The sequence below is a fragment of the Prunus mume genome, linkage group LG8 (assembly GCF_029339155.1).
Source record: "Prunus mume cultivar Tortuosa linkage group LG8, ASM2933915v1, whole genome shotgun sequence".
NCBI lineage: Eukaryota > Viridiplantae > Streptophyta > Magnoliopsida > Rosales > Rosaceae > Prunus > Prunus mume.
Genome location: NC_142705.1, coordinates 17,638,954 through 17,711,042, shown reverse-complemented (window position 1 = coordinate 17,711,042; position 72,089 = coordinate 17,638,954). Strand labels below are relative to the sequence as shown.

Genomic DNA, 72,089 nt, shown 5'->3' with positions numbered 1-72,089 from the left:
TTATCTAAAGCCCCAGATTTCTGTTTTAAATAATAAAGAAATATATATATAAGATGATTGTACAGAGAGTAAAAAAATTAAACCAAAACGTCGTGGTAAGGCATAACCTAAGACGGTATGTAAGAATTATGGACGTCTTAAAATTATTAAACGATGGTAAATAATAAACGTCGTGGTAATTGTATATTACGTCGTTAAGGACTAAAACCGTCGTCTAAAAACCACAAAGTACGACGTCTAGTGGCGTGTAAAACAAGTAAACTAAATACGACGTGATATTTAAATAAACACGACGGTTTATTTATAAAATCGTCGTGGTATGGTTTTAAAACGACGGGTTTATTCATAATAACGACGTCTAATGTAAAAAAAAAACAGAGAATTCAAAGTTCAGTTATGTTACCGTTTCTTCCTGCTGCTCCCCATTTTTGGCAGTATCATCCTCTAAATGTTGGGATCTCCCTTCAGCCCCAGAACAGCTTGCTTTATCGGACATTGGATTTATGGGACTTTGCTGTAGACCTTGGTTTTGAGAGGGGCTAGTTTTCGGTTTAAGCATGCTTGGATCAAAATTGGGGATGAGGTGGGAAAGCTGACTTAGTAAATGTTCCCTCTCAGCCTCTACTAATTGTTTGGTTCTAGCTTCCATCTTCTTAGTCTCCTCTTCAAGGACAAGTCTTACACTTTCCTTCAATTGATCAGCAAACTTTACCCTCTGTGGTCTAGGTAAATTGAAGAATTGCTAGGGGAAATCCCAGCACCTACCCCTCTTACTCTCCCTGGATGCTCGGGACCCAAAGCCAAGGTCAAGACATCATTACTGCCGATTACACTCAGACGCCTTCACCACTTGTTTTTGCAATTCATCCTAAAACAAAGACATACAAAAAAGTCAGCACAAGAAAACACACGACGGTTATTTATAAACAAACGACGCAGTATATAATTTCACACGACGCACCAAAATAGAACTCGACGTTATAATATATTTATAACGACGTTAATTAAAACCGACGTGGTTAGATGTTTAAAACGACGTAATAAATAAACCACCGACGTCTTTTTCGTAATTACAGAAAACGAGTTGTGATTCCAGATTTAGATCTTTCACGACGTTTTTGAAAACATTTCGACGTAGTAATAACATTAAAACGACGAAAAAATTAACCACCGACGTCTTATCTATACTTACGTAAAAGAGTTGTGATTCCAGTTTTAGATCTTTCACGACGTTTTTTAAAATATTTCGACGTAGTAAAATCATTGACACGACGAAAAAATATAACATTAGACGTAATAAGAATTATATATACACAGTTTAATAAAATTTTAAAACAGAGTGTGTAGGCTTACAATTAATTTTGCTTTCTCTGCCACCTTTGGATCTGCAGGATGTTACCATGTTTGTCCTGTCTAGCTTTCTTCCATAAGGTAGATCGATCAATTTCTACCCCAGGCATGGTTTCCTCCAATTGATCCTCCAAACCAGCATATCCTTTTCGAGACAATCGATGATTGTACTCAAGTTTCTCCCTAATCTGTGAATGTTGAGAATGCACAGACTCAAATTCTTTGGATAACCTTGAAGCTACAAAGGCATCCCATTCTGCTTTCTCTATGAATTTATATACTTCAGGGGGTTGGCTTAATTTCTCCCTCTCCTTGATGTATGGAAGGATATAATGTCTCGTCAGTGTAGACTTGAAATCCTTCCATTTCTTGGCAGAGAAGATAACACCGAGGTCTTGCCCCTTGACCTACCACAAAAGCCATGTCAACGGCTTCCCAAATCTGCTCCTTTATATCATTGGGGATTTCAGCCCATTTCTTGTCCACAAGTGGGACTCTGGAGCGTCCCAAAACACCAATGTAGGACTGCATCTCAGTATGTGCAGGGCCACATCCTTTCCCCCTTTATTGTACTCAACAACTGGCTTGATTTTTGCAATTTTCTCTTCACAACACGAGGCATTGTGCTCATACCTCGACCTGACTTTGAATCCTCGAAATTGTTGTCGGGTTGCTTGGTTCTGTCTCAGCAGATGAAACAAACTTCATCTTCTTCAAGGGCTTGTCTTGAGGAGTTACCATTCCAAGCTCCTTACCTCCATTTTTTTTGGAGCCAGAGTACTTACTTTGGTCTTGAGAAACCATGGTTACAGAATAAACAAACCTGCAAGTGAAAATATTTCGGGAAAAATTAGAACACACACGACGGTTATTTATACACTACGACGTATGATAAGATTTTACACGACGTCATAACATAACATCAGACGTAATAAATGTTTAAAGAAGAAACAATACAAATGTTTAAACAACGACGAAACAATATTAAATAAGACGTAATAAGAACTTATTACGGCGATATTTACACGACGTCGTGATATTCATATTAACACGACGTAAATATTAATATACCGTCGTGTTATGGATATTCACACGACGTGAATAATAAGCTACCGTCGTATTTATAAGAAACCAAAAACATTTTTCTTTCTCTGTGAATGTTTGATTGCAGGTTTAATTTCTCTGAAACATGGTTTTTGTTTTTCCTAATTTGATAAAATACAAAGAAAAAAAGCTTTGGCATCTTTTTATAGACGACGGTATCTTAAAACAACGTCGTGGTATGAACATTCACACGGCGTCAATAATAAGATACCGTCGTCTATATAAGATACCAAACCCTACTTTCTTTCTCTCTGTATTTTATCAAATTAGGAAAACGAAAACCATGGTTCGAGAAATCAAACCTGCAACTAAACAAGCAAAAAATTTGACCGTCTGTTTAAAAACAACTTAGATCAATTTTAAGACGACGCTAGGACGACTGACGAACCGTCGTGGTCTACATATTTAACCACGCAAATACAAAGCTACCGTCGTCTTTTTAGTTGAATTAGTTGTGTTCAAAGTTGAAACTTTCCCTCTCTTTCTGTGTATTTTATCAAACTTGAAAGAGTAAAAATGATTTTCGCCAGAAAAAAGGTAAAAAGATTTTCAAAACAAAAACAGTATGAGCATGCAAAATAGCAACAAAAGTAGTGAGAAATGAAAGCTTACCTTTATGCAATGAAAGCTTTCTCTCGGATTTTGGTGTTTAAGTTCGAGGCGGCAGCGAAGACAAGAGGAAGACGATGAGATACTCTGATGCTCGACAAGGAAAAAAGACGAAAAGTTTTCTTTGGGAGATTGAAATTTTTCTCGGGTTTGGAAACAGTGCATGTGTAAGTCGTAGACGAAAAGTTGTATATGTATACAAACCGTTTCATAGTAATAAGACGGCGGTTTACATATAACGACGACGTATTAATAGAAAAACTACGACGTTAATTTGAACTTATGACGTGGTACATAATACGACAGTAGTGTTGTAGGTACCGCCGTAGTAAACTCCTAAATAAAAGTCGATAACTCAATATCTCGCGTCATGGTAGAAATATTTAACACGACGGTTATTTTAAAGTTACGACGTTTATTTTCATAATATACGTCGTTTTATTGTAATATACCGACGTGGATAACACTAAACTAAAACGACGTATTATTTTTTTCACGACGTGGATTCGTTTTTACACGTCGTTATGTGTAATATAACCGACGTGGATTTTATTTTTTTATTATAAATATAATTTTTTTCTCCTTTTTCTTATAGTTTATTTTTCAAAAACAATGCCTTATACATATAGTTTTTTTTCCCGAGGAAATTAATGTTCTAGAATTTATAAAGTTTCTTTTCTAGGTGACTGATTTAAATCAAATAAAAATATAAAACAACGACTGTTTTTGTTATACCGTCGTTGTTTCTTGTCGTCTTAAGTAAGAATAAAACGACGTAATGTATTTGTTACCGACGAGGATTGTTTTTGTTAAACGTCGTTATGTGTAATATAACCGACGTGGATTTGGTTTTTTAATTATAAATAGGGTTTTTTTCCACGGGTTCTTTCAGTTTTAGTATTCGATTAGGGTTTCAACTTCTTCTTGCCCCTTTCTCTGTCTCACCTCATCTCTGATTGCAAATCTGATTGCAAATCACCAATTTTCAATAAATTGTCTCGCTGATTGCAAATCTGTGGCTGCCGTCGTGAAGTTTTAGGAGGCAATTGTTTGGATGTGAATGTTCACTTCCAAAAAATTGTCTCTCGATTGCAAATTTGAGGCTGCCGTCGTCAAATTTCAGATGCAATTTTTTGGATGTTAATGTGTATGTGCGTTTGTGTATCTCAAAGACACAAATACACATACATCATTAACCTCTAAAATATTGTCTTCTGGTAAGATGATGATGAGCAACAGAGTTCCATCTTGTAAGATTTCCTAACCCTTGTGATCTCGAATAATCTGATTATGTCGGCGGTTTTCTATATAAACCGTCGTGGTTATTTCAATTCTTGTCGTTAAGTAGATCTACCGACGTAGGATAACAAAATCCAAGAAATAAATTGTTAAAAACAATTCTTATTCAGACGACGGTTTAAATATAATGTATGACGTATAAAGTGGACAAATACGACGTTAAATTATATAATACGTCGTTATATGAAAACCCCAACTTGGTAAGAATTAAAGATGTCGTCGTAGAAATACGAGAAAGACGTCGTTATATTTACCTTTGCCGTAGTTGTACATTAATTTAATACGGCGGTATTTTGTGTTTTACCGCCGTGGATTTATTTGTAATTATACGGCGCCTTATATGAAAACTTGGTCGTGTTAATTTCCGGGTAAAACGACGGCTTTTTTTGAAACCGTCGTCTTTACTTTCTACGTCGGTCGGTTCATAACTTCCGCCGTTATTTGTTGGCTTCGATTTTACCTCTTGAAAATCCTATTTCAATAAGACGTCGGTTTTTAAATTAAGTACGTCGTGTTTTATGAACAGCCATTTGAAACTCCATTTTTTAGTTGTCTAATGTGTTATTTCACGGCGGTTTTATAAAACCGTCGTCTTTTAAAAAACAACGACGGTTTTCACTTAGACCGTCGTGTTTTTCTGGTCGTCTTTTTCACTTTTTGTAGTAGTGACAGCCTGGCCCAACTTTGAATTAGAGATGAAGTGAGAGAGCGAAATGTTATGTTGCGCGAAATCAGAAAATTTTAGGGTTCAGGGTTAGAAGTATAAAAATAAGAGCCAAATCTGAAAATTTTAGGTCCCGCGAATATTTTAAGAAAGCGCGCTTTTTAAAACATCGACAGAAAAAACAAGCGTCGTTAAAATTTAACATTAAACATGACGCTTATTACATTAAGGACGTCGTGGTAAAACTATGTGCCACGCAAAATCAAAAAGGCGTTAAAACTATGAAAAACCACGGCGGGGTTAAGTAATTAACGACGTTGTAAATAATAATAAACGACTTACGTGTAAACAAAACGTCGTTTAAAAAGAAACCACGTCGGATTTTTCACTATACGACGTAAACTCAGTATTCCACGACTCAATCACCGTCGTTAAAAGTAATACCCTAAACTTTAAAACCATAAATTATATATTTGTAAAATTTAATTTTATAAAATTGTTTATGGTTTTACATCCTAATAAATAACAAGCATAAACCCTAAACCCCAAAAATTATACTTTAACCATAAACCCTAATAAATAACAACCCTAAACCCCAAACCCTAAACCCTAAACCATCAAACTATATAAGTGATGCTATGACACATAACAACAATTTTATTTTGGTTGGTCATTTTAAACTTTTATTACACAAACTGTATTTTTTTGGGGTTTAGGGGGAAGAAAATATATCAATGACTTCATAGGAGTTGAAGTTGAATTTTTTGAATTTATTTTAAATTTATTTTTAAAATTTTGAATTAAAAATAATAAAATATTCTTATATCAACAACAAACCACGGCGAGGTTAAGTAACTAACGACGTTGTAAATAATAATAAACGACTAAAAGGTAAACAAAACGTCGTTTAAAAAAGAAACCACGTCGGATTTTTCACCATACGACATAAACTCAATATTCCACGACTCAATCACCGTCGTTAAAAGTAATACCCTAAACTTTAAAACCATAAATTATATATTTGTAAAATTTAATTGTATAAAATTGTTTATGGTTTTACATCCTAATAAATAACAAGCATAAACCCTAAACCCCAAAAATTATACTTTAACCATAAACCCTAATAAATAACAACCCTAAACCCTAAACCATCAAACTATATAAGTGATGCTATGACACATAACAACAATTTTATTTTGGTTGGTCATTTTAAACTTTTATTACACACACTGCATTTTTTTGGGGTTTAGGGGGAAGAAAATATATCAATGACTTCATAGGAGTTGAAGTTGAATTTTTTGAATTTATTTTAAATTTATTTTTAAAATTTTGAATTAAAAATAATAAAATATTCTTATATCAACAACAAACCACGACGTTGTAAATAATAATAAACGACTCACATGTAAAAAGGACGTCGTTTAAAAGAGAAACCATGGCGGATGTTTCACCATATGATGTAAAATAGATATTCCACGACCTAATCACCGTCGTTAAAAGGTATTAACCTAAACCCTAATGAACGACTTACTTGTTCAAAAGGACGTCGTTTAAAAACGAAACCATGGCGAAATTTTCATCAAAACGACGTCCCATGTACGTCCCATCACGTCTAAATATCATTTTACGTCGGTTTTTTACATAATTATGTCGTTGGAAAGTTATTACACGTCGGTTACGCAATTTGTTTTTTCTTTTATAATATGAAAACCTCAGCAAATTTTCAGGGAAAAAAAGGATGTATATTATAGACAAAATTTGTACATTATATATTATAGACAAAATTAGTACATATAAAAATATAAAGTGTTCCAAAAATCCTCTAATCCATATGAAGGCAAACAAACTCTGCCCATTCTTTCCTGACTTCATCAATGGCTGCTTGGGGGTATGGCGCTTGATCTTTTCCCTTGGCAAACTGCAATCCATAAACAATGATTATTAAGCTTTACAAAATAAAAAGAAATTCAGACACAGACGACGTTTTTTCATAACCGACGTAGTCTATCGATTCAACGACGGTAATTTTAAATGACCGTCGTTGATAATACAAAAAACCACATAAAATGTTTCTGAAAATTTTATTCTTACCTTCTTCTCAAACTCCAAGGAAGGATCCATGATGATGTCCCTCATGAAGCGCATGACATAATACCCGCATTCGACACACTGGGTTGCTTTGGTGTGCCTGGCAGAGTTTTCCAAATTGGTGCTTTACGGCCTGGTCGCCTATGTGGAATTATAAATTTTTAAAGCACTGTTCACGATGTTTTTGCCTCCTCATCAACACACGATTTCCGCAGAGGATCCAGAAAAAAGACGGTTTCCCTCTTTGCCCTCACAATCAAGAAGACCCAATGACGGCTGCACAAAAATAAAATAAAAAGCGCGGTTAATATAAAAAGTCAGCACGAGAAAACAAACGACGTTTATTTATAAAAACCGACGTATTATATAGTTTCACACGACGTAATAACTTAATCATCGACGTCATTATAAATTTATCACGACGGTAATTAACTACCGACGTGGTTAGTTGTTTCAAACGACTCAATAAATAAATAACCGACGTGGTTAGATGTTTCAAACGACACGAATTAGTTAAACAGTTTTATAAGTGTTCATTAGTGAAAATCATACAAACAAAATCCTTTTAAGGAGACTAACCCTGGATTGTAAGGCATCATGAAAATCTGTTCACCATCCGCTTTTTCAAGTCGATCGCTACAATTCGTGATACATCGCTTAGTGACCCAGCGTTGGCACTAACTTGAGCAGGTCGATAAAGCCAACCATGCTGCACATATTTGCTTCTCTCAAAAGATCATATAAGCACCTAAATATATAAAACAAACGACGGTTATTTATACACAAACGACGTATTATACAATTTCACACGACGAACTGAAATAGAAACAGACGTCATAACTAATTTATCACGACGGTAAAAAAAGAACGACGTGGTTAGTGGTTTAAAACGACGCAATAATTAAACAACCGACGTCTTATGATATAATGTTTGATATTTGATTAGGACAAACCTCATATATACTGCAACCACAGTAGCCCCAATTTCTTCCATGCCTGGAAACTGTGTAATATCTTCATGCAAAACGAAGGTACTTCGATCTGCACCAAACACCTCCTTCTCAATGTTGAAGGTCATGATCTTCCCCTGTGGCTTTAGTGTAGTTTCCACATAACCACAAAGGGATTGTAAGGAAGATGGCACCTCCACATTTGAATAATCAACTACTTCATTACCCTGTTTAAAGAAATAAAGCAAAATAAAAAACGTCGGTTTAAATTAAAAAACGTCGTCTGATTATAATTTAAACGACGGTAATTAAATACCGACGTCTGAAATGTGAAAAACAAATTAAAAAGGCAAAGTTATGAGAATATACCTTCTCGTCATGCTTTTCTTCATCTTGTTTTTCTTCTTTCTTCTCTTCAACGTTTGTGTCTTCCTCTTTGCCTTCATCTTTATTCTCTTTTTTTTCTTCCTTCTTCCCTTCATCTTTTTTTTTCTCCCATCTTCTGTTCATCTTTATTTTCTTCTTTCTTCTCTTCATCTTGATTATCTAAAGCCCCAGATTTCTGTTTTAAATAATAAAGAAATATATATATAAGACAGATTGTACAGAGAGTAAAAAAATTAAACCAAAACGTCGTGGTAAGGCATAACATAAGACGGTATGTAAGAATTATGGACGTCTTAAAATTATTAAACGATGGTAAATAATAAATGTCGTGGTAATTTTATATTACGTCGTTAAGGACAAAAACCGTCGTCTAAAAGCCACAAAGTACAACGTCTAATGGCGTGTAAAACAAGTAAACTAAATACGACGTGGTATTTAAATAAACACGACGGGTTATTTATAAAATCGTCGTGGTATGGTTTTAAAACGACGGGTTTATTCATAATAACGACGTCTAATGTTTAAAAAAACAGAGAATTCAAAGTTCAGATATGTTACCGTTTGTTCCTGCTGTTCCCCATTTCTGGCAGTATCATCCTCTAAATGTAGGATCTCACTTCAGCCCCAACAGCTTGCTTTATCGACATTGATTCTTGGGACTTTGCTGTAGACCTTGGTTTTGACAGGGGCTAGTTTTCGGTTTAAGCATGCTTGGATCAAAATTGGGGATGAGGTGGGAAAGCTGACTTAGTAAATGTTCCCTCTCAGCCTCTACTAATTGTTTGGTTCTAGCTTCCATCTTCTTAGTCTCTTCTTGAAGGACAATTCTTACACTTTCCTTCAATTGATCAGCAAACTTTACCCTTTGTGGTCTAGGTAAATTGAAGAATTGCCTAGGGGAAATCCCAGCACCTACCCCTCTTACTCTCCCTGGATGCTCGGGACCCAAAGTCAACGCGTCAACACATCATTCTTGCCAGCTATACTCGGACTGCCTTCAGCCACTTGTTTTTGCAATTCATCCTAAAACAAAGACATAAAAAAAAGTCAGCACAAGAAAATACACGACGGTTATTTATAAACAAACGACGCATTATATAATTTCACACGACGCACCAATATAGAAATCGACGTTATAATATATTTATAACGGACGTTAATTAAAACCGACGTGGTTAGTTGTTTAAAACGACGCAATAAATAAACCACCGCGTCTTATGCTGTAATTACAGAAAACAGAGTTGTGATTCCAGATTTAGATCTTTCACGACATTTTTGAAAACATTTCGGACGTAGTAATAACATTAACACGACGGAAAAATTAACCACCGACGTCTTATGCTATAATTACAGAAAACAGAGTTGTGATTCCAGATTTAGATCTTTCACGGCGTTTTTTAAAATATTTCGACGTAGTAAAATCATTCACACGACGGAAAAATATAACATAAGACGTAATAAGAATTCTACCAGTTTAATAAAAATTTAAAAAGAGTGTGTAGGCTTACAATTAATTTTGCTTTCTCTGCCACCTTTGGATCCGGGATGTTACCATGTTTGTCCTGTCTAGCTTTCTTCCATAAGGTAGATCGATCAATTTCTACCCCAGGCATGGTTTCCTCCAATTGATCCTCCAAACCAGCATATCCTTTTCGAGACAATCGATGATTGTACTCAAGTTTCTCCCTAATCTGTGCATGTTGAGAATGCATGACTCAAATTCTTTGGATAACTTTGAAGCTACAAAGGCATCCCATTATGCTTTCTCTATGAATTTATATACTTCAGGGGGTTGGCTTAATTTCTCCCTCTCCTTGATGTATGGAAGGATATAATGCCTCGTCAGTGTAGACTTGAAATCCTTCCATTTCTTGGCAGCAGAAGATAACACCGAGGTCTTGCCCCCTTGACCTACCACAAAAGCCATGTCAACGGCTTCCCAAATCTGCTCCTTTATATCATTGGGGATTTCAGCCCATTTCTTGTCCACAAGTGGGACTCTGGAGCGTGCCAACACACCAATGTAGGATCTGCATCTCAGTATGTGCAGGGCCACATCCTTTTCCCCTTTTATTGTACTCAACAACTGGCTTGATTTTCTGCAATTTTCTCTTCACAACACGAGGCATTGTGCTCATACCTCGACCTGACTTTGAATCCTCAGAAATTGTTGTCGTCTGCTTGGTTCTTTCTCAGCAGATGAAACAAACTTCATCTTCTTCAAGGGCTTGTCTTGAGGAGTTACCATTCCAAGCTCCTTACCTCCATTTTTTTTGGAGCCAGAGTACTTACTTTGGTCTTGAGAAACCATGGTTACAAAATAAACAAACCTGCAAGTGAAAATATTTCGTGAAAAAAATTAGAACACAAACGACGGTTATTTATAAACTACGACGTAATAACATAACATCAGACGTAATAAATGTTTAAAGAAGAACAATATAAATGTTTAAACAACGACGAAACAATATTAAATAAGACGTAATAAGAACTTATTACGGCGATATTTACACGACGTCGTGATATTCATATTAACACGACGTAAATATTAATATAACGTCGTGTTATGGATATTCACACGACGTGAATAATAAGCTACCGTCGTATTTATAAGAAACCAAAAACATTTTTCTTTCTTTGTGAATGTTTGATTGCAGGTTTAATTTCTCTGAAACATGGTTTTTGTTTTCCTAATTTGATAAAATACAAAGAAAAAAAGCTTTGGCATCTTTTTATAGACGACGGTATCTTAGTATAACGTCGTGGTATGAACATTCACATGGCGTCAATAATAAGATACCGTCGTCTATATAAGATACCAAACCCTACTTTCTTTGTCTCTGTATTTTATCAAATTAGGAAAAACGAAACCATGGTTCAGAGAAATCGAACTACAACTAAACAAGCAAATAAAAAATTGACCGTCATTTTAAAAACAACTTAGATCAATTTTAAGACGACGCTAGGACGATGACGAACCGTCGTGGTCTACATATTTAACCACGTAAATAAAAAGCTACCGTCGTCTTATTTAGTTGAATTAGTTATGTTCAAAGTTGAAACTTTCCCTCTCTGTCTGTGTATTTTATCAAACTTGGAAAGAATAAAAATGATTTTCGCCAGAAAAAAGGTAAAAAGATTTTCAAAACAAAAACAGTATGAGCATGCAAAATAGCAACAAAAATAGTGAGAAATGAAAGCTTACCTTTTGCGTGCAATGAAAGCTTTCTCTCGGATTTTGGTGTTTAAGTTCAGAGGCGACGACGAAGACAAGAGGAAGCGATGAGATACTCGTGATGCTCGACAAGGAAAAAGACGAAAAGTTTTCTGGGAGATTGAAATGTTTTCTCGGGTTTGGAAACAGTGCATGTGTAAGTCAGGTAGACGAAAAGTTGTATATGTATACAAACCGTTTCATAGTAATAAGACGGCGGTTTACATAGAACGACGACGTATTAATAGACAAACTACGACGCTAATTTGAACTTATGACGTGGTAAATAAATACGACAGTGGTGTTGTAGGTACCGCCGTAGTAAACTCCTAAATAAAAGTCGATAACTCAATATCTCGCGTCATGGTAGAAATATTTAACACGACGGTTGTTTTAAATTTACGACGTTTATTTTTATAATATACGTCGTTTTATTGTAATATACCGACGTGGATAACACTAAATTAAAACGACGTATTATTTTTTCCACGACGTGGATTCGTTTTTAAACGTCGTTATGTGTAATATAACCGACGTGGATTTTATTTTTTTAATTATAAATATAATTTTTTCCCCTTTTTCTTATAGTTTATTTTTCAAAAACAGTGCCTTATAGATATAGTTTTTTTTCCCGAGGAAATTAATGTTCTAGAATTTGTAAAGTTTCTTTTCTAGGTGACTGATTTAAATCAAATAAAAATATAAAACAACGACTGTTTTTGTTATACCGTAAATCGTTTCTTGTCGTCTTAAGTAAGAATAAACGACGTAATGTATTTGTTACCGACGAGGATTGTTTTTGTTAAACGTCGTTATGTGTAATATAACCGACGTGGATTTGGTTTTTTAATTATAAATAGGGTTTTATTCCACGGGTTCTTTCAGTTTTAGTATTCGATTAGGGTTTCAACTTCTTCTTGCCCCTTTCTCTGTCTCACCTCATCTCTTGGGAGGCAATTGTTTGAATGTTGGTTATCTGTGGCTGATTGCAAATCACCAATTTTCAATAAATTGTCTCTCTGATTGCAAATCTGTGGCTGCCGTCGTGAAGTTTTAGGAGGCGATTGTTTGGATGTGAATGTGTATGTGCGTTTGTGTAGATACACAAACGCACATACATCATTCACTTCCAAAAAATTGTCTCTCTGATTGCAAATCTGTGGCTGCCGTCGTGAAATTTTAGGAGGCAATTGTTTGGATGTTGATGTGTGCGTGCGTTTGTGTAGATACACAAACGCACACATATCATCAACTTCCAAAAAATTGTCTCTCGATTGCAAATCTGAGGCTGCCGTCGTCAAATTTCAGAAGCAATTTTTTGATGTTAATGTGTATGTGCGTTTGTGTATCTCAAAGACACAAATACACATACATCATTAACCTCTAAAATATTGTCTTTCTGGTAAGATTATGATGAGCAACAGAGTTCCATCTTGTAAGATTTTCTAACCCTTGTGATCTCAGAATAATCTGATTATGTCGGCGGTTTTCTATATAAACCGTCGTGGTTATTTCAATTCTTGTCGTTAGGTAGATCTACCGACGTAGGATAACAAAATCGAAGAAATAAATTGTTAAAAAAATTCTTATTCAGACGACGGTTTAAATATAATTTATGACGTATAAAGTGGACAAATACGACGTTAAATTCTATAATACGTCGTTATATGAAAACCCCAACTTGGTAAGATTTAAAGATGTCGTCGTAGAAATACGAGAAAGACGTCGTTATATTTACCTTTGCCGTAGTTGTACATTAATTTAATACGGCGGTATTTTGTATTTTACCGCCGTGGATTTATTTGTAATTATACGCGCCTTATACGAAAACTTGGTCGTGTTAATTTCTGGGTAAAAACGACGGCTTTTTTGTGAAACCGTCGTCTTTACTTTCTACGTCGGTCGGTTCATAACTTCCGCCGTTATTTGTTGGCTATGATTTTACCTCTTCAAAATCCTATTTCAATAAGACGTCGGTTTTTTAATTAAGTACGTCGTGTTTTTGGAACAGCCATTTGAAACTCCATTTTTTAGTTGTCTAATGTGTTATTACACGGCGGTTTTATAAAACCGTCATCTTTTAAAAAACAACGACGGTTTTCACTTAGACCGTCGTGTTTTTCTGGTCGTCTTTTTCACTTTTTGTAGTAGTGTAACCACCATCGTTGGATCAACTGCTATAATAGATCTCCCCAAAAAAATAAATTGATATAACCTGATAATTTCGTGAATCTCATGGACATTTTGTGATAAGGTGCAAAGTGTAATTACTCGAACCAAAATCAGCTAAATTTAACAGCTTGAAATAATTTTTCTAAATGAAATCCTAGCAGTTTTCTGTTTGGCACGACGACAAAATATGTTCTAGATAATGCAAACCAGTTTGTCACTTTTGTGGTATAAAATGCAACTATTTCTAGAATGAAAATATCTATAGCTGGTTCACAATGGAAATGTTTCATATTTTCAAAAAATTTCTTTGCAATCGGAAAAGGACTTGCTGAATGATCAAAACTTTTGGGATTACTTGTAGTGGATTTGATCACAATCTCCAGTGAATTGCCATAGCTTAGCAATTAAGTTCGTTCTCAGTGGCGAAGTACACACGAAGAACATCTACATCTTCTCCATCTACAACACCTCAATTGAAATATGATGCCTTTCTCAGTTTTAGAGGTGATGACTCCAAAGGGCTTTACAAACCACTTATATGAAACATGAGAGCTTAAGGAATCATAACTTTCAGGGATGAGCCTAAAATTTTGAAGGAAAAAGCCATTTCTCAAGAACTGAGTACTATGATTGAAGGATCAAGGTTTGTGCTTGATAGACTTTTTAGTACCTGCGCAAACAGGGTTAAAACTCCTACAAAACTTGCAAGAATGACAAGGTTATTGTAGTATAAATGATTCTCGCAAGGTCGTTCTCCGCAGGGATTATTAAATAACTCGTAGCAACCAAATTCTAATTAATTATTGTAAAAGAGAAAGTTGAGATGTTTGAATTGAAGACCTTAAATTAAAAGGAATTTAACTAATAAAAATAAGGCAATATGAAAAATTAAAGCTAAGAGCAAGAGAAACAGTTGTGTTTTTAGAAATCAAATTAAGAAAGCACTAGGGATCCGCCGTCACCTTAACAATTCTATATAGTTTCCCCAATTACTTATGACCTATACATGCATATTTCGGAGGTTAGGTATTCCTAATATATGCCTACTTGGACCCCCAACATAGAGCGTATATCACACATGCAATCCGTCTGTGGTATTCAGATCAAATCTAAACATACATGACTCATTAAGTTCTGTGAAACCTTTTAAAAACCATGCAACCCTTAAGACGTGGTATTCATCCTAAGTGAACTTGCACATATTAATCACAAGAAGCCTTCGTCAATTTCAGGGACCGACCTCCGACCAAAACTGCATCAAATTACTTTTCTAAACATCCTAATGGTGATCAAGCATCAAGACACTTAGATAGTTTAACCCAGTGATGAATAATTCGAAAACCTGCATGCATATAATCATAAGCAAATTGGACAGAAACTACATATTCTTGCTAAGGCTCGTGGCCTCACCCTAGCAAAAGAGAGTTAGTTACGCATGTTCACAATTGAAATCCAAGAAAATATCATTAAGAAGAATAAGAATGAAAACACCTGAAAGTCGCGAAAATCCAAAACCCTAGCAATTGCTCCAAAAGCCAAAAAGAAGTAAAAAGGGAGTCCCTAAATTGCTGTGAAAAGGAGTTTAAATACCTCCTAAAACCTAGCTACCCAATCCCCACAAGGAAACTAAGTTAAAATAAAATAAGACTAGGAAATAAAGTCCAAATTGGATTAGGAGAATCTGCCCATAATCTGCCCAGCCACGTTTTGGTCTCAAATCTCCTCCAAATCTGGCCCAAGATAGCTTGTTTTAAAGATAAAAATATTTCGAACACTTCTCCAGAAGGCCACGAACCCATCCGAGGTCATCTTGGGCTCCAAAAACGCAATAAAATCCCAAAACGTCACTATTCCAGCACAGTGCACTGCTCCTTCATTTATTCACCAGGAAATCATCGCTTGGTGGAAAAGTCTGATATTTTGATACGATCAAGCTAAGTGGCTCACGAACGTCCTCCAACTGGAATTACTCCAAAATTCGTCCATTTGATTATGTTTTGCTCCAGAGGGAGTCGAAAGTCCTATATTGGAAATATAATTCAAAGTATCAAAATTCTTCCAAAATATTAACCAAAATATACTAAGAATGGGGTTAAATATATAATATAAAATCGATTCATCAGTGCTCATTGTCCTCTCACAAAATTATGCATCCTCAACATGGTGCTTGGATGAACTTCTGCACATTCTTAAATTCATGGAAGCAAGCTAAGCAGTGCTAACAATTTTCTATATTATGTTGATCCATTTCATGTATGAAAACAAACGGGGTGTATTGAGAAAGCCTTTACAAAACTAGAAGAAAGATTTAGTTCATATAACAAAACGAAGGTGCACGAGTAGAGAGATGTGCTGGCGAAAGTGGCAGATTTCTCTGGGTGGAAGGCTAAGGACTGGTATACATTCACTTTTATTATGGCACAAATTAACCATGATATACAATATCATCCCTTGAATTTTAATTTGATCATCGGTATCATCAGTTGAAGTATCAACTTGTTTGGTAAACAAGGTTCACAAAACCTTGTCGCAGCAAGTAAGAACCATTACAAACGTGAAATATTTGAGAAAGCCGCATCAAAATTTTCTGCCACAAATGAGATGAGGAACACAGGTTGCATGGTCTCCCCAAAACGGTTGCGACTGGGGATGATAGTTCTTTGTCTTTGCTTGTTTCTTTCGGTGGTGGTTTTTTGTTGCTTGGACTGTTGGGGTTTCATTGCTTGGAAAGTCGATATCTCATGCAGAAAAAGATGAAGAAAAAAACTTGTAACTTCAGTAATTCACACTGAAACCTATAAAGTCGATAAACCGATGCTTAGCTGCCAAAAACAAAAAGCTTCAAAACCTATTGACTTCAAAAAAAGAAATGGTAAACATAATCCTACTAGTGAGTGTTAATGTATGGTTTTTACTATTTTCTTTGGCTTCCCTTGACAACTTTGTAATAGGATGTGTAATGTAATTTATCAAGCTCAAGTCTAGATTAGGGAAAACTTTTATTGGTGCTCTTCTCTAATCTCTGCTCTATGGTGGCTCAAGCAATTTGACAAAGGTATTGAGCATTGCATATCATTACATTAAACAGTCTTCATAAAATGATGACTAGTCATCCGCTTCTCGATGACTAGTCATCCTTGTTTCCAGCTGGATAACAAACTGTTTTGTCCTATTCTTCTTTCTCTCTCTCTGCGCCAAGTGGGTTTCTGACCTAACGATTTTGTGGGTCAGTATAGCCCACGAGATTTCTCATTTGGCGTTGTCTCTTTTCGGTGGAAGTTTTGGAAAGTTTGGCTTGCCTTCTTTCGCTTCTCCTTCCACGAGAGAACCATGATTTCATCTATGAGTTTTTCCAATTGATTTCTTTTTGAAAAACTGCATTTGAAACACAAATCTGCATCTAGCTATTTGAATCATTCTATCATTTATATCTAGGTCGGATTCAAGATTGATTTCTTCAAGAGTATGGTTTCTTGAAGAAATTGGTCTTTCTCCTTTGAATCCAAATTGGTTTCGTTTTGTGTTGGAGCTTGCAAGCTAGTGCCATGGAATGAACGAGCTGGAGAAGGAGCTGCCATTGCCATGAAGGACTGAGCTTCAAGCTTTGCTAAGTTGGAGAAGAAGATTGCACAAAGGAGGTATTGCTCATATTCCTAAATAGACCTAGGTGCTTCTTGAGCTTGGTTGTGTTTCCTTTGTAAGAATCTTTTTCTACTTAGTGGAATGCCTGGTCGGTTGATGACTCCCAGTTTTTCCCAATGGTGGGTTTCTGGGTGAACAAAATTTGTTTTGCATATCTGTAATTTTTCTGGGTTTGTGTTCTTGGTGGTTGACTAGTCATCTGTATCTGCTGTTTGATGATTACATGATAATGATGATTTCACACACTTTCACCATAGTTGTTGCTAGCACAGGGGATGCCTAGATTGACGGGTCCTTCTGAGTGCCTAGGTTGTCACTAGTAATCTTCTAGGACTGCAGGTACATTGTGGCATGCTCTGTGCATTCTATTGGTTGCGATTGTTTCTTGACTAGTAGTTGACTAGTCATATGCGTATTTGGTCTAGGTTTAAAGTGTGTGAAGCTTGCTGTGTTGTTGTGTCTTGTTTGTGTGATTAAGTTTACCCCTTGTCACCTAAGTACCATTTTCAATTGGTATCAGAGCTTCAGCTCTTAACAAAAATAGAGAGATCCTAGGATTTGTTTTGGTGTTTAGGTGTGCTCACTATGGAAAGGGATCGAGTTGCTGGATCTTGCAACTCCCCTCCCTATTTTGACGGCAATAACTATGCTGCATGGAGAGAAAAATTTGAGATATTCCTTGATGCTCTTGATGAGTATGCAAGTGGATATCTCACAAAAGAGTGGGCTGCTCCAGTCAAGACTGTTGAGGGTGAGCTTGTGTCCAAGCCTAGGTCAGAATGGACTGAAGCTGAGGTGTTTGCTGCATATTCGAACAAGAAGGCCAGAAATGCCTTAGTTACAGCTTTGTCTAGCACACAATTTGCACATATACAACACATCCCTAACGCTAAACAAGCTTGGGATAAACTAAGGGTAGTTCATGAAGGGGATGACCAAGTTAGAACCCTAAAACTTCGGATGGTGCTTGCACAATTTGAAGAACTTAGGATGTCTGAATCTGAGTCTATTTCTGAGTTCTATGGAAGAGTTGAGATGATCACAAATGAAGCCATGAGTCTAGGTCAACCCATTGAAGAGCTTCTTGTTGTTCAGAAAATTCTTCGTGTTCTACCATCTAGGTTTAGAGCAAAGAAAACCGCAATCATGGAGGTCCAAAATTTAAATGAAATTAAGCTTGGCAAGCTTGTAGGAAAATTGAAAACCTATGAGATGGAATTGAATATGGAAGAAAATGACTCCAAAAAATCAAAAAATGTTGCACTTCAAGGAGTGCATGTTTCCTCTCCGAAAGGTGGTGATAAATCCTCAGGTTTTGAGGATGAGATGGCCTTGTTTGTCAAAAAATTTAGGAGAATTCTTAAGGATAAGGGAAAGTTTGCTAGAGAGGGCAGCTCTGGTAGTGAGAAAAATTTTAGACCATCAACTGATCGGTTTAATGAGAGGAATAAGGATGTCAAACCTTTCACGAAAGATTTTAGAAAATCTGTCAAGTGCTTCACATGTGGAGGCATAGGACACTATGCTGCTGACTGTGCAAACAATCAGAAAAAATACTCAAAAGGAAAGGACAAGGCCATGAAAGTGAGCTGGAGTGAGAGTGAAATTGAAGGCTCTCAAGATGATTCATCTTCCTCTGATGATGATGACCAACATGTTGCCTTTGTTGCCTCTGTACAGCCCATGTCTGATGAATCGATTCTGAGTCAGATGACCTGTCATACGAGTCATTAGGAAGAAAATATGATTGTTTGTTTAAAGAGACCCTGTCCTTGAAAGAAGAGAGCCTCAAACTTGAGGCAAATAAACAAGATCTTCAACATGAAATTCTCATCTTAAAAGAAACCAAAAAGGAGTTGAGTGACAAATTTGAGTCTCTAGAAAAAGAAATTGATGCTCTTGTGTCAATTAGGAGTAACCTCGAGAACCAAGTTAATGTGCTCAAGGAAAGTAACATTGGTTTCCAGAACTCAAACAAACAGCTCCTAGGTGAATTGAATGAAGCAAATAGGAAGATTATATCTATGACCATTGGTGCATCAAAAATTGACAAAATGTTGAATATGGGAAAACTTCATGGGGACAAAGGTGGTCTTGGATTTAATCACTTTGGTTCTAGTTTGTCTAGTTCTACCACTAAGTTTGTCAAATCCGAAAATCCAGTCACGATTCCTCTTGATGTTCAGCAGGTTGTCAAGAAACCTAAGTTTGTTCCAACTTGTCACAGGTGTGGGTTGACTGGTCATATTCGACCAGTCTGTCATATGTATAGCAAAGATAAGACCAGAAAATTGTCTCAAAAATCTAAAAGGAATCCCAGATCTTTGCAAGATCAAGTTGATCATTTGCTGAATGAGGTCACTAAGATAGCCAAACTTGTCTCCCTCAAAATGAGTTCTCCTATTGTGCCTAAGTCTACTTGGATTGCAAGAGGTCATACAAAATCTCTTGTTGTGCTAAATGCTTTTGCTGCTTCAAATATCAACTCTTGGTATTTTGATAGTGGTTGTTCCAAACATATGTCTGGAGATAAAAATGTTTTCTCATCTCTCAGCCCCTTTGATGGAGGCACTGTGACTTTTGGTGGAGGTCATAGATCTCAAGTTGTTGGAAAAGGTACTGTTTGTATCCCTGGTCTGCCCGAGCTTAAGAATGTTAGATTTGTTGAGGGTCTCACATCCAATCTCATTAGTGTGAGTCAGCTGTGTGATGATGGAATAGTAGAAGTCAGATTCTCCAAGCATGGCTGCAAAATCATTGGAAAAGGTGGAAATGAGATTGTGAGCGTGGCAAGGTCTAGGGACAATTGCTTCTGCATTGATGGTGTCAACGATGCAAAAGAAATTGTTTGCAACAAGGTTGTAAATGAAACAAGTATTTTGTGGCATCAAAGGCTTGGACATGTTAATTTTAGAGACTTACATAAATTGTCCAGGAGAGAGCTAGTAAGTGGCTTACCAAAGCTGGAAAAATCTGATGAGCATGTTTGTGAAGGATGTCAATTAGGCAAACAAGTCAGAGTGTCACACAAAAAGGTCAAACACATTCAAACAAATGTAATTCTAGAACTTGTTCACATGGATCTTGTTGGTCCTATTCAAACCGTGTCCCTTGGTGGAAAGAAATATATTCTTGTCATGGTGGATGATTTCTCTAGGTTTACTTGGGTCTCATTTCTACGTGAGAAATCTGAAACTTTTCAAAGGTTTAAGTCTGTTTGTCATCTTTTGCAAAAAGAGAAGATGACCAGTCATCTGCCTCTTGTTAGAATTAGAACAGACCATGGCTCAATTCGAGAATTCTCAGTTTCAAATTTTGCGAAGAGATGGGAATTAAACATGAGTTCTCTGCACCTATTACACCCCAGCAAAATGGTGTTGTGGAGAGAAAGAATAGAGTGCTTGTAGAGATGGCAAGGGTGATGCTAAATAGCAAAAATCTTGCTAAACACTTTTGGGCTGAAGCTGTCAATACACTTGTTACATCTCAAACAGGGTATTTGTGAGGTCTGCAGTACCAAACAAACTCCCTATGAGATTTGGAAAGGAAAGAAGCCTAATGTGTCATATTTTAAGGTCTTTGGTAGCACATGCTATATTTTGAGAGATAGGGAGCATCTTGCTAAGTTTGATTCTAAGTGTGATAAGGGAATCTTTCTAGGGTATTCCACTTCTAGCCGAGCCTATAGAGTGTACAATTGTAGGTCCAGAACCATCATTGAATCCATAAATGTCACTATTGATGATTTTGCTGCCTCTATAGAGATGGCATTAGATGAGGATGGTCTTTTTCCTCCTCCTCCACTTGTGCAAGAATCTCCAGGTCTGGATCTTGTGGTTGACCTGTCAACTTTTGAAAATTCTGTCCCGGTTGACTGTCAACCCCTTCCACTTCTAGTTCCATCCCCTCTGTCCAGGCTGACAGCTCTCATACTGATCATAGTTCTCTCACTCCATCTGCGAGTGTCATTATTGGCCCTCTTAATCAAGGAGTGAGAACTAGGAAACAACTTGCTCAAGAAATTAGCCATGTGTGTTATGTTTCCAAGGAAGAGCCTAGAAATGTGAAAGAAGCCTTGCACCATGGTGAATGGTTTCTTGCAATGCAGGAAGAATTAAATCAATTTGTGAGAAATGATGTTTGGTACCTTGTTCCAAGACCAGTCCACACAAATGTCATAGGCACTAAGTGGATTTTCAAGAATAAAACCGATGAACAAGGTAATGTGGTGAGAAATAAGGCTAGATTGGTTGCTCAAGGATACACTCAAATGGAAGGCATTGACTTTGATGAAACTTTTGCCCCTGTTGCACGTTTAGAATCGTTAGATTGCTTCTTGCCATTGCTTGTCATTTGAAATTTAAACTTTATCAAATGGATGTCAAAACTGCCTTTTTGAATGGTGTCCTAAATGAAGAGGTCTATGTTGAGCAGCCAAAGGGTTTTGAAGATCCACATCATCCAAATGATGTGTTTCGTTTAAAAAAGGCTCTCTATGGTTTGAAACAAGCTCCTAGAGCATGGTATGAGAGGTTATCCTCTCATCTTCTAGGAAATGGGTATGTTCGAGGGTCCGTTGATAAAACATTGTTTGTGAAAAGATTTAAAAAGGATGTCTTAATTGCTCAAGTGTATGTTGATGATATTGTGGTTGGTTCTACCTCTGATTTGCATGTTCAAGATTTTATTCATGTCATGACTAGTGAATTTGAAATGAGTCTTGTCGGTGAGCTTAATTATTTCTTAGGTCTCCAAATTAAACAGAGCCATGATGGGATCTTTGTATCCCAATCTAAATATGCAAAGAATCTTGTGACAAAATTTGGTTTGGAAGGTGCCAAATCTGCAAGAACTCCGATGAGCACTAGTGCTAAGATTCATAGAGACTTGCATGGCAAAAGTGTGGATCAAACTCTCTATAGAAGCATGATAGGAAGTCTTCTCTACTTGACTGCTAGTAGACCTGACATTTCTTTTAGTGTTGGTGTATGTGCTCGGTTTCAAAGTGACCCAAAAGAGTCTCACTTGTTTGCTGTTAAGAGAATTATAAAATATGTGAGTGGGACTAGTGAGTTTGGGTTGTGGTATACCTATGACACTTGTGTCAATCTTGTTGGGTATAGTGATGCCGATTGGGCAGGTTGTAGTGATGATAGGAAAAGCACTTCCGGGGGGGTTTTCTATGTAGGCAACAATCTTGTTGCTTGGCATAGCAAAAACAGAATTTGTCTCCTTATCCATCAAGCAGAGTATGTTGCTGCTGGGAGTTGTTGTACTCAACTCCTTTGGATGCGACAAATGTTGGAAGACTATGGTCTTGCTCAATCATGTTTTCTAATCTATTGTGACAACATGAGTGCCATTGATATTTCAAAAAATCCTGTTCAACACTCTAGGACTAAGCATATCGACATTCGGCACCATTTTATTAGAGATCTTGTGGAAGACAAAATTTTATCTTTGGAATTTGTTCCCTCGGAAAAACAGCTAGCAGATATACTCACCAAGGCCTTGGACTTTCAGAAACATGGAACACTGAGGCAATCCATTGGCCTTTGTTCCATTGATTGATTAGCTAGTCTGCTCCTTGTCTTCAGCACGCTCCAAACAGTTGACTAGTCATCTTGCTTGTCAGTTGTCTAGTCTAGTATGTCACTGTTCATATCACTCATCTCTGCTGGTATGCATGCTGAATGTTTTTATGCTTTGTTTGACTTGTGCATAATCCCTTTTTCTTGTTTTTGAGCTGTTAGTTGAGACCAAAATCTTGCTATCTTGTCCTCTTGGTGAGCCATGTATCTCGGCTTCATTTTGGACTGTTCTTGTTATTCTCTCTTAGCTGGTCTCACTCTCTTAGCCAATCTATTTCAAGTTTAAATAAAAAACAAAAACAAAAAAAAAAAAAAACAAAAAAAAAAAAAAAGGGGAAGTGTGACCAATGTAGTCACGGCTCTAGGAAGGTATAAGGTGTTTTGATTGAAGAATCTAGAGCAAAGAGCCGTAAAATTGGGCCATTCAAAGCACTTATGTTCGGGATGTGCAAGTACCACAAAATCAATCATCAAATATTTTGTCCATAGAGAGTGCTGATTTTTTGCTGTGAGCCCATACTATGATCATGTCTTAAGAATGCAGTGTGTACGTGTCTCTCCAAGAGAGATTAGATATCATCTCTTGTGTCCCTTGGCTCTAAACCTCCTTCTTTCCTAAATATGCCTTGTCTCTGAGCATGAATTGCATCTCATTGCGTGTCTCTCAGAGTTGATTGTCTATGTACACTGCATATGTTTTTAAACTATTCCTCTTTTTCATCTCTTTTTCTTCATGTGTTGAAGACTTGGTTTAGATTATTGTGCTAATGCCTCCTTGGTCACTTGATATATGTGCTGGTTCATGCTTATAATTTCATAATAATCAATTTTAAAAATTAAAAAAAAAAAAAAAAAAAAAAAAGAGAACCAAAATCATGTCTTTCACAGGGTCGATATTATTTGGTGTTTGTCATAATGCTGGTTTAGTTGCCTAGTCATCTATGCTTATAGTTGCCTAGTCATCTATGCTTATGGTTGCCTAGTCATCTGGATGGTTTGCCTTGCTGTTCTTTCTCATATTGCATTAGTTGATTGGTCATCATATTGTGGTTGACTAGTCATCATACTTGTGATTGTCTAGTCATCCGGCTCTGCCTGTGCAAAGTTTGCCAGGTTGACTAGTCATCTTGCTTGTGGTTGACTAGTCATCGATTTGTTCCCTAACCGATCGTCTTTTTTCATTTTTCGCTTTGGTTTTTTTAATTTTGGTTCCGAGTTTTTTTTTTTTAGGTCGTGTCGCTTGCGCCTTTTTCCTTTTAGGTTTTTTATTTTCCTCTTCTTCGTCAGTTTCGTTTGCCTCCTATCTCTCTCTCTGTTCTCGCTCAGTCTCGACTTCGTCTCCATTTCAGATTTTTCTCTCCCTCTCTCCTTGTTCTGGTCTCTTCGTCCCTTCTTCTTGCTGACCATGTCTTCCTCCAAGCCTCTCCACACTTACCACCGTCGCTCCAAATCAAAATCTCCTAACAGGGTGGATTTCATTCCGTCAATTCCTAGGGTTCCTCGAACCCGTTCTTCTTCCTCTGCTCTCCTGTTGAAGGTTCCTCTTCTTTTGTGTCCTCTGAGGCTGCCTCCTTCTTTGATAAGGTTATCTCAAAGAGGAAATTCATTCCTGAGAGGACTTATCAATTTGATGCTGTTCCCTTGGCGGCTCAGGAGTCTGCAAATCAGATTTTGGAGCACTACCACCTTCAAGCCCTAAATTCTCTGTCTAGTAAGTTTAACATCCCTGTTGTTCAAGAATTTTACTCTAACTTTCCTACTGACCCTAAGGAGTCCAAGTATCAGATTTTGGTTAGGTCAGTACCCATTACTCTGAAACCATCTGTTATCAATCGGGTCTTAGGTTTTCGATCATGCCCTGGTTTTGATTTTGCAAAATTTGCTCTTGCTTCAGCTGAATACTCTGTTGATCTTTTTAAATCCATGGCATACACTGATCAATCCTTGCCTTTGACCTCTAAAGGTCTGCCTATCAAGTCTTACCTGTCCCCTTTTTATAAATTTTTGTGGGATTTTATCCGTCATAATGTTCTCCCCACTGGGAACAATTCTAATCCCACTCTTGCTGCCTGCCAACTCATGATATCCATGGTGAATCATGATAAAATTCCCCTTGGTGATATCCTATATAATGCCATTCTTGGGAAAACCATTGGTCATGGTACCAAGCACAAGGGGACTCTTGTGTTTCCCTGTCTGATTCAGCGCCTTTGTGAGAAAAATGGGGTGGCATTCCTTGATTCCGATCAGTGGCATCCCCATTGCTCCTTATGGCAAGGCCTCTGCTGCCCTTAGCCGAGAGTTTCAGGACCTTTCTCACTGTGTCGTCTTCCTCCGAGAATGCCTCTCTCGAGCTCACCTGGCTGCCAAGGAGGAGTATATCCAACATCTTTGACCTCATTCCATCCACTTCGATTCCTCTTTGCTGCTGCAGATCTCACCGCTTCCGCCACGATGAGGACTCTGATGACTCTGTGGATTCTGGTGGCTCTTTGATCTTTTAGCTTGGTGCTGCTCTCGGCTGTGTCCTAGATAGGAAGATTACATCTAGATAGGTTGTGCATTTTGAAAAGGGGAGGTGTTTTGTAATCCCATTGTGAGTAGTCTGTGCATTTTGCTAGGGGGGTTTGTTTTTGTAAACACATTGTGGGTACTCTATGCATTGTGATAGGGGGAGTTGTTCTGTCCTATTTTGAACAACTGATATTTGACTAGTCATAACTCTATGTTCTGTACTGCTTTTAGACTATTGTTGGTTGACTAGTCATCCATCTATGAACATTTGCTGTTAATCTTGTTCCTAATTGCCTATCACTTTGTGGTTAATCTTTTTTATCTGGTGTTTCTATCTCTCTGCCTTTTTGCACTTTCCTTATCAACAAGGGGGAGAACACTCTCAACCCCACATTGCATAGTGTTTTAAAAATTTCTGTGATAATATGCTTGTTTTTGTGCTGGGAAGATTGGTTGTTCTTGCAGGTACCCTCACTTCATCATCTCCTTAGTCTCGGTTTTGGGTTGAGTGTTCTTAGAGAGTGTGTTGTCAAGGAAAGCCAAAAAGGGGGAGATTGTTAATGTATGGTTTTTACTATTTTCTTTTGGCTTCCCTTGACAACTTTGTAATAGGATGTGTAATGTAATTTATCAAGCTCAAGTCTAGATTAGGGAAAACTTTTATTGGTGCTCTTCTCTAATCTCTGCTCTATGGTGGCTCAAGCAATTTGACAAAGGTATTGAGCATTGCATATCATTACATTAAACAGTCTTCATAAAATGATGACTAGTCATCCGTTTCTCAGATGACTAGTCATCCTTGTTTCCAGCTGGATAACAAACTGTTTTGTCCTATTCTTCTTTCTCTCTCTCTGCTGCCAAGTGGGTTTCCTGACCTAACGATTTTGTGGGTCTGTATAGCCCACGAGATTTCTCATTTGGCAGTTGTCTCTTTTCGGGTGGAAGTTTTGGAAAGTTTGGCTTGCCTTCTTTCGCTTCTCCTTCCACGAGAGAACCATGATTTCATCTATGAGTTTTTCCAATTGATTTCTTTTTGAAAAACTGCATTTGAAACACAAATCTGCATCTAGCTATTTGAATCATTCTATCATTTATATCTAGGTCGGATTCAAGATTGATTTCTTCAAGAGTATGGTTTCTTGAAGAAATTGGTCTTTCTCCTTTGAATCCAAATTGGTTTCGGTTTGTGTTGGAGCTTGCAAGCTAGTGCCATGGAATGAACGAGCTGGAGAAGGAGCTGCCATTGCCATGAAGGACTGAGCTTCAAGCTTTGCTAAGTTGGAGAAGAAGATTGCACAAAGGAGGTATTGCTCATATTCCTAAATAGACCTAGGTGCTTCTTGAGCTTGGTTGTGTTTCCTTTGTAAGAATCTTTTTCTACTTAGTGGAATGCCTGGTCGGTTGATGACTCCCAGTTTTTCCCAATGGTGGGTTTCTGGGTGAACAAAATTTGTTTTGCATATCTGTAATTTTTCTGGGTTTGTGTTCTTGGTGGTTGACTAGTCATCTGTATCTGCTGTTTGATGATTACATGATAATGATGATTTCACACACTTTCACCATAGTTGTTGCTAGCACAGGGGATGCCTAGATTGACGGGTCCTTCTGAGTGCCTAGGTTGTCACTAGTAATCTTCTAGGACTGCAGGTACATTGTGGCATGCTCTGTGCATTCTATTGGTTGCGATTGTTTCTTGACTAGTAGTTGACTAGTCATATGCGTATTTGGTCTAGGTTTAAAGTGTGTGAAGCTTGCTGTGTTGTTGTGTCTTGTTTGTGTGATTAAGTTTACCCCTTGTCACCTAAGTACCATTTTCAGTGAGTAATCTTGTATGGTAAATCTAAAGTTAATCGTGAAGTAATTCATCTTGACTTCGTGTGTAAACTTGTTGACTTACAAGTAATAGGAATAAGCAAAAAAGAGAATATAACGAACAAATAATGAGGATCAGAGGAGTTACCCCTGTTTGTTGATCCGATTACTAGTTTTTGAGTATTAGATTATAAATTTTAAAGTAGGACTCACGTGTTAAATGATTCCTTATGTGTAAGTAGGTAAACACTAGTGAAATCAGGAATGAAATTTTTTCCTTTTCTTCTTATTCCCAGTTACTAAAAGGATTTAGATTTCCTTGTAATACTAGGATTCTTATGTATCCAGTAAAATCTAGTATATATAGGGCACATTGTTTGATGAAATATCGACCTGTTCTATTGGCCCATCATCTTGGACACCGTAGCGTAGCTTCTCATCTCTTATTCCATTCTTTTCAACTCCAAGACAAGACACATGATGGCTTCTTCTTCAAGAAAATATCCGAACGGGCTAACGATTACTGTCATTGTAATCATCTTTTCTCACATTCTTTCCTTCCGTTTGAGAAGCTAATTCAATGCCGGTAAGATATGGAGATCATCAGCGGTTAGAAATGCAGATGAAGATGGTCTTGGGTTCAAAGCCACCTGCCTGTGTTAAAAGGTGTGTGGGTTGCATACCTTGCACGCCCACTCAGGTTGTTTCTCCACCTGATAAGAATAATAATCTCAAGGCAACAAATACAAATAAGGGAGATGAGGGCTATTATCTCCTCTCATGGAAATGCAAATGTAGGAACAAGTTGTTCGAACCTTGATTATTTTGTTTTAGCTTAGCCTAATAATGATGGTTATGTTTTGTTTTTGTTTTTAATACAAGTAATATTGGGAGAAGAAAGGTTCAAACACCTTGGTTTAAAAGATATCTATTTGCTCTTGATAACTTGACCTACGAGCCCTTTGGTCCTATGTTTTGTTTTAGCATAACCTAGCTATGTTCCTACATTTTGTAATAGCTCGACTTAATAAAGTTTCTTACTAATATTAATTTACACTTTGGATGGATGGCTAATGCAACAGATATATCTGCGAGGGCTTTGTCTTGCATGAGAACGTATCCCCGGGGCCTAGCCCTCGATTCTTCACCTTCTTCGTGAAGTGAAGGTTACTATAAAGTCCCGTTGTTTTGGTTGGTTTGTACTTAATAAGTCTTTGACAAATAACGAGAAGAAGAAAAAAAGACAAATTATGCTACAGACTCTTCTTGTGCAACTAAGAAGTCTCTCGTATGTTATTGGGTTGGTTAGTAGAAAAGAATTCCCCAAAATATAGGCTAGGTGTGAATTTTTGACAAAGCAGCAAAACTAATTGTCAGACTTAGACTGGACAAAACACGCGACATTGACATGAGATGTTGTTTTTTCATGATGTAACATAACATCTATCCATTCACATGTGACGTAATAAAAAATAAAAAGAAGTTCATCGGGTTGTGCTTCAAAAACAAAGATCAACTTGGAATGATATATGCTTTGGCCTAACAATTCATAACTTTACTGAATGTAGTATAAAAATGTGATAAGCATAGTATTATTCTTTAAATTTATAGATTTATAAAAGATAGGGGCCTATTTGGATCAAAATCTGCACGCCAGTCCATTTTTTTATCAAAAGGCTCATGGACAAAACGTTTTGGACTTTTTTATCTATGGGACTTAGAAATCAAAACCATGAAACTGAAAGAGCCCATACCCTTTTAAGCAAATTACAAATATAGCCATAGTCTAAAAAATAAAATACTATTTTTTGGGCAATTAAAAACTGGCATACCCAGTTTTGGATAAAAGCCCAACTTTTGAAAAATGCACGCCACTTGATCTTTTCCCAAAAAAGGCAAGTCAGCATATCTTTTTCTCAAGAGAGCCCTCATGTGACTTTCTAACTTTGGAAAAGTCAAAATTTTCAACTATCATAGAGGAGGTGATAGGGAGTTAATGAAGGCAGGTCTTACAGGAGGACTTCTCCTTGTTTTTTTGCAGCCAAGGAAAGAAGATGAAATCCCCTTTTTCACATACAAAGAAGCTCTGGACCAAAGAAGGTTACCTTTCCAAAAGATAAGCAGACCACGTTTTCAAGAGATAAGTAGGGACCAAGGGAGTTGTTCACTAGGAAGAGCAAACTGACCATCATCACAGATTGTGTTCCTTTTTTTTTTTTTTTTTTACAAAAAACAAACAGGGAACAAAAGAAAGTTGGTTTTCTTTCAAAAAAAGCAAGGAAAAGACCTCCATGAAAGCTGATTGTTGATGGCTATTCTCTGCCAGAATAATAACTTCCCTTTTTGTGGCATATAAAAAGAAAAATCTTTTGCAAAATCTTGGTTAGGATGCACGAAGGGCATGCTGATGGTTAAATATTTGTACCATTTTTTTGGATCTGGTTAAGAAATGATCAATCACATAATGCATGGAAAAAGCTTGTTTCTTTTTCTTTTTGTTCAATTTTTTATATAAAAAAAAATAGTGTTATTCAAAATCAAGTAGCTGATGGAGTCTGTACAGGGTGATTTCTTAGTTCATTTCATGGATATTGCTCGAGATGAGCTTCGAAAAAGCTTGATGAGATTTCTATGGAGAAGCTGCAGGTTTGGTCTTCACTCTTCATAGTCCCTTACAGGCAAATACTTCTCTATGTTTTCACAGTTCGAAATAACTGAGATGTTTAAGCTTTTGTTTTGCTAAATAGTCTCTTCTAGACCTTGCTTTGCGTACCACAGCAGCTGCAACAGATCCTTGCCATGAGGACTTAACATGTTGCGTGGTAAGCAACTCTCTCCTTTTTCTTGCATATGAAAAATTTCTGAATTGATTTTGCATCAATTAAATAGTTTCACAGTTTTTCTTCAGGAAACATCTTCTTTGCTTAAAAAACTGGGGACACTTACCGATGGTGAAAGGAGCAGGAATGTTCCTGATGGTAATGATCTAGAGGAGCCAGTGAGCATAACAGGACTTGAGACATTTTCTTTGAATTATAAGGTTTGTTAGAAAAACAGTGATTTCCTCAGTACTGTTTTCATTTTCTTTGTTCAGACTACACGATTGACGTGTTTACCCAAAATAGCACCTGCACCCAAAAAATAAAAACACAAAATAGCATAATTTATACCGAAGACTTCATCATCCAAATCCTTCTCCCTCCTCCCTCCCCTGTTCTGTATTTGTAGGGATTCAATTAGACTCTTTCTCTCAACTACTGCAGTAAAAAGATAGTATAAATTACTTAACAAGATGCATATTTGGAGAATGTTCTTGGTTTGAATTTTCTTAAATGGATCTAGCTCGTGAGAATTTTCATATGATGCCATTTCGATCTCATCCTGCATCATGATCAAACCATCTTTCTTTGATTTGCTGACTATTTGGTTCTTTTTCAGATTCGGTGGCCATTGTCTATTCTTATCTCTAAACATTCCTTAACAATGTACCAGTTGATTTTCCGCTTTCTTTTCCACTGTAAGCACGTGGATCGCCAACTTTGTGGGGCATGGCAAGCACATCAAGTATGGGCTTGACTTGTTTCTGTTTTGTTTTTTCATCTAGCCAGGCCAGATAGCCTCATTTCCCTGTTTAATTAAATGGGAATATATATTTGCAGGGAGTTTGTGCCCTCAACATGCGTGGAACTGCTATCTCCAGATCATCTCTGCTCTGTCGTAGCATGCTGAAATTTATTAATAGCCTTCTCTACACTATCTAACATTTGAGGCAGGTTTTACCTTACCAAATTTCTTTTTCACCTGATGCTTTTGCCATGCTATAGTTGTAGTTTGTGATGTGCTTGCTTTTTCCTATATTTAAGTACTTTTTCTCCTTTAGTTCTTTTTTCTTTTCTCCCTTGGTTTTGGTTTTTATTGGTTTACTTCCTTTCTCTTTATTTGGCCGTTGTCGATACAACAGAGCATGGTACATTCCATCGGACACTTCCAAATACTGAAATTTTTCTGGGAATGGTTGAATCTTATGCTGGGAATGCTTGCATTTGACACCTAAACACCCTTGTGTGGTGCAGGCTTAGATATGCATTGTGTACTATTTTTATTTTTATTTTTTGATGTATGATCCTTGTTGCATACCTCCCATTGCAAATCACTCTATGTAATGTTAGCTTGTACTTGAGAAATAATGTACATCTACAAAGTTATGTCCGACCTTTCAAGGTTCTTTAGAGATAACTGGCTAGGTCTGACGGGGCTGGGGTTCATTCTGTCCTGTTGACCACAAGGGAAACATAATAAAATACTGTCCGACCTTAAGAAATCCAATTCGAGTTCTACATTCCTGAAATATATTTTCCTAGCAATCTTGAAAAAATAACTGGCCTTATGTTTATTGACAACAGAACTTGTTTACAGGTTATTGAGCCTAATTGGCAAGTGATGCATAATAGACTTCAAACTGCAAAGAGCATAGATGAGGTATGGTCTTCCTCTTATAGAAATTCTCTTCTTCATTTGAAACAAAGAAAAAAGAAATGTTTGGCTGAAAAGAAGAATGCCACTTGTTGGACATTCTGATAGAGGCAGCAGTATTTATTTTATGTAGAAGTACCTCATGTTTGACTTTCAAGGCTCTTCGTGATACAGGTTATCCAACACCATGAATTTTTCCTTGACAAGTGCTTGAGGGGATGCTTGCTTCTTTTGCCTGAATTTCTCAAGGTTTGTTGATAGGATTTTTAGTACCTGCGCAAATAGGGTTAAAATCACTGAAAATACTTGCAAGAATACAAGGTAATTGTAGTATAAATGCTCATGCAAGGTCGTTGTCCCCAAAGATTGTTTGACTAATCTGTAATTAAACTAACTCTTAATTAATAACTAAAATAGATTTTATCAAAGATTTGAAGTTTATGAATTTGAAAAGATTAAACTAACAGTAAAAGAAATCTATTTGTTGGGAAATAATAACAGCAAAGAAGAAAAACGATTTCTTTTTAAAGACTAAGAATTTAGAGAAAACTAGGGTTTAGCCAACACCGTCGCAATCCTATGCAATTCTATCAATTACTTATGAATTTCCACATATATGCTTTGAAGGTTAGGTTTTCCTAATGCATGTTTTCCTTGTGATGTTCAAGCGAAAACGTATATCTAACATGCAATCCGTCTGTGATGTTCGGATCAAATATAAACATGCAAGACTCATTAAGCTTTGTGAAAACCCTTTGAAAAACCATGCAACCCTTAAGAGCGTGATGTTCGCTTTAAGTGAACTTACAATTACTAATCACAAGAAGCCCTCCTCAATTTCAGGGTGATGTTCCAACAGAAATTGCATCAAATTACTTGTCTACATATCCTAATGGTGATCAATCATTAAAATAGATAGATAGTTTTAAACACAGTGATTAATAATTCAAAGCAAACGTGCATCCATTCAAAAGCAAATTAATAAAACTACATATTCATGCTAAGGCTTACGGCCTCGCCTAGCAAAAGGAATTAGTTACACATAATCATAATTGAAATCCAAGAAAATATCATTCGAATGAGTAAGAATGAAAACACCTGAAAGTAGCGAAAATCCAAAACCCTAGCAATTGCTCCAAAAGCCAAAAAGAAGTTCTAAAAGGAGATCGCTAAATTGCAGTGAAAAGAAGCTTAAAGACCTCCTAAAACCTAGCTACCCAATCCCCACAAGGAAATTAAGTTAAAATAAAATCAGACTAGGAAATAAAGTCCAAATTGGATTAGGATAATCTGCCCAAATCTGCCCAGCCACGTTTTGGTCTCAAATCTCCTCCAAATCTGGCCCAAGATAGCTCGTTTTAAAGATAAAAATATTCCGAACACTTCTCCAGAAGGCCACGAACCCATCCGAGGTCATCTTGGGCTCCAAAAACGCAATATAAGCCCAAAACGTCACTATTCCAGCACTGCACATCGCTCCTTCATTTATTCACCAGGAAATCATCGCTTAGTGTAAAAGTCTGATATTTTGATACGATCAAGCTAAGTGACTCACGTACGTCCTCCAACTGGAATTACTCCAAAATTCGTCCATTTGATTATGTTTTGCTCCAGAGAGAGTCGAAAGTCCTATATTGAAAATATAATTCAAAGTATCAAAATTCTTCCAAAATATTAACCAAAATATACTAAGAATAGGGTTAAATATATAATATAAAATCGACTCATCAAAATACCCCCACACTTAGCTCTTTGCTTGTCCTCAAGCAAAACAAGACTCAAACAAAAATAAAAACTTAACAAACTAGACATCTGGCTAACACTTTAACCAGAACAAAATTTCCACCTTCAAGTTGCAATCCATAGCGAATTTTAAAAACTAGAACATCTATTCAAAGGATCCAATTCATCCCACCACTAAGTCTAAGCTATTTAGAATCAATTAGAAAAGAATTCACAAACTTCCTTCGGTGTAAAGTGAACCATCATAGTTAAAGAGACTCGACTAAAACCCTTACATCTCATCCCTTTTATTCATACTTCACACACTTACTTCACACATTTCTTTTTCTTTTCTCCTTTTTTTTTTTTTTTTTTTTTTTTTTTTTCCAGTAACAGTAGTGATTGTGCAATGTCGGCTCCCTTAAGCTTTCGATTCAACCCATGTAGCGAGCTTTAGGTCAATGACTCCCAAACCACTAAGGCTTTAGGGCACTAGGTGTAGAACACCCCTAAGGACTTATTAACTCAAGCTGAAAAGGCTACGAAACCAACTAACCACCCTGCCTCATGCCAAAACTCTACGATTTAACTCGAGAATCACTGCTGATTAGGCAAGACTGGCCCGGTTACTAGGCAAAGCTTCGGGTGAGGCAATTATTACTTTATAACACAAACTAACTTATTTATATAGAACAAAAATTAAAACACACTGGGACAAACAATAAGTATTTCAATCGTACTCCCCACAAACCATGTTGGTGTGATGTGCAAATTTCAGAGTATAATTCATGAATTAGTGTCTAAGCAACAATAAACAGAAAAGACTCTATTGTGGGACTAATCTTCACCATGTCTATTTGTTCTAAAGTTTAAAATAATCTATGGATATTAACTTAAAAACGAAAATTTTAAACAAGACTCAAAAAAAAAAAAATTAATAAATAAAAAAATAAAAAAACTAAAATTTACTTTCCTACCCCCAAACTTAAATCACACATTGTCCTCAAGGTGTGGAAAATAAGCAAAAGAAAAAGAGTAGACCAAACAACTAAATCCTAGAAAATGGAAATAAAAAATAAAGAAAACACTCTAGGAAAAGAAACTAGGAAAGCAAAAGAGACTAACAAAAATAAATAAAGAAAATAAAGTAAGGCAGAAAATGAGAAAAACAATAAAAGAAAAGAAAAGGAAAGAAAATACCCAGAAATTTGACACCACAGGGGTTCGAAGGTAGGCCCAGGAGAGGAGATCTTGCATAGAGCGCTGACCAACTCCTCCAACTCCGCACTTGTGTCAAACTCGGGCGGCAGCGACAATATAACTGATGCATTTGTAGTGTCATTTGAAAAATATTAGATCCCCTTCGTCTCACTCCTCCAACACCACACTTTGGCCATTCCCATCACTGATTGCAAAGCAGACAAACATATTTTCCTTCTCTCGTTGAAACCCATCCATCTCCGCCTCTTCCTTCTTCATCTCTCTCAAGAACTCAAGAGCCTTGTCTCTCTTTGCTTCTGTCACAACCGAAACCAGCAATTCATTCATTTTATATATATATATATATATATTTTATATTGGCTTTTGAATTGATGCCATCCATTGGATTCCCAACCCAAATTCGAATGATTTGTAGATCTCATAGCAAGGGCTCTCTTGGGTCATCATCGCCTTTTCCACTCTGGTTCACATGCATTCATCAAAAGCCCCAAATTTTCTCATATGGTTGGGTTCCTCGCAATGGCTTCGTCGTGAGTTGGGGCAAGAGCGAGTTTACAACACAACTGTGTCGACAAATGAGGCAGGTCGTTGATTGGCTTCATGCTAACCTTAAGGAGTCCGATCCAAGGTGTTGGGACGCCTCTTGGTAAATGCCTGTGTCTCAAACCTCGCCTGCCGTCACTAAATTCCTCCTGCATCCATGATGGTCCTTAATCTCGAAGCACAGTGCCTTCCGATATCCATCCGAAGGTAAGAATAATTCCGAATTTGTTTTGGGTCCTGATTTGGGAGCTGTGGTTGATGTGTAGAGATGTGTGTTCTTTGCCCATGCAGGTACTCATATTGGTGCTCGCTGTGTAAGGTCTGCGGATCCAAGAGAGATTCAAGGGAAAGGGCAATAAACACACAAGCTCAAAAGACAAAACAGCAAAAAGCCCTGAGGACCCCCAAGTGCATCTCATAGGTATAATTTCGAATCCCTTGCATCTTTTGTTGTTGGAAATGTGGTAGATTTGCTGCTGGGTGCATGATTCCAGTGTAGACTTGCTGCTGGGTGCGGATTCAGCCTAAGGATTTGTTTTGCTTTTGATGTTTCTGCTTTGATTGTTGTGTCGTTCCTTTGTAGACTTCTTTGGTGCGGGATTCCACCTAGGATTTTTTTTTTTTTTTTTGCTTTTGATGTTTGCTGCTGATTTTTGTGCCCTGCATTGGATCAATGATGTGTTAGGAGTAGAAAGAAAATAAAAAAAACATATAGTTAAAGAAAACAACAATTTTTTTTTTTTTTATTTTAAATTTTTTATTTTGTTGAAATTAAAAGGATTAGAGAGTTTAGAAAAATTGGGTTGCCTTCCAATGAGCGCTTTATTTTAAGTCTGTAGCTAGACTTTGCGAAGCTCAGTGGTCAAATCACCGGTTCCTTCAGAGTCACCGACTCGGTTGCACTGTCAAACGGCGCCTCCAAGTAGTGTTTGAGTCTATGACCGTTTACTTTAAACTCGAAACCAGTCTTCCCATTTGTAATATCCACAGCGCCGTGTGGATAGACTTTAGTAACATTGTAGGGACCTTGCCACCTAGATTTCAATTTTCCAGGGAATAACTTCAACCTTGAATTGAAAAATAGAACCTTCTGACCCGGCTGAAATTGTTTTCGGAGAATTTTGCTGTCATGGAATGCTTTTGTCTTCTCTTTGTATATCTTTGAACTTTCATATGCGTCATTCCGGAGTTCTTCCAACTCGTGCAACTGTAATTTTTATTTTTCTCCAGCTGCATCATAGGCATAATTAAGCTCCTTAATTGCCCAATAAGCCTTGTGTTCAAGCTCCATAGGTAGATGACAAGCTTTACCATAAACAAGCCGAAAGGGGGACATCCCAATTGGCGTTTTATACGCTGTTCTGTAGGCCCATAAAGCATCATTCAACTTAACACTCCAGTCTTTGCGGTGGCATTGACTGTTTTCTCTAATATGCGCTTAATTTCCCTATTCAAACTTCAACTTGCGAAGTTTGAGGATGGTATGCAGTACACCCGATGACTTATCCCATATTTAGTAAGTAGTGCAGCAAACTGTTTATTTAAAAAGTGCTTTCCCCATCACCGATAATCGCCCTAGGTGTCCCAAACGTGGAAAATAGTGCCTTGGAGGAATTTCAGTACCACAGATCCTTGATTTGTTGGTGCTGCAACAGCCTCGACCCACTTAGAAACATATTCAACAGCCACCAATATGTACTGATTGCCATGGGATGACGGGAATGGTCCCATAAAGTCAATGCCCCAAACATCAAATAATTCAACAACCAAAATACTTTGCTGTGGCATTTCATTCCGCTTTGACTGATTGCCCACACGTTGACATCTATCACACGCCTGGCACCAAACATGAGCATCTTTAAAAATAGTAGGCCAATACAACCCACTTTGTAATATTTTAGCTGCTGTCCGTTTTCCCCCAAAATGACCACCACAAGCATGCTGATGTGCGAATGTCAAAACACTGTCTTGTTCAGACCTCTGGAATACACTGCGAATAATCTGGTCGCACAATACTTGTATAAGTAGGGTTCATCCCGAAATAGTGCTTCACATCAAATAAAAACTTCCTTTTCTGCTGGTAGGAAAAATCTGGATGCATCACACCCTTAACCAAATAATTGACAATATCTGCAAACCAAGGTGTGTTGATTTGGACGGCAAATAGCTGTTCGTCTGGGAAACTCTCACTCAATGGTAGAGAATCGCCTCGTAGCACTGGAATAATTAATCTAGATAAATGATCACCACAACATTCTCACTGCCCTTCTTGTCTTTAATCTCTAGGTCAAATTCTTGAAGTAAAAGAACCCAACGAATCAATCTAGGCTTTGCATCCTTCTTAGACAACAAGTATTTTAGTGCAGCGTGATCCGTATAAATAATCACTTTAGCCCCAACCAAATAAGACCAAATTTCTCTAGTGCAAACACAACAGCCAACAATTCCTTCTCTGTAGTTGCATAGTTAAGCTGTGCATCATTGAGAGTACGACTTGCATAATAAATGACATGGGGAAGCTTATCTTTCCGCTGCCCTAAAACTGCCCCAACAGCATAATCCGATGCATCACACATTAGTTCAAATGGCAAATCCCAATTTGGTGCAGCAATGATGGGTGCCAAGTTAGGAGTGATTTCAACTTGTTGAATGCTTCTAAACAGGCCTCATCGAAAGTAAATGATGCATCCTTAGTCAATAAATTGCACAAAGGTTGGCTAATCTTGGAGAAATCCTTGATGAACCGACGATAAAAACCTGCATGTCCTAAGAAAGATCTCACACCTTTTGACTGATGTAGGGGGTGGCAGCTTTGCAATAATTTCAATCTTTGCTTTGTCAACCTCAATGCCTCTATTAGAAATTGAATGACCCAAGACAATTCCCTGTTTCACCATGAAATGACACTTCTCCCAGTTTAGCACTAAATGTGTCTCTTGGCATCTCTCAAGAACTAATGATAAATTCTGTAAACACTGATCATATGAATCCCCAAAAACAGAAAAATCATCCATAAAAACTTCCACAATATTTTCACCAAGCCAGAAAAAATACTCATCATACAACGTTGAAACGTAGCAGGTGCATTGCATAATCCAAACGGCATCCTCCTATAAGCATAAGTACCAAATGGACAAGTGAAAGTGGTTTTCTCTTGATCCTCTGGTGCAATTGGAATCTGATTATACCCAGAATAACCATCAAGAAAACAATAAAAAGCACGCCCAGCTAACCTTTCCAACATCTGGTCAATGAAGGGTAAAGGAAAATGGTCTTTTCTTGTCCCTGTGTTAAGCTTCCGATAATCTACACACATTCTCCATCCCGTAGTCAATCGTGTAGGAACTAACTCATTATTATCATTTTTCACCACTGTAATACCAGTCCGCTTAGGCACAACTTGAGTCGGGCTAACCCATTTACTGTCAGAAATAGGATAAATCATACCTGCATCAAGTAATTTCATAACCTCTGATCTGACCACTTCTTTCATAATTGGGTTAAGGCGGCGTTGAGCATCAATCGCTGGCTTCACGTCGCCTTCCATTAAGATTCTGTGCATACATAGTGCTGGGCTGATTCCCTTGATGTCCGCAATTGTCCATCCCAATGCATCTTGATATTTTCTCAACACACGAAGCAATTTATCTTCCTCTGTATGTGTTAAATCTGCTGCAATTATAACTGGCAGCGTCTCTGCAGCTCCTAAATATGCATATTTCGGATGTTCGTAAAGGCTTGACTCCAGCTTTGGTGGTCTGTTGTCCGATTTGTTTAAGGGCTGTTTAGGTTCCCTAAACTCTCGTAAACATGTCTAAACTTTGGCAATACTGTTGGCAGACCGTTCAATGCGTGAATGTACTCAAGAACACCTTCATCTTCAGAATATGCCCCAAGTTCCCCTTGTAAAACATGTAGCAACTGATCTGTTTTTGAGCTGCCATAAAATCTGTCTTGAACCATACTGTCTACCATGTCAATATGCATGCAATCTTGCTGTTCCGTAGGCTGTTTTGCAGTCTCAAACAGATTAAATACCACAGATTGGTCTTGAACCCTTAGAGTCAATGTTCCAGCTTCCACATCAATTAAAGTCCTAGCAGTGGCCATAAACGGCCTCCCCAAAATAATAGGTGTTTGAATGTCTTCATCCATGTCTAGAACCACAAAATCTGCTGGTAGATAAAGATTATCAACTTTTATAATTAGATCTTCAATAACACCTCTTGGATAAGTAATTGAACGGTCACTAGTTGAAGTATCATTGATGTAGGCTTTAAATCTCCTTGCCCCAATCGCTGGAAAACAGAAAAAGGCATCAAATTAATACTTGCACCCAAATCAATTAAAGCACTTTTAAAATTAGAATTTCCAATAGTGCAAGAAATATTAAAACTCCTGGATCTTTTTCTTAGGTGGCAGCTTGTGTAGCAAAAGGCTGACTGCTCTGTCAAAATGACTTTTTCCAAATCTAAAAGCTTCTTTTTGCTGCTGCAAACTTCCTTCAAAAATTTGGCATATGATGGAATTTTCTTGATTGCATCCAGTAACGGAATGTTGATTTGAACATTGGATAATGTCTGCATAAAGTCCTTGAGTTGCTGATCTTTTGCTTTTGGCTTCAAACGTTCTGGATATGGAATTGGGGCCTCATAAACACGCTCAGAAATTGTTTTGGAACAGTTTCTGGATCTGCCCGTTTATGTTTTTCTCGCAATTTTGGTAGGTTCTGCTGCTGCAAAATTTTTATATTATCCTCCACTGCTTGCTGCTCCTGTTGAATGCTATTTTCACGATTGTCATAACTTTTTCCACAACGTAAAGTCCGAACAACATTGCAATCTTCACGTCCATTTGGATTAGGAATCGTTTGACTAGGAAATTTGCCTTTGTCTCTCGCTCAAATGCAAATTAGCCAAATTGTTGCTCCAAATTTTTAATTGATGCTTCAACATTTTGAAATCTTTGATTGTTACCCTCGATGAATGATTGAGTTGTTGCTGCCAATTTAGCTAGTTGATCATCCAGAGATGGTTTGGAGGGAACAAAAGGTTTTTGGGCATGTTGGAATGGTTTTGCATTATTCTCGATTGTCACCCCATTTGAAATTAGGATGATCCTTCCATCCTGGATTGTAATGATTGGCATATGCATCATTCCTAGGCCTTTGATAGCTGTTCATCATATTGACATGTTGTTCAACAAGCTCTGGTAGGAGTCTCTATGTGGGCAGCCCATTATGTCGTGTGTAACCATGTGCGAGATAGTGCAAACTGTTGTTGTGTGGCTCTGTGTAGAACTTGCCATTTGTTGTAGAATAATGTCAAACTTTGCATCAATTTTCTTCTCCATTTGTGCCATTTGTGCAGACATGTTAGGAGATCCTGCTGATAACTCAAAAATTCCCTTTCGTGAATGTTCTGCTGCCCATTGTTGAGATTCTCAGAGCCACCATATCAAATAATTCAAATGCTTCTCGCAGATTTATTTGACAACGATCCTCCATTGATGCATTCACATGACTCTTAGATGTTGGATTAAGCCCATCAAAGAAAATATTCATCCGTATCCAATCAATATTAACATGTGGACACTTTATGTACATCTCAGTATATCTTTCCCATGCTTCATGAAACTCTTCATTAGGCTTCGTAAATGTCAAAATCTCTCTCTTGTAATTCAATGTCTTGATGTTGGATAATATTTGTTCAGAATTTTGTGTGTAATCATGCTTAAGTAGTAATGCTATTAGTCGGTAGAGTAAATAACCAAGTTTCTGCCTTGTCTTTCAAAGTGAAAGGAAAAAACGTAACTTGATAGCTTCAAGAAAAACCCCTAATCAAAATATTCTTGCAACCACAATAAATTTTGCAATATGTATGTTCGCATCTTCATTAGGCAGCCCACGGAATGTTGGTAAAATCTCAAGCATGTGGTGCTTGATCTCGAACGAATCACCCTCTTCTTGGGTCGGATAGACTATGCAATTAGGAACATCGCGGCACGGGCTGCCAATGACTCTCGAGTGGTCTCGCCTGGGTGCAGGTAATTCTAACGCCATGTTACCCTCGTTTACAAACAAATTCTGCAGAAAAGTGTCCTCAGCGAATAAATCCTGTGCCCACTAACTTCTCGCTCAGGCAGAGTGCGCCTGTTCGATCAAATCTGTATAAGATGTGCAGTTCCTGATCAAATGCGGACCATGCGGTTTGCAGTAATCAAATGTAAAATTGTTCAATTTTTTTTTTTAATATTAATATTTTGACGAAAATTAAAAATAATATATAAAAAAATAAAAAAAAACAGAAAAAGTGTAAACAAAATCAACTAAGAATATGATAAAAACAAATTAGTTAAAACAATCCCCGGCAACGGCGCCAATTTCTTGATAGGATTTTTAGTACCTGCGCAAACAGGGTTAAAATCACTGAAAATACTTGCAAGAATACAAGGTAATTGTAGTATAAATGCTCATGCAAGGTCGTTGTCCCCAAAGATTGTTTGACTAATCTGTAATTAAACTAACTCTTAATTAATAACTAAAATAGATTTTATCAAAGATTTGAAGTTTATGAATTTGAAAAGATTAAACTAACAGTAAAAGAAATCTATTTGTTGGGAAATAATAATGACAAAGAAGAAAAACGATTTCTTTTTAAAGACTAACAATTTAGAGAAAACTAGGGTTTAGCCAACACCGTCGCAATCCTATGCAATTCTATCAATTACTTATGAATTTCCACATATATGCTTTGAAGGTTATGTTTTCCTAATGCATGTTTTCCTTGTGATGTTCAAGCTAAAACGTATATCTAACATGCAATCCGTCTGTGATGTTCGGATCAAATATAAACATGCAAGACTCATTAAGCTTTGTGAAAACCCTTTGAAAAACCATGCAACCCTTAAGAGCGTGATGTTCGCCTTAAGTGAACTTACAATTACTAATCACAGAAGCCCTCCTCAATTTGGGTGATGTTCCAAAGAAATTGCATCAAATTACTTGTCTACATATCCTAATGGTGATCAATCATTAAAATAGATAGATAGTTTTAAACACAGTGATTAATAATTCAAAGCAAAGCGTGCATCCATTCAAAAGCAAATTAATAAAACTACATATTCATGCTAAGGCTTACGGCCTCGCCTAGCAAAAGGAATTAGTTACACATAATCATAATTGAAATCCAAGAAAATATCATTCGAATGAGTAAGAATGAAAACACCTGAAAGTAGCGAAAATCCAAAACCCTAGCAATTGCTCCAAAAGCCAAAAAGAAGTTCTAAAAGGAGATCGCTAAATTGCAGTGAAAAGAAGCTTAAATACCTCCTAAAACCTAGCTACCCAATCCCCACAAGGAAATTAAGTTAAAATAAAATCAGACTAGGAAATAAAGTCCAAATTGGATTAGGATAATCTGCCCAAATCTGCCCAGCCACGTTTTGGTCTCAAATCTCCTCCAAATCTGGCCCAAGATAGCTCGTTTTAAAGATAAAAATATTCCGAACACTTCTCCAGAAGGCCACGAACCCATCCGAGGTCATCTTGGGCTCCAAAAACGCAATATAAGCCCAAAACGTCACTATTCCAGCACTGCACATCGCTCCTTCATTTATTCACCAGGAAATCATCGCTTAGTGTAAAAGTCTGATATTTTGATACGATCAAGCTAAGTGACTCACGTACGTCCTCCAACTGGAATTACTCCAAAATTCGTCCATTTGATTATGTTTTGCTCCAGAGAGAGTCGAAAGTCCTATATTGAAAATATAATTCAAAGTATCAAAATTCTTCCAAAATATTAACCAAAATATACTAAGAATAGGGTTAAATATATAATATAAAATCGACTCATCATTTGTTCTTACTACATCCAAGCATACATACATAACTAGACATAAAGGGATATATAGTAGAAGAGGTAACTAGAAATAGAGGGATGTAATAAATATAGAAGAGGTTGGAGAGAAGATCTCTTCCATTTGAAAGAGAGAAAAACTTTAATAAGGGAAAATGGAAGGATGTGCAACATACTAGGTATGCTTGAGGCCAGGGAGATATGCTAGTGTAGAATGTTTCTGTGAGGATGATGATAGCCTCCATGTTTGATGTAGGCCCTAGTAAGATATTAGAAAAATTCAGGTATCACTCAGCCTTCAGCATTATAGATCTTGGACTCGCTCCAAATCAAATCACGTCTCTCACACAAGCATGAGAACTTAAATTCTTTCAGTATTAACTTTCACATTCTTCAATAAATTTCCTTTCAATTAATACACTTTAACATGCTAGTAAAGACGCTCGTCATGACACCTATAAATTGATTATGCAACATAGAGAATAACAATGAACTTAATACACGTCTAAGTTGCATTTATTATGGAACAGTGGATCAGGACATGTTGAAATGGGATCATATCTCTTTGGGATCATATGTTCAGAACATAAGTTCTGGAGTTCTTGGGTAGACTTTGTGATTTTCCTCAATAGTGAGTTCTCTGAATGCAGAAGGTGGAGAGGCTGAAATCACTTTGCCTACAATATGCAGCTGCAACTCAGTGGTTGATATCATCTTCTATTGATGTTCCCAGCCTTGTCGAGTCTGATGGTTCACTTGTGTCAGAAAAACCCAGGCAATCGAAATCACGGCGTCCATATCAGCCATTAAAATTAAGCTCCAGCAATAAAACTGTTGCTGATTCTATTCTGTAAGTTTGAAATGGCTATGGAGTACGTACATAATTACACACACAAATACACCTCTATCTCGCTCTCTCTCTCTCTGACTCATTTATATTACAGCAAATTTGAGAGGGAGTTCAATGCAGAGCTTCAGAGCCTGGGACCAATATTGAACAGTAGCTCCAAAGCAGAACCATATTTGACTCATCTTTCGAAGTGCATCTTGGGCATTGGAAACGAACAATGAATTCTGGCTTCTTTCGGTTTCAAGAGGTCACGGTTTGTGAAAATGTTTTCCTGCTGTTGTGCTAGGCTTGTGGTTCGTAGCATGCCAAGAATGTCTAAAGTTTAGGTACTTGTTGGAGAATTTTGAGTTGGTGCTGTGTACTGGGGAAATTCTGTTTTTTTTTTGTTTTTTGTTCTGTTGATTTTTGTTTTGCGGGTGGCCGGTGGGTGTTTAGATTCATTGTTAATTTCTGGCAAAGATTAACCCTGATATACAATGTAATCCCCTGAATTTTAATTTCATCATCTGTATCATCAGTTGAAGTGTCAACTTGTTTGGTAAACAAGGGTCACAGAAACTTGTCGCAACAAGTGAAGAACAATTCAGTGAATATTAAAGAATAGAACCATTACAAACGCGAAATATTTGGGAAAGCAGCAACAAAATTTGCTGCCACAAGTGGGATGAGGAACACAAGCGGCAAGGCTTTAAAGTCCAGTTCTCTCTCTACCATATGTTGGACCCACCTCTGTTCTCAGCTCATGTGAGAGAGAGTTGGAAGCGTTGGGGGAAGTAGTTGTGTTGTATTTCTTGATGGGTTGAGGTTGGCTAAGGCCCGTGGCTTAAGGAATATCATTGTTGAAGTGGATTCGAAGGCATGCTTATCGACTGTTAAGGAGGACTTGTCATGCTCGAAGTGGTCTTTATTTCCTATCCACTGTGAAATCAGAGTTCTAAAGACTTCTTTCTCCTACCTCCGATGGTCATGGGTCCTTAGGGAAGCAAACCAAGCTGCAGATTGGGTAGCTTCGAGTGTTAAAAGGAGGGGGGTTGTGCGCTGAGGCTTGGGTCATTCAACCTCCAACCTCCCTGATTTTCATTCTATCCCGAGCGGTTTGCCTTGTCCTCCCCGAAATTGTTGCGATTATGGGGATGGTAGTTCTTGGTCTTAGTTTGTTTCTTTCGGTGGTTGTTTTTTGTTTCTTAGACTGTTGGGGTCTTAGCTGTTCTGTTGGAAAAGTCAATATTCATGCAGAAAAAGATGAAGAAAAAAAAAAAAAAAACTTGTAACTTCAGTAATTCAAACTGAAAGAAACCTATAAAGTCAGACACACTGACAGTTAGTTATTAAAGGGATTTAGATTTCCTTGAAATTCTAGGAATCTAGTATATATAGGGCACATTGTGTGATGAAATATCAACCTGTTCTATTGCCCCATCATATTGGACGCCATAGCGTAGCTTCTCATCTCTTGTTCCGTTCTTTTCAACTCCAAGACAAGACACATGATGGCTTCTTCCTCAAGAAAATATCCGAACGGGCTAACGATTGCTATCATTGTGATCATCTTTTCTCTCACGCTCTTTTCTTCCGTTTCAGAAGCTAATTCAATGGCAGTAAGAGATGGAGATCATCAGCGGTTAGAAAAGCAGATGAAGATGGTCTTGGGTTCAAAGCCTCCTGGGTGTGTTAACAGGTGCGTGGGTTGCATACCTTGCACGCCCACTCAGGTTGTTTCTCCACCTGATAAGAATAATAATCTCAAGGCAACAAATACAAATCAGGGAGATGAGGGCTATTATCTCCTCTCATGGAAATGCAAATGTAGGAACAAGTTGTTCGAACCTTGAATATTTTGTTTTAGCTTAGTCTAACACTGATGGTTATGTTTTGTATTGTTTTTTTTTTAATACAAGTAATATTAGGAAAAGAGAGATCCGAAGTAATTCAAGGACAATTTTGTCCCTGTGGTTTCAATTTGAAGTAATTCAAGGACAATACTCAATTTCTATCAATTTTTTAACTTTGTTACTTATGGAGGGGCAATTCAGTCCACAAATTATTACAAATTTCATTCCTTTTAAAATTAAACAATACAAATATAAATTTGTATAAAAATAGTTTTCAAATAAAAATGAAACCTCTCCCTTCCCTTCTCCTCTCAAACCTACACAAACCAACAGTCTGCACCCAACCCAGCCACCGCCTCCATATAACCCAACCACCACCCCACAGCTACCCAAGCCCACCCCATCCCCAACCAACCAAATGCCTGAACAACCAAACTTTTTGGGTCTAGTCATATTTCTCTAACCAAAAGCATAGGCTACTGGAGTTGGAAGAGCCAAAGTTCCTTGGGTCTATGACATCCCTTTCATCAAAATCATAGGCTTGGGGTGAGATCTTGCTTGGTGTTTGAGTAGCTTACAAACAAAATAAAAAATAAAATAACCAGATCTTTGGAATTGGGTTACATGTCAGGTGGTTTTGTCATGGGAGAGGTCATCAGTGGGGGAGGGGTTAATCTGTTTGTTGAGAAGTGGTTGGATCAAGTTGGGAGAGGGGTTAATCCGGTTTCTTTGTGAAGTCTAGGTTTGTTTTCTCTTGGTTTGTTACGGTTTGGTGTGAAGTCAAGTTGTTGAGTTTGGTTTGGTTCTTAAGCGATTTGGTTGTTTGGGGATGGGGCGGGCTTGGGTGGCTCGATTGGTGGTTGGGTTCCAGGGAGGTAGTGGCTGGCTGAGGTTGGGTGGTGACCAAGGGCGGAATCAGAAATTTTTCAATGGGTGGGCTAGCTAAAGTTATTAGCTTAAAATTTAATGATTATTTTTTTTGATACTTACAATATCTATAGTCCTTTTAGAAATAAAAGTAAATTAAATCATATAAATCAAGCTTGTTCATAACTCCATAAAATAATTTTCAATAAATTTTAACATAAACCAAATAGGGTTTAACACCATAGTGGATTGAACATCTAAGGCTTTTTATCTAGATTGACCTTAGATTCCTTCATGCATTCATATTATACATGAAAATTTGTTTTATGTAAAAATATTGACTAAGTATGAAAAATGGGTTTTCGGAGTAATCATTTTCTCAAGATAATTTTTAACGGCTTTTATTCCTCACACATCGAATAAAAAAACTTGATTTTATGGGATTTTAGTATGAAGTATATATTAAGTTAATGAGCCATCATTTTTAGTCTAAATCGTATTTTGCACTAAAACTAATTTTTCGTATTTTGATTTGGTGGGAATTTAATTTTCTAGTATTTTTATTTGAATCCAAATGGAGGGTACTATAAAAATGAAGTAATATAAAAATAAATAAAAGTACAATGACAATGACATTTAATGTTGAAAATAAGTCAAATATATAGGGTTTATATTTTTATTCTTAAAAAACCACACTATGCTATAGCCCACTGTAGCCCTTATTGTGGTTCCGCCCTTGTTGGCAAAAGTGGCAGATTTCTCTAGGTGAAATGCTAAGGACTGGTATACATTAAACTTCTATTATTTTCCCCTGGAAAGTTCATAATTTTTTAGGGTTCGTTTTATATATAGAATGTGGATGATGTTATATATGCATGAGTAGTTAATCTCTTATGAACCCTTAATAAAAATATAATTTATAGGGTAACTAAAAATCCCTATGATTCATCTATGCATATAAATTAAGATTATGAAATTAAAACATGGTCACGATTAATTCTGTACCAAAAGAAAAGTTTAGGATTAATTAAATCCGAGGCAATCGTTTAACGTCCTTCAGATGCACAAGCACACAAAATTTAATTAGACAAATGGCTGAGATTAATTAACTTTATTCAAAGATCAAGATTAAATTAATTAGTTTAAGTCAGATCCTATATTCTAAAAACTAGAGAAAACATATCTAAACTTTGATTCTTTATGTCCACACAATTAAAATGATTGATACAGTTTCTAATATGTTGTAGGTTCCAAACCATGCTCATCAAAGATATTATTTATGTGATATGGAAAAGATTACGTCCTTCATCGTTTAGTTCCGTGAAGAACTCAGTTGGATTAGACTCCAGTGTAAAATCTCAATCGATTTATAGTAAAGGGTTTCCTCCATAAATCCCACTTAAAAGAGGTCAAGGATTTCTCCATAACCCCAAATTCCATAATTTCATCGCTTTCTTAGTCTTCCCCTCTTGTCCATATTTGTAAGCAATGCATCCAATTCTTTTTCACTTTGTCCATTGCGTCAAGCTCTCCTTCACTTTTCGTTGCCTTGGCATAGAGGCTTTTTTTTTTTGGTTTTTGGGCTTTTGGGGATGAGATGCTTCTATATATATAACAAGCAAACTTCGTATGTAATTAAGCTTTGGATCAGATGCTTCTAGGAAATTCCGTTTGCTTGGAATTACCTTCTCTTGAAGCAATGCCTGGTTCGTTGTCTTTCCCTTGTCTATTTATAGCGTACGAAAACTCATAGTGGCTTTTCCATTTGAGTTCTCTGCTTATGCATTGCTTTCATATTTCTCATATTTCAGTTGTTTGTATTGCCTTCTCCTTGATTGCCTCATCCTCGTGATTTTTCATTCAACGTCACGTTTCTCATAACAGTTGGTGAAGAGAAACTACACTTATGCAAGGATATTAGAGGTAAGTACATCTTGGAAACTTTCTGTCTTAAATTTGCACTATATGGTTGTTGGTTTTACTCTGATCCATTGAAAAACACACACACACACACACACAATTAGATAATTTGATATATGTATATAGTAATAGATGCAAATAGTATGTTGATCTCGTGAGATATATATTTTTCATTGTCTTCTTCGTGCCTAAGAATTTCATATGAAAAAACGGAAATAAGGTGTAGTATTAGGAATGACAAAATGTTCAGTTTTTCAACAATACCCTTGAATTTAGTAAAAATTATTAATACTACTTTAAACAAATGTTTTCTCCTAAAATACCTGGAAGAAAAAAAATAGATTCAATCCAAAAGAAACCTTAGCAGCAAAACTCCGTTGACCAAAAAACAAACATTATAAAAGATTCATTTGCCTCGCATCATATATGTCATGAACATTGAATTGCCTTACTCTTGTATATGTGCAATTCATATGAAGCAATCAACAAGTCAAAAGAGCAGCCCCAACCTCTTGTATATGTGCAATTCATATACAGCCAGGCTGCCAACAACAAAGCCAAAAGAGCCCACAAAGAAAGCACACCCATGAAAACAAAACCACAAAAGAAAAAGATTACAATCATATATAAAAAAGTTGCAACTTCCTGTTTAAGCCAATTGTAGCATCATCCATTATCTAAAATTCCATATCAATATTCATGATCTAAATTCAAAAGATCATCATGATTTATGAAAACCAATTTGCGTATGTAGGTTAAAACAAAATAAACAATTAAAAAAAAAGAAATATGAAGAGTTTTTTTAAGGGTAAGGAGTGGTATTTCCAAATTATAGCAAGGGTAGATTAGTCCCAAAGATTTGCATTAAATGCTTTGTCAAGTCGGGGGAAAAAATATCCCAAGTTCAGTCAAGGGTATGAACTTTCCCCCCTACACAGAAGTCCATCCAATATGTCCATAATTGCATTCTCAAGCTCCTAAAACTTGAACCAAATTGTCCCTTATTCCTTATGCCAACACCACAGCATCCATGCTATAATTCATCACTAAATTTAGAAATCCATGCATGATGCGTGGATGACACTGACAGTATGAAGTCGTAGACTCTCTCCAATATAAAAACAAATAATGATTACTTAGTATCAGTAGGTCGGTGAAAATTTTGCTCAAATAAGCTCTTGTTCCTCCAACAAATCAGCAGGTTATGCAAAAAAATTAAATATTTATGAGACTTGTCTAGTTAAAGAAAAATTTAATAAATTCATTAATTAATGTGGCACGCTCCAAATCTGGGGTAGACCAAAGTAGAAATCTGGAGCTGAGTGTGTGATAAATAAAATATAAATTAAAAGGACATCAATTATGGTTAGAATAAATATCTCTTATAAAATAACTCCAAAATCTTACAAAAATACCATAAGTAGATAAAGATTTATCATTCTCATATAATTGAACCTGAACTGGTTTAGTCATTGTCTCTACCACTAATTCATTTGGAAAAAAAAACAAATTTTAAAGGGTGAGGGATGATCAAACCACCGCTAAGAGAATAAATTATGTAATGTGCCAATGAAGCAATTCTATTTTACACACTCAAGAAAATATCAAGAAAAGATATACCAATCAACATCATATCAAATCATCACTTGTGATGCAACGCAGTGGCAACAAGTTGTTGTCCAGTGTCCCAAACAGTCCCAAAATACAGAGCATAGAAGGATAAAGCTATATAATAGAAGTTTGAATTGAAGATAATTGAGTTCTAGAGGTCAAAAATCCCAAAGGCAACTCTATTAACTAAAGTTTGGAATTATATTAATAAAAATTTTAAATACAAGAGTCTTTTAATAGCCTATTTACACGAGTAAAGTAGCCTAGCATTCCTATCCATGGTTTATTAAGAAAATCTAATTGACAAAGGAAATTAAAAAGCAAAAAGTTCAAATCCAACTTCCCCTCTGGTCCACTGCCTTAAAGATTACACTAAATTCAACTTGTTTAGTCTCACCAAATACCCTGTCAAAAGCTTTACCAACTCTCAAACAAACTTCACAATCTTCTTCCAAACAACAGTCAAACACAGTAGGGTTCTAAAATTATGAGACTGTCATCTTCCAATTTATTCGAAGTTCCCTCAACATCCTTCTTAGCAACAATTGTCCCACCTCCTTGCTCACAAATTCCAACTAATGGGCTCTCAAATGACCATTAACCTTGGCATATTTGGGAGCATTGCAGAATCTTCCTTCACATGGCTGCAAATTCCACTTTTCTCCCATCCTTATATAATGAATAGGTGTGTGCTTTAGTAGAATGTATCATGTCTTTGTCAAACAACCATGGTCTTCTTAATAGGATATGACATGCATCCATGGGACAACATCACACCAAGCTTCATCCTTAATAGTATTACCCATAGTGAACTTACCAAACACGTTGAAGTGACTGGTATCTCGTTGCCTTTTCGAAACCATGCAACCTTGTAAGGATTAAGATGCTTCTCAATTGGCAACTTTATTTTTTTTTATTGCCTCCTTCAAGATAATGTTTTCACTACTTACTTTATCAAGAATCACATTGCACATATTTCTGACACAAAGGCGGTTCAAAATATATATTATGTGGATGCCGAAGACCTCAATTTTTGGAGTTGTCATCACTCGCCTTACCACCAAATATTCTCCTCCAACCAGTAAAAGATCACTAACTTCCTATGACATAAGTGGGTTTCAAAAATTCATCTTATCACCTTTAACCTATGCCAAGTTTACTCTTCGTTGTTGGCAAGTGTAAGATAAATGCCATGCCTCTCCACAAGTGAAATATCAAACTTGTGAAATACTCCCATCCTTGTAATTTTTGACACCAGCATTGTTTTGAGGATAAAATTGTGCTATTTTCTCCCATTTTTACTCTTATCAGCACCTACCAACTTTCTACACTTGGTACTTGGATTGGTTTCAAGATCACTTTGGACACTATGAAGAGCAACTATATTCTTTGCCAACCCATTTTATCGCCTACTGCCACAACATGATACCTTTTTTTCTTCCATTAAGGCATGTTGTCAAGCATCTTCTAGGTTGAACAGACGGATCACACCCGCCCCCATGCCATCACCAATGGTAAGCACCTACAAATATGACCACATACCTCGATGTTGATCAGAGATCATCCTTACAACTTGCAAAATTAGCATACGCAAAAGCTTCTAATTTCAAATTGTTGCTTCTTCTGAAAACCAATTTGAAATCTTTAGTTCTCTGTAAATATCTCCACACCTTCTAGTAGGAAAGGCTATGTCAAGTCTAGTGCAAACTTGTGCATACATAAGACTGCCTACTAAGGAGGTATAAGGTTTGTCATTATCTAAATTTTCTCTTGTTCAGTCCTTGGTGCCGATTCCTTGCTCAACTTATCTGCTTTTGAAATAGGCATTTCAGTTCCACCACATCCTTACATATTGAATCTCTACAGGTACCTTTTCTATATAATTCCTCTGTGATAATCCAAGAACCCCTTTCTATTGATTCTTGCTAATTTCAATTCCGAAAACATAGGATGCTTCACCAAGATCTATCATTTCAAAATTTTAGACATGAATTCTTTACAACTATGTTACATTGATAAATCTGTGCATGCCAATAAGATGTCATCCACATATAATACCAATATGATGAAATTCCTCCCACTCTTCTTCATGTAAATGCATTCATCCAATGAATATTATGTAAAAACCATAATGCTTAACAACTTCATCAAATTTGATATACCACTGTCTAGAAGCTTGATTAAGACCATAAATCGATTTACACAGTTTACATACTAGATTTTCTCCCTTCTCTTGAATGAAACCTTCTAGTTGTTTCATAAATATTTCCTCTTCTAGATTTCTAGTCAAGAATGCAGTCTTTACATCCATTTGATGAAGTGTAAATCAAAACGTGATACCAATGCCATGATTACTCTAAATGAGTCTTTGGTTGAAACTGGTGAATAAGTTTTAATGTAATCTATCCCTTCTTACTGTGTGTATCCCTTGGCAACTAGTCTTGCCTTATATCTATTATTTTGTCCCTTAGGGTTTCTCTTGGTTTTGAAAACCCATTTGCAACCTATAGGTTTGCAATTTTGTGGCAGGTTCACTAGTTCCTACACACCATTTTTCTTTGTAGAGCTTAATTCTGATTTCATAGCTCCCCACCATTTTTCATTTCTCTCATTGGACATTTCTTGCTTATAGTTCATGGGATCTTCAATTACATTCACATCATGCTCAAATTCTTGTAAATATATGTAGTAGTCATCATATAGTGCTCTTTTCCTTTGTCTTTGTGATCTTCTCAACTCTATGTCCATTTGTTCATGGTTTTGTTCTGCTGGTTGATTTTTATTTGTGTTTCTGGTGGCAGAACTTGTTGTTCTTGAATTTCTTGTTCAAGTATCATTGGATCTCCAACTATTTCATCTTCCTGTACAGATTGGGTGCTACGCAAGTCAAAGCTAGGTAACATTATAATTCATTGTGTCTCCATTTTCTATTATAACTTCATAAAAATTGAAATTTTCTTCTTCTGTTGCATCATTTTTTATATTATATAAACACTGCTATTTGAGTTTCTACAAATCTGGTTGTATTTTGAGGGCAGTAAAATCTATACCCTTTAGTTCATTCTGGATAGCCAACAAAATAGCCACTGCTTGTTCTTGAATCCGACTTCTTTTCCATAGGATTGTATAATTTTGCTTCAGCTCTACGGCCCCACACTATGAGATGATTCAAACTCGGTTTTCTTTTAACCCAAACTTCATAAGGGATAGCATTTACGCTTTTAGTAGGTACTCTATTCAATATATAATTTTCCGTTTTCAATGCTTCTCCCCAGACTAACCCGACACTAACCTTGGTCTAACATGGTTGTGGTGAAGGTATAGAAATCTTCTTCTCCTATGTAGTCCATAAACTCCCTCTAGATGAGGTGAGATGTCAATATGAGTTTGTCTTGACTGCTAGGAAAGGGACCTCTATATATAAGCATTGCTTAAGTATTTTGCCCATCGAAGAACACTTAAACAAATTCTGATTGCACTAGAATAGAATGTTTTAATCCATGTAAGAATAGGAATCCTCAAAGCTCTAGTTTTCTAATTAAATTGCACTTTAAACTAGAACTACAGATATGCTTGAGTTTTGTTTCTTAATTAATACTAAATTGCAACTCCTTATGTGATTAGAAGATCATTCTAATGTGGTTTAAGACAATGTAATGTCTTACACTTCTTCCATAGGTTTCCATTCTCTAGACTTGCCTATGAATCTAAATAATCTTCTACATGCATATTTCCATAAAAATCAGCAACTTCAATTGGAATTCCTCCGCCATTCAAACCCAATGCACGAACCAACCGCTCTTCCACTCCCCCTTGATTACCATCACCATGGTTGCATTCCAGAATCTCCATATAGGCATCCATGAATTCCTGTCTTTGGAGGGTGTGCATCCCTCTAGACATATCTTCTATAATCCGCCGCATCTCAGTCATCTATGTTTGTTAGGCTTGGTTTTCTTGTCCACAACCTCTACCATGACCAACCATGATGTGGAGGAAGGATTTTCCTAGCCTCTGGTACCAATTTGATGCAGGGTAGCATCTATAAGTAGTTGTCCAATGAACCAAACAATCCCAAAATACATAGAATAAAAGGATAAAGCTATAAAATAGAAGTTAGAACGAAAATAATTGAGTTCTAGGTCAAATTTCCTAAAAGAAACTGTAGCGACTAAAGTCTAGAATTATATTTATAAAAAATTGAATACATGAGTCTCTTAATAGCCTATTTATACAAGAGTAAAGCAGCCTAGCAATCTTATCCCTTGGTTTCTTAAGAAAACCTAATTGGCAAAGGAAATTAAAAACCAATAAAACTAGAAATTCAACCAAATCTTAGTAAGAATAGGAAAACGAGATTAACAAATTAACTTGTTAATTTAATATAGCTAAGACACAGCCTATATAAAACTTATTCCTTTTGGTTCCAATGGAGGCCAGCTAATAATAAAAAAAAGGCGTAGTCAAATAAAATAAAATTTTAATCCCTTTAAAGAAAACATAATCTTCGGAAAGGTGTGAAAGTAAACAATTGTCAGAAGATGTGACATTTAAGGCAATAAAAATTTCATTTTTTTTATAGGAATAAATAAAAATTTCATTGATAATGGTAAAATCGTACAAAGTGTGCAAATTATTTTTATATTGATCTATTTTTCATTGACTTTGTACAGATTGGGAGACAAGATACAGAGATAACCATTTCATCTACGTGTCTTTGATCTCACAAGGAAATGGATATTGTTATTTCAATTGTGTCCAAAATTGCAGAGTCCTTGGTGAGACCAATAGGCAGAGAATCTGGCTATTTGATTTACTATGATACCAACATGAAAGATCTAAAGAATCAACTTAAAAAGCTTTTTGAGAAGAAAGATGGGGTGCAAGAATTGGTTAATGCTGCCAAAAGGAATGGTGAAGTTATCAACTCTGATGTTCAAAGTTGGCTAACAAGTGTTAACGAGTTAATTAAAAAAGTGTCGCATTTTGAGGCAGAAGTCCGCATGAAAAGGCGATGCTTGTACCGGTGGAACATAAGTAGGAAAGCCACTAAGATTACACAAGATGTTCTTTATCTCCAAAAAGAAGGAACATTCAATAAAGTTGCCCATCCTGCACCTCCACCGATGATATGGTCAACATTCAAAGAAGGTTTTAAGGATTTTAAATCCAGAATGACACATGTGAATAGGGTGATAGAGGTTTTGAAGAATGAAGACGTTAGAATGATTGGGATTTGTGGTATGGGGGGTGTGGGTAAAACCACAATGGTGAAAGAAATCATCAAAAGGCTGGAAGGATTGAAAGCATTCGATAATATTGTGATGGCAGTTGTGTCCCAAAGCCCAAGCATTCAGAAGATTCAATCAGAAATTGCAGAGGAGCTGGGGTTTAAATATGACGAGAATACCGAAAGTGGAAGAGCACGAAGGCTCTACAGAAGACTCATGGAAATAAATAGCATCCTAATTGTATTAGATGATGTGTGGACAGAGCTGGATTTTGAGGCTATAGGACTTCCTTCTCAACTTTCTCATAAAGGGTGCAAAGTTCTGTTGACCTCGCGAAACTCGGAAGTGTGCAATGCAATGGGAAGTCAAGAAATTTTTACAATCCCAGTTTTAACACCAGAGGAATCATGGGAACTCTTCCGTGAAATCATAGGTAAACCCTTGGACTATCCTGATTTGGCTAAACGAGTCACAAATGAGTGTGCAGGTTTACCTATTGCTATTTTAACTGTTGCGAAAGCACTAGAAAATAAGAGGAAGTATGAATGGGATGATGCCCTCAAATAGCTACAAAGTTCAGCTCCTGGAAGCATCTCTTCAATGAATGACAAAGTTTATTCAAGCATACAATGGAGTTATGATAGATTGGAGAGTGATGAAGCGAAGTCATGCCTTTTGCTTTGTTGTTTATTTCCTGAAGATTATGATATTCCAATTGAATATTTGGTTAGATATGGATGGGGTCGAGGGTATTTTAGTAACATTGATTCAGTGGAAGAAGCAAGAAATAGAGTGCATTCTTTGGTTGACAAACTTCAAAGAAGGTTTTTGTTGCTAGAGAGCAAATTGAAAGACCATACCAAGATGCATGACATAGTTCGTGATGTTACCATATCAATTGCCTCAAGATATCCACATAGATTTCTAATAAGATGTGATGCTGAAAAGAAAGGGTGGCCAAAGATATACGCCCATTACACAACAATCTCACTGATACCAATTAATATTGATGAGATCCCAGTTGGCCTGGAGTGTCCAAAACTTGAGCTTCTACACTTAGAAGGCGAACGTTATTCGGAAAATAGCATGGACATCATGTGTAAAGGGATGAAAGAGCTGAAGGTTTTAGCATTGGTAGACGTGCGTGGGATTTCAGCCCTGCCAAGTTCACTAGGACTATTGAAGAGCCTTCGAACCTTGTCCCTAAATGGTTGTCATTATTTAACAGATATATCTGATGCTATTGGAAGATTGGAAAATTTAGAGATCCTCAGCTTTCGTAAATGCTCTAGTATCTTAGAGTTGCCGAAGGAAATTGGACTTCTTCAACATTTAAGGTTGTTAGATATCACGGATTGTTATCGTCTTGAGAAGATTCCACATGGTCTCTTATCGAGCTTATCTAGTCTTGAAGAGTTGTATATGGAAAATAGTTTTGGCAAATGGGAACAATCAGCAGCAGAAAGCGAAGATAAGAGGATGGCAAGCCTTGTTGAGGTGATGTCTTTGTCTAATCATTTGAAGGTTTTAGTCATAGATATACCCGATTTCAACTTCTTTCCAAAAGACTTTTACTTGACAATCCAGACAACATTAAGATTCGACATATCCATCAAAGGGGTTCGTGAAGATTCATCAACAAGTGATGATTGTTATGCATTCGAAAATAAGTTGGAGATTTTTCAAAGTGATGCAACGGAATTCATGGGGATTCAAGTTGTTCGACTCTTATTTAAGAAATGTGAAGATTTAATCTTGGGAAGGATTAAGAATTTAAAGTATGTCCTCAATGAATTAGACCAAGAGGGATTGCAACACTTAAAAGTTTTAACAATTTGGGAGTGCCCTGAGATAGAATACCTTATAAATGGAGCAAGTTGGACTCAACAAACAGCCTTCCCTCTCATCCAATCAATCAAACTCTTGGGGATGCCCAAGCTAAAAGCAATATGCCACGACCAACTTCCACAGAGCTCTTTTATCAACTTAAGATCTCTTGAATTACATAATTGCCCTGTTTTAAAATATGTCTTCTCTCTATCAGTAGCAAGCAACTTGGTTCAACTCCAAAGCTTAAGTGTTGCCAGGTGTCCCCAAATGAAAGAAATCATCTCAAAGGAGTGGAGGGAACATGAGAAGGCATCGGACATCATAGCTTTCCCTAAATTAACAAAGTTGACACTCAAACATCTATCTGAAGAATTCGTTGGTTTCTACGAAGCCAACAAGCTATACTCCAACAATGAGGTATGTTACATATATAACTTATTATTTCGATGCTTGAATAGTATAATTGTTTTGTTAATTTTTTATTTTTTTTGGTTTACTTGCCATGAGGTCTGAATTTAGTTTGACTATTATTTACTCATTTTCTTCCTAAAAACTGAAAATATTCTCATACTGATAAATGAGGAATTTAGTTCACTTGCCTTTAAAAAAAATAAATAAATAAATAATTGAGCATGTGCAGACCACAAAGAAAATCATCATATATCCATTTCATATATTTATTTGTAAAAATTTTGGACTCAGTTTTGTTAATAGTCTCATTACATAATATATTTAGAAATCTCGAACTATCTAAAGAAGCAAAGAAATTTAAGTTCACATATGTTTATTTTTGCACGTGGGCTGCCTGACCTGTATTGCTTGTATTCGAGAAATCAAAGCTATAAACTACCGGTACAAGCACCAACAAAATTACGGTCTTAATTGCCACGCTCCAAATTGTTTACTGGAAAATTCTTGCCACGTGGAAGCATTTAGTTTGACCTGAGACCACAAAGTCTAGCTTTTATGTGATTATTATTCTGCAAAGCAGTGCAAAGTAGAGGAGAGGTTTCGTCTGAACAATATCAGCATAAAGAATCTAGAAACTGACTAGTCCTCCGATTAAAATTTGGTTTTATTAGTATTTTAATATGAAGTCATATTGAAGTAATTTAAATAATAATAATTGAGCTTGTTATTAATTTCATTTTTTAATATACAAAATGTTTCTTTAAATATTTATTAATTAATGAATCTTTTCAGGTAACAACGCCTAAGGATCAAAATGTGGTAGGAACTTCATATGATGAGCATCAATCTTCTAGAAGCTTTGAAAAAGCAGTATTTCCACTAAAGTGCATTTTATGGTTACAAAATCTAGAAGAAGTGGAACTAAATTTTGAAGAAGTGGAACTACAAGAGGCCAATGTAGATGTGTTCTTTGATTTGAAAGGCCATATGGTTAGGGATGGGCAGGCAGTTCCAGCATTTTCTCATTTACAAAATTTGTCCATATGGCATTCTACATGTCAACACCTTTGGAAGAACATTCCGCGTGGATTCCAGGGCTTCCAAAACTTAAGATGTTTAAGAATAGAATATGGTCGTGATCTCCAATATGTGTTCCCACATTCAATTGCCAGGCTACTTGTGAATCTTGAAGAGCTCCGTATAGCGGACTGTGAAAAAATGGAAACTATAGTCAGATCCGTTGATGAAAATGAAAAAGAGGATCACACGGGAATGACTTTGTTTCCCAAACTAAATAGTTTTGATCTGGTAGGGCTTCCGAGTCTTGAGAGTCTTTGTCCTGATGCTTCTACTTCTTTATGGTCAGCCGCCAAAATTATGTTTGTGCGAGATTGCGACAAACTGAAGACATTGGCTTCAGTATTTCCACAAATAAAAAAGTTGGAGAAAGATTCAACAACTCATCACGAAGATGAAGATGAAGGTATTTCATCAGGATCATGTGGATGTACACCTTATTCATGTGGCCCAATGACCAAACCTACTTCAACAAGAAATATTGTTCAAATATTGCCACGTCCAATCAATCAAGAGGTAAGCATTTCAATTTATTTCTATGAACCTAGAGCTACAATTGAGAATGACAATGATATTGCCATATATTGAAATTATATAAATTATATACGGTTGCTCAATTGATGTTTGATTTTCTAGGTTGCACCAACAAATCTTGATCAAGACTCAAATGGTTGCTCAATTGAACGTCTTTCTGTACTATCTTGTGAGTCATTGGAAGTTGTTTTCCAACTCAAGGGACCAAAGGATGTGGAAAGCCACAATGTTCAAGCATTCAATAAGTTGTGTTACTTGTTGTTATACAATTTGCCAAGTTTAATGCACGTATGGGAAACGGGCGGTTCACATCATATCACAGGCTTCGGAAACTTGACATTCTTAAGTGTATCCTACTGTGGTAGTTTGCGATATTTGTTCTTGTCAACTGTGGCCAAGCTCCTTGTCAGTTTAAAGGACTTAGAAGTTAGGAATTGTGAGAAGATTGAACACGTTACTGCAGAAGCAGACAGAATGTGCTTATCAGGAAATTACATTTCCTCGATTGAATTCCATGATGCTTGAAGATCTACCAAACCTTATTTGTTTTTCGACTGAAGCTTATACTTTGAAGTTGCCATCTTTGATGGAATTGAGGGTTATAAATTGTCCAGATTTAAGAACATTTGCTTCTAAGGTTGTCAACACACATTCTGTAATTCAAGTGTACACAGAGTTGGGAAAGTCTGAGTGGATGGGGGACCTCAATAGCACTATAGGGAACATTCACGAAAAAAGGTATGCTCCTGAATGCTCACTGGTGTTTAGTCAATAATATAACAATTAAAGTGTTTCTTTTTCAAACCTGATTGCATCTCAATGATACACATTCTTTTCTTTTGAATAGGAGACCGAATTCTAATGAGATAGTAGAGATATGATGTTAACACAGAGAAGTGCAGAGGTGAGTATATATATGTTGCCATCTCCAACTTCTATATTAAGTAAATCTTATTACTAAAAACAATATGCAATATTATGTCATATTAAGGAAAGAATTAAATTGAGTTAGCATGATCAAATTAGATTCTAATGATATAAACAAAGAAAATTACGTGTGAAGATTGTTTAAGCTTCGATTTGACAAGAATTTACAATGTATTTCATTTGTGTTTGAGGTTATGTTAATTCAAGTGTTCTATCATTGATATATAGTAGACGAAAACAAAACAAACAGCCTAATTTTGATGTGGTATCTCATTAGAGAATCTCCAATGGGCTCCTCCCTAAATGAGATTCTAAGTTAAAATTTAGAGTGAATGTCAGGAACCCAACTCCAAAAATGCTCCTGTCTTGATCCTAAAATAAGGAGACCCCTGGGTGCTCTAAAATATTAGAGAGAAATGTACACTTATATTTCTACATCGTTCTCTTCACCCCCTCTCTTTTGTTGAACAAAATACTTCTTCTTGCAAGTCAAATCACACAAAGGAAATCATTAAGACGGGATTTCTAGATGGCTAGGATTTACGTTAATTGGGTTTCTGATAGGTTTCTTTAATGTATTTTGTATCTCCATCTGATGATATATAGGAATTGAAGGAACTTTTCTGTTTTTAGTGATATGATCATGTTTTTGTTTTGTTAAATTATACTGATAGGAATACTGGTCAGCATGGTCACATTCTTTACTGATAGGATTCTCACATTTACCGCATTGGATGAACACTTTCAATGTGGTGTAACTTATTGTGTTTAGAAGTTCATGCATCCTTCTCTTTAGCTCTAGAGTGTTTTGTATATTGCCTTTTTTTTCCAGTTGACAAAATTTCGTACTGAGACTGGCCACCATTTGTCACTTTCCATTTTAGTATAAGCTGATGAGTATTATTTTTCTAGTTTAATATTGCTTCCCTATTTTCAGCACATTGATGAGGAGGTTGAGTTCTGTTCTGAAGAATTTTATGAGGATGTGCATAGAGTTAGTTCTTCAAGTTTGGAATAGCAAGTTGCAATTCCCCATCTCAAACCTCATCAATTCTTGAGAAACAATCCCATTTCAATTCCAAGTGTGTTGAAGTGTATTATAATTCATGTACTGGATTTCATTTGTGTATCATTCAAATGTTTGAGCAGATTTGATGGTTAAAGCATAAGTTCATGTATTTTTTAGAGTTATCAAGGATTGATGTTAAATTGTCTCTTCAAATAAGTAGTTCTTGAAGATCTCTCTGCTTCAATTTTTTCTACTTTGTTAGCCGAATACAACATCAAAACTTCATAACCTCTCCTACATATCTTTCATTACTACTCAAAGTTACTAATCAAAATAATAACACAGAATTCCAGTGTTGTTGCAGACATAAAGACTTGCGGCAAAAAGCTTTCTCTACTACAATTGTTAACATTGCATTTCCTTCATTACTACAAAAATCTTGAAGATTTTTTTACTGGAATTTTGCCAAATGAAGCCTAGTTCAAATTAAATGAATAAAACAGGATTCAACTAATACCAAATTCAGAAGCATTGATGACAAATTTCCCATCAATGGGGTTAATTTTTCGTTCTTCAATTTCCCATCAATGGGATTAATAATTTTTCAATGTCACCAAAATTAACATATTAAAAAACTTTGGTTGATCACTTGGTTTCAAGATTTCAGAGAGAGACTAGCAGCCCACACCCAGTATGTATGGAGTTTTATCACAAAGATTCGGTATCGGTACTATTAATAGTAGAACGGCTTAATATATATATTTTTATAGTAAATTGAGCTTAGACCCATAAAATTCATTTTCAATCACTTACAACCCTTTCCTTTATTTTTCTATTTAAAATACCCAATTTTTTCAAATAAAACCCAATGACTAGGATTCAAGTAAGCAAGTTATCTAATCTAGCTTAAAATATGATTTATTCTATTTTTTGGATTCCAAAACTACCCCTATTTACAAGTTAACGTGTTATGTGGGGGTGTAACTAATGACACACATTGAATTTGGAAAGATCTTCAAATGGTTGTAATGGATGTAGGAATTAATTTAGAAACTTATTTGAAATTAAATTCAACATTAACGTATTAGTAATCTACATGTGATTAACGTTTTGGTTTATTTAATAAAAAAATTATGTTATTTTCCTTTTATGAAATATACTACTAGTAATCTATTTTATTATAGTTTTATGAATAATAGTGTACATTCTAATTATGCTGAAAAATATTTTGATAATAGTGTACATTCTAACACAAGAACATTCCTCCAAAAGTCACTTTCTGCTTCACACCTGAGTCCGCTTGTACACCAAGAAGAAAACAGCAACCAATCACAACACCAACATGGTATATACCAAAGGATCGAAATCAAGGGAGTGGAGAGTTAACTCTCTCACTATCTCTTTCTCTTCGTGAAAATATCTAGGAGTACTTCACAGATAAGCATTTCATCAGTACTTTCCACCTCCATATAAAAAAAGGTGCCACTTGTAGCAAGTGAAAATAATGATTCACATAATTTATATAGAGATGTTGCTAATTTCTCAGGTTTTTTTTAGGGCCGCACATTTAAATCAAAACCCGACCGAACTAGACCAGTTTTGGCGGTTTGGTCCGATTTTTTAATTAAAATTATTAAAATCAGCATAAACTCGAACCGGACCAGTAGTGAACTGATTTTGAACCTGTTTGAATTTTTTAAACCAAAACCAACCGGACCGATTCCATGCAAATTGCCTAAAAATTCAGACTATATGCACTCATGAGGAATCGAACTCTTGTCAGAGTTCACACACAAAGCCCAAATACCACTGGACTGATGTGCCTTCTTGTGCAATGTGTGTAATTGTATTATTTATTACAATCTAAATATTTTTAAAAAAGTTAGGGTTTTCCCTGCCCCACACACTCTCCTTTTCTTTTTCTTTTCTCCCATCCCATTGACATCCCCTTCTTTCTTCTCCTCTCTCTCTCTCTCTCTCTCTTTCTCTCTCTCCATCTTTTTTTTCTTTCCTCTTCCTCCCGCCACTGCATCTTCTTCTTCTTTATTATTATTATTTGTTTTGGTAAATAGCTGCATCTTCTTCGTCTTTCTCTCCATCTTCTTCTTTCCTTCTTCTTCCTCCCCATACACTCAACCACGAAGTGGTCCTCAAGCTGTTGCTGCATCTTATTCTTCTTCTTTCCCTCTTCTCTTCATCTTCTTCTTTTTTTCTTCTTCTTCCTCCCCATACCCTCAACCAGGAAGTGGTCCTCAATCTCAGTTCAATCCGCTGCCATCGATGCTCGCCGAACCAAACCAAACCGCACCGACTTCTCGGCGTGCGGATTATAGTCGGTCTTGCATCAACTAGGCGCGACGGCGATCTCCAAAATAGGTGCTCTGATAACCTCCGGTTCGGTGGTCGGCAACTCCTCCAAGACACGGTTATCGAATTGTGAACAGCCCTAGTTTTTTTAGTGACTTATTGGTCTGATTGGTACATAAGAAAATTTTCTCTCTCAAAGATTTGAGGTCCGAAACATCAAATCTTTCTCTCATAGGTTGTTCTGGTGGCTTAGGGCCTTGACCAGTCACTCTCACATAATCGATTTGCATTTCTAGTCACATATAGCACAATTAAGTTCAAGCAAAGCAGAAAAGAGTGCCAACGGCCATGATTGGAGATATTTTCATCTCATTTGAACTTTGCGAAGATTTTCCTAAGGATACAGATGTTGAGATGGTAAGTTTTCCTCTTTTTTTTCTTAATAGAGATAAAGACACAGGAAATATTTGAAAAAAAGGAGCGATGAAGGACGGTAGGGGAACGATGGTAGGAGGGAGGTGGAACAATGTGTATGGACTACTTTAGTAAATGAAAACTAAAACTAACAATAACTTTAAGTTATTTTTCACTTTCAAGCTTTAAATTTGTTTCATTTTCATTCTTTCACTGTGCAATCTTGGTTTATCTATGCCTAGGCCGAGACGAGGAGAATCACAAGATCAGCACCACCGAATAGAAAACGGAATTAAGTCTTCATATATTGTTGAATGTAGCAATGATATTTCAGAGGTGAATATGCATGCAGGGTTTTGATGGTGAACTAAAGGAGCTGATATGGTAGTCATTTGAATTTACTATGGAAGCCAGGATGAAAGAATTTTTGAAGTTAGCCTATGACAACCTGATGAACAGAAACCCTAATTTTTTTGTTAGAAATGAGAGACAGGGTCAAAACGATAACCCTCATTCTTTCTCTAATCAATGCAAAAACAAGTGTATATAATAGGCAAAAAGTCACTTTTGGTCCCTGTAGTTTTCCACTTTTACCACTTTGGTCCCTATCATTTCAATTTGGTCAATTTTGTCCCTGTAGTTTCAATTTGAAGCAATTCAAGAACAATCCTCAATTTCTGTCAAATTTTTGTAACTTCTGTTAATTATAGAGGAGCAATTCTGTCCACAAATTATTATTTTCTTTAAAAATAATTTTAAAACATTAAAATCAAATATATAAAAATTAAAAGCTAACCCCCTCCCCTCTCACACCCCTTCACCGTCACCCCAACCCAACCATCCCCAAAAACCATCGTCCACAGACCACCACCTAGCCATCGCCAAAAACTATTGTCCACCAACTAGCACCTAGACATCGCCCACCATCCATAAACTTTCTTCTCCGACCAAATAGAAGGGAAAATGCCCTCACAGATATCCATTCCCAACCCATCTCCCTCCAAACCCGACACCCATTCCCACCCCTAGGTCCAGCCCTACCTCTTCGCCTAGAAAACACAAAACCCAGCCCCACACTGCGCCCACCTTATTCCCATCCTCAGCCAACCTCCCTCTTTCCAGATATGACGATGTAGCTAGACCCCAACAACCTCTTGGAGCTCATGGATTCTTCTTCTTCCCACCAGCTCATGCAGCTACAGCATCTCGTCGTCTCCATCATTATCATCATCATTAACGACATTAGCAAGGTCTTCGTTTCGCAATGCTTCTCTACCGCATGAGACAGCATGGGAACCTTCATCAAAGCCAAGCTCTCGAACTTTCTTGAAGTCTGCATGGGATGCGATTGCGAAGATCTCGGAATCGAAGGGATGGGCCTTGACGACGACGAAGATCTTGGCCTTGTTGAGCTCCTCCTTGGTGGCGGCGGAGGAGGGTGGCGAGAATGAGAAGAAGTGAGCAACCGATCCGACGATGGCGATCGTTGGTGAAACGGTTGAATCCATCGTTTGGATTTTTATTTTTATTTTTAGAGAGAGAGAAGAAAAAGGAACAGTGGCGGCAGAGGAAGGTGGCGAGAATGAGAAGAAGTGAGCCGATCCGATGATGGCGATCGTTGGTAAATTGGTTGAATCCATCGTTTTGGATTTTTATTTTTAGAGAGAAAGGAAGAAAAAAGGGGAGACGTCATCCCCATCCTCATGATCACCTCCTTCATGCTTGATCTGAACCCTCTTCTCATCTGGATTTTTTCTTTTTTGGGGTTTGGAGTTTGGTGCTTGGATGGTTGGGGTCGTGGTTGGGTGACAGGGAGGTGGTGGCTGACTAGGGTTGGGTGGGGATTAATTTTTAAAAATGAATAAATTTTTTAATAATTTTTGGACAAAATTCCCCTTCCATAATTAATAGAAGTTACAAAAATTTGCCAGAAATTGAGAATTGTCCTTGAATTGCTTCAAATTGAAATTACAGGGACAAAATTGACCAAATTGAAACGACAGGGACCAAAGTGGTAAAAGTGAGAAACTACAGGGACCAAAAGTGACTTTTTGCCTATATAATATTACTCATTGTGGACATCAAATCGCTTGATATTTTAGTTTAATATTATCATTTAATCCTTTGAATATTTTGAGCGAAAAACTAATCGAGTCCCTATGAGAATAGGGGAAAAGTTGTGCCCCATCGCTTCTAAATGTTGTTTTTTTTTTTTTGTTGACAAATGTTGTAGAGCAAGAGAAGCTTCCAATCCTTCCATGGAATTTGATCAAGCCTATCCAGTGAGCCATGTGGAAGTTGGTTATAGCCATCCTATGTAAGGTGATAGCAATGTAGGCGCCAATCCTTTGGAAGCAACATAAGCAAGTGCGAGAGAAACGATTCAGAGTTCTTCCAACTTGAAGGTGTATATGGAGGAATGTGATCTTTTTTTATTTATTACAAGTGACAGTCTAAACTACACTAAATAATCTATTCACGAAGAGGGAGATTCAAACTTGGATGTAAGGGGGTAAGCTTGCTACCCTAAACCAGTTGATCTAACCCACCTAGAGGAATGTGACTTTATTAATCATATTTAGTCTGGTGTGCCCCCACTATTGCGACCTATACTAATCCCCCCCATGATGTTGGGCCATGATCAGTTCACCCTAATGATCTGCACCTCGATGCATAAGATAGAAATGGGAAAACCATGGAGTGCCTTTCATTTCCAATTATGTGTTATTTTAATTTTCAGTTTGTTGAACCCTTGTAAATTCAATATACCCATGGTGCCTATCTTCTTGAGTGCTGTTCCCATCCCCAACCTTATTTTGCACAATAACATTATATTCTCACCCACCCCATGGAAATTTCAAAGAGAACAATCCATCCGGAATGTCGGCTTTGACTTCCGTCTTCTTCCCCATTCCCCATTATCACTTGTAGAGAGAGAGAGAGAGAGAGAGAGAGAGAGTACAAGAAAAAAAGGTATTAGTGGCCACCCACTTGGTCACAGTAACCACCCTTTTTGGTCACTGATCACAATGCAATCAGTGTCCAAATATTGCTGGTCATTGGGTGGTCACTCGTCACAAATTCTATTTAGTGTCCAATGTCTACTATTGGTCACTACAACAAAGAATTAGTGGCTATCCCTGTCTGGTCACTAATAAAAACACTATTAGGGACCACAAATTTGGTCACTAAAGGGCTTACAATTTGGTCACCAAAACATGCATTTTGGTCACTGAAATTGGGTCACGTGCCCACATTAGTGATCCACTTGCTTGGTCACTAATGTTTTTCAAAAAATTGGCAACTAATTAGGTTTACCTCACCGTGTTCTTTATTTATTGTATTACAATATGAAATCACAATTAATTTCTTTTAAACAGTGCTGTAGATAAAATTTATAGCATCGAATAATTCATTGCATTCAAAAGCAATCCATATATCTAACATTCTTCCAACAAATTCACAAGATGTCTCAAAAACAAAATGCTACATGTTTAAGTTCAACCTAAATGTCAAGTGATTCCCAAAAACAAATAACATAAGATTCATCACTAGTAGATGCACTAAACCGGGAATTAACTAAATGCAAGAATAATTAGACTCAAGGGCTAGCTAGCGCATCTCTAATTAGTTGCTTAAAGTTTATCTGTCACTTGTCCAAGTAACTGGAAATTAGGAACTCATTGATGATAAAGTCGAGGATAACTGGAAATTAGGAAATTAGTATATTGTGCAGTTTGCAAAAATTGTATTGTAATAAGATGAGAGTTATAAGCTAACCTCATTGATGATGAAGTCGAGGACAACTGCTATAGCAATCTTTTTACTAGTGCACTGATCAAAGTAACAAAATTAGATAAGACAATAGCTTTTACTACACTAGGCCCCATCCACATCCACATTCAAATCTACCTTGAAAAAATTATCTGGGAATATTGAGACAGCGACTCAATGCTGTCAACTTGTATTTGGATGCTGGTCAAGATATGTTTCCAATTGCCCTGTTGCTGCCAAGATAAGACCTAGAATTGCAATGGTCAAATGAAGTACAGAGACTTAACGACTTGATAGAGCATCACTGAATGTAAATGAGAATTGTAAAGAGACAATCCGTAATGTACTTCGAAACAAGCATGGCCCAAGTTCTATATCAAACACTAGAGATACAGCAGAGAAACATGGTAATTCAAAGATGCATGTTGCAACACATACATGTCTCCCAATTATAACAGGAAATGTGAGTATATGACATCTAAAGCTCACTTGTTTGTACTAGTACCTAAAAAGAGAGCTGAGGGCTTCCCAGGCCGTGATTTAAATTCTGGATGAAATTGCCTCCTACATAGAATGGATGGCTTGGAAGCTCTAAAATCTGCAGAATAGAAAAGTAACAAAATCTTGTAAACAGTCAAATATTCAAATTCAATCCTTTTCAGTAAATGGTAAGAAAGGATTGTGTGCAACTATAACCAAGTAAATTCTGACAAATGCTCACTACAAGTGAGCATAAGACCTGCAGAAAACCCACCTCCATTCGTCTTCCACTGTCATCCTTCCATACAAATTTTAGGCCCGCTTCTTCAAGAATTCCAATAACATCTGGGTTCACCTGCATCATGACGAAATCAGACCATGTCCACCACATAAAGGTACTTGTGAAATATCATGTTTCACCTGAAGTAAATTACAACCAACCTCATATCTATGCTGATGCCTTTCACCCGCATACTCCAAGTTATGGTACCTAGAAATTGATAGGAATACCAGATTACGAATGTTAAAAGTAGATGCTAATAGTGGAAAATTAAGTTTCAAAGTGGTGGTCTTCTGGGATTTTTTTTTATATAAGCAGTCACAGATACAACATATAGTTGAGATGTCAGGAAAGACTTCCTGCAAAATAATAAACTAGCCAACAAAGTTGAAGACTTTTACAGTATAAATGCAATAAAGGTAAAAGTTCAATTGCGTGTGCCATGGGTTCTTCCAGATCGGCAGTGTTTGAACACATGGCACCCGCACCGACTTTACTGTATAAATGCAACAAGGTAACTGAACTTATAATTTGAATTTTCAGTAACAGACAGGGTATCTGTTGTATATCTCAAGGTTGAACGTAGTAATAGATAATGAACATACAGCTTTGAAGTAATGTAATCAGGAGTCTGGAAAAGTGTTCTTCTGGATCCCAGTCTCACTGTGCTTCCCATATGTGTTCTTGAACCCTATAGGCTATATGCAGACATAAAAGAATGAACTATCACAGGAAGAATGTTGCAGCCATATGTACATAACTGAATAGGAAAGCATCACCACAAATTTGTATCTCGGGCATAAAAACTACAACAGGATTTGGTGTATGTTCATCGAACTCTGTGCTGTCCACCCTTCCTAAACTCAAAACCTAAAACAAGTAATTAAATTAGGGCTGATATATGATCTTAAAATTAGAAGAAAACATGTTAGTGAAAGAAATGTCGCTTAGGGATCTTGCGAACTCAATCACGGAAGTCTGCATGCCCAAACAAATCCCAAGGTAAGGAACATTGTTCTCTCTGGCATACTTTGCAGCTAATATCATACCTTTCACACCACGATCTCCAAATCCACCAGGAACCAAGACGAATGCAGCATTCTGCAAATGTAGAATAGATCGAAACATAATTACGCAGACCCTCAACTGTACTGGCAAAGGGATGATAATGTAGCACTGAGGTTTCCAACTTTGGGTTTGGAAGAAGACCAGATAGAAGAACATTCAGTTCAAAGGACCACATTTCCAGCTGTTTAAATTCATGGTCAACTGCATTACAGGTAGATGTATGAAACTAGCCTAAAGCAAACAAAATCGGTCAGAAAATCAATGGATTGTGAAATTCAACACAATATATAACAGTCTAATCAGGACATGCATTGTTTATATCAGAACATGTCCACTGCAAACTGAAATTCACAAGAAGCAGTAGATTAAAAAAAATGCAATAATCAGAACTGAAATCAAAATTGAACCTAAAATCAAGCTCTGCCTGAGTACCAAAAGAAAACCTAACTGATTTAAGGAAAATCGGGAATAGAGAATCACACTCAGAGTCACAATCGTACTCAAATCTAACTCAAATGAAATCGAAACTAACATTGAAAGCAAAGAGAAATAGAAAGCTCACATGATATTGGGAGAAAACTTAGAAATCGAAACGACAGAGACGAAGAGGACGACGCTCGTCGAAGAAGACGATATCGCTCTCTCTGGTCTCTTTGGTCTCGCTCATCTTTTTTTTTTTTTCCTTTAGGCTCGCTCAGAACACGCTGCTTTGAAAACAAAAATACAAAAACAAAAAATAAAGTTTAAAAAAGTTAACTGGTCACTGATGTGTTATTAACATAAGTAAGGCTAGTTTGCAATATGTGTTGGTCGCTAGCTTTATTTTTTAAGTTGTTTTTAGTGACTAATTTAAATATTGGTCAGAAAATTTAGTCATTAAAAAATAAAAAATATTTCTTAATCAATTTAATGACCAAATCAATTTACTGACCATGTAGTATTATTGGTCATTAAATTTACTGTATTTGTGACCATTATTAAGGTGGTCACAAGTAAATTGATCACTACTAACCTTTTTTCTTGTAGTGAGAGAGTATGGCCCCAGTACTGACACTAGATAATATATGCCTTCTAGGAGTAAAAGGGGATGATTCATTGTAGTGACTCAATAGAATATTTAGTGAAAGGAGACATATGGTTTGCTACATTTCCAAATGATCCTGATGGCCATGGGGAGCCACTTGGATATGTATCTCTCTTGTGGGAATGACTATGGAAGATGAAAGATATGAAAGTTTATGTAAAGGCTATCTTTCAAAATTTATTTGCTCCTACAACCTTGGTACAAAGGGATACTCAAAAAGTCTTGTGGATACAATGAAGTGATTTAGTGGTGTTGTTTATCAATGAGGTGCACACTTGAAGAAAAACACCAAACACACTTTAGAATTGACAAGGACACTCAAGAATGTCTAGAGGCTATTGCTGCATATTATAGTCTCTAGATGAATTTTGCTTTATGAAAATAGGAGGAGGAGAGTTTGTGAATGAATAGGATTGAATATGTATTATTTTGCAATAATCCTCCTCTATTTACAGGGGAGTTTGTGTCTTTTCTGAATTGCACCTCTTAATCAAAAGGTATCACTTCAATGAGGATACATCTCTTCATGTAAGAGTGTGTCTTTATGTTTAAATCATGTATATGAAGTGTTTCTAACGTTCATATATGTAATTCGAACACTTAGTCATCAAGAGACACATCTAAGCACTCAAAAGGTGTTTTGAAACTGCACCCCAACACGAATCTATTGACAAGCCCCAATTTGGCAGTAAGTTTCGCGAGAGCCACTTCAGGCTTCGCAGGAGGCTTTGCCTAAAGCCAATTGGTTACCGGTTGCTTTTTTCCAGATTGTTATATTTCTTAAAATCTTCAACATGGCCAATGTCTCAGCCAGGGATTGCTGCAATGCCGCCATCCCTTGTGATAGAGCATCTTCAACCTACTGGGATGATTGTTGGAAGTTCTAAATTCCCACCAATTAATTTCTGCTCAGTTAAGGGTTCCAATTGATTCACGAGAAGCTGCATGAAAGCAAATTAGGTTTTAAATGCAAAGATATAAAACAATTAGAAAGAGATAGGACCAAAATGAATATATTATGCCCCCATGGTATTCAATTTTTAATTTTGAAATTTGATGACACATTCTATAAGTTGAAAGTTCAGCACTCAAGAAATTGATTACTTGCAATCAAGAAATAAATGTATTGTTCATACCATGGACACGATTTTAAGTGCATAGCCAAGTGACTCACCGCATCGAATTTGCATATGATGTAGGATGTTATAGGTTCTGATTTTGTGGGGGCATTGATGGAGGGGAGGATGGAGAAGACGTTTTGTGCAAGAAGCAAGGAGGTGGCCGGACGACAACATTTGATCTCTAGGAAATCAAACGGTCATAAATAGTTATTCAAGGATAGACCCAAGATTTCAAACTGGAGTGGGCT

General features: G+C 36.7%; 3 protein-coding genes, 1 long non-coding RNA gene and 2 pseudogenes across 5 annotated transcripts; 4 read left to right on the top strand and 2 right to left on the bottom strand.

Annotated features, from left to right (window-relative positions):
• Nucleotides 1-29,804: 29,804 nt before the first annotated feature.
• LOC103343153 (gamma-tubulin complex component 2-like) lies at nucleotides 29,805-32,078 on the top strand. The gene is made up of 6 exons (XM_089042957.1): nucleotides 29,805-30,042; nucleotides 30,144-30,218; nucleotides 30,305-30,436; nucleotides 30,835-30,960; nucleotides 31,056-31,875; nucleotides 32,044-32,078. Exons 1-5 carry the CDS (start codon nucleotides 30,028-30,030, stop codon nucleotides 31,155-31,157), a joined length of 450 nt encoding a protein of 149 aa, XP_088899083.1. The 5' UTR covers nucleotides 29,805-30,027; the 3' UTR covers nucleotides 31,158-31,875; nucleotides 32,044-32,078.
• Nucleotides 32,079-32,081: 3 nt separating this feature from the next.
• LOC148914903 (uncharacterized) lies at nucleotides 32,082-44,581 on the top strand. The gene is made up of 3 exons (XR_016122734.1): nucleotides 32,082-32,118; nucleotides 43,745-44,064; nucleotides 44,159-44,581. It is a non-coding gene; the product is annotated as an uncharacterized LOC148914903 (long non-coding RNA).
• Nucleotides 36,218-37,323, bottom strand: LOC148914904 (uncharacterized; annotated as a pseudogene).
• Nucleotides 44,582-45,554: 973 nt separating the features above from the next.
• LOC148914902 (EPIDERMAL PATTERNING FACTOR-like protein 8) lies at nucleotides 45,555-45,896 on the top strand. The gene has a single exon (XM_089043332.1). The coding sequence runs from the start codon at nucleotides 45,555-45,557 to the stop codon at nucleotides 45,894-45,896; it is 342 nt and encodes a 113-aa protein (XP_088899458.1).
• A 9,131-nt stretch (nucleotides 45,897-55,027) lies between these two features.
• LOC103343157 (disease resistance protein At4g27190-like) lies at nucleotides 55,028-61,541 on the top strand. Its single transcript, XM_089042958.1, is given in 6 exon segments — nucleotides 55,028-57,772; nucleotides 58,559-59,359; nucleotides 59,480-59,854; nucleotides 59,856-60,115; nucleotides 60,225-60,281; nucleotides 61,242-61,541. Coding segments are annotated over 5 exon segments (4,215 nt in total). The 3' UTR covers nucleotides 60,259-60,281; nucleotides 61,242-61,541.
• Nucleotides 61,542-67,876: 6,335 nt separating this feature from the next.
• On the bottom strand, nucleotides 67,877-70,304 carry LOC148914901 (uncharacterized; annotated as a pseudogene). The gene is made up of 7 exons (XR_016122733.1): nucleotides 70,199-70,304; nucleotides 69,618-69,669; nucleotides 69,174-69,438; nucleotides 68,730-68,778; nucleotides 68,563-68,643; nucleotides 68,314-68,406; nucleotides 67,877-68,056 (listed from the first exon to the last, which is right to left on the bottom strand). The product of XR_016122733.1 is annotated as an uncharacterized LOC148914901 (transcript).
• Nucleotides 70,305-72,089: the final 1,785 nt, after the last annotated feature.

What these genes read in the sequence shown, in the direction of transcription:
- LOC148914902 (XM_089043332.1), top strand. Translation starts at nt 45,555, where the DNA reads ATGGCTTCTTCCTCAAGAAAATATCCGAACGGGCTAACGATTGCTATC.
- LOC103343153 (XM_089042957.1), top strand. An exon ending in AGGACTTAACATGTTGCGTG is followed by an intron (nt 30,219 to 30,304) that starts GTAAGCAACTCT and finishes GTTTTTCTTCAG; the next exon opens with GAAACATCTTCTTTGCTTAA. An exon ending in CATTTTCTTTGAATTATAAG is followed by an intron (nt 30,437 to 30,834) that starts GTTTGTTAGAAA and finishes GTTCTTTTTCAG; the next exon opens with ATTCGGTGGCCATTGTCTAT.